General features: G+C 55.1%; 1 protein-coding gene and 1 pseudogene across 2 annotated transcripts in view; both read left to right on the top strand.

Moving 5' to 3' along the window:
- MAG (myelin associated glycoprotein) overlaps positions 1-4,756 on the top strand; it is an 18,306-nt gene extending 13,550 nt beyond the window's left edge. The window contains exons 11-12 of one of the 2 annotated variants that reach the window (XM_054011386.1): positions 600-639; positions 1,757-1,846. In XM_054011386.1, the coding sequence (XP_053867361.1) occupies positions 600-632 (33 nt within the window). In that variant the 3' untranslated portion in view covers positions 633-639; positions 1,757-1,846. Of the gene's footprint in view, positions 1-599; positions 640-1,756 lie in introns of both variants that reach the window. The other variant, XM_054011385.1, reaches the window with a different exon arrangement.
- A 50,188-nt stretch (positions 4,757-54,944) lies between these two features.
- On the top strand, positions 54,945-70,319 carry LOC128827359 (HAUS augmin-like complex subunit 5; annotated as a pseudogene).
- Positions 70,320-70,968: the final 649 nt, after the last annotated feature.

The raw sequence follows: 70,968 nt of genomic DNA, 5'->3' as shown, positions 1-70,968 counted from the left end.
GGATGGAGGGAGGGGATGTGGATAAGTGGAGTGGGGTGGATGGGGATGGGTAGTTTAGATAAAATTGAGTCCTCTATGTTGTCAGGCACTAGTGTCCATAACCAGAGAGGAAATCTAGCCCGGACTGGCTGGCTCAGAGGGGCGGGGAATGGGACGTGGGGGCCTTTCCTCTCTCGGGGAACTAGATAAGTTCCTGGAGGACAGGTCCATCAATGGCTGTTAGTCAGGCTAGGCAGGGATGGTGTCCTTAGCCTCTGTTTGCCAGAAGCGGGGAATGGACGACAGGGGATGGATCACTTGATGATTCCCTGTTATGTTCATTCCCTCTGGGGCACCTGGCATGGGCCACTGTCGGCAGACAGGATACTGGGCTAGATGGACCTTTGGTCTGACCCAGTCTGGCCGTTCCTATGTTCCTATGATCCAGCCCCAGGCTGGTGAATGGGGTGGGGGAAGGGATTCTTCCATCCCTTTGCATCCCAGACCCAGTCCGTAAAGCTGCGGCTTCAGAGGTGCTCCCCAGAGGCATCCTCCGTATGGGGCGGCAGCAAGGGGTCGTCCCCCCAGGTACACAGTGACAGCTCTTCCTTCTCCGCTAGTCTAAGGAGATCTGCTCCCTGGAGAGCCACTGACCCCCGGGTAAGTCTGGATTCCCCAGTCTGTGTCACCCCCCACCAGTGTGCGTCACACCTTGGCTTGGACACGGGGACCCCTTCTGCACCCCACAGTCATGCAGCGGACTGGCTGGGCAGGGAATGGGACACAGGGCCTTTCCCCTAGGGGGCGCTGGTTCTGATCTGGCCCAAGAACTGGTGACTGTTGGGCTCATGGTGGTGGGGAATAGGGCATGGGGCCTTTCCCCTCTAGGGGGCACCAGTTCTGGTTTCTAGCCTGTTGCTTGGGTAGCTCTCACAGTTCAGCTGTGGGGCAGGGCATGGGGGTCTTCTTGGAATATCGGCAGCCCCTTGTCCTGGCAGCAAGGTTCCTTGCAGTGTTGTGGTGTTTTGCCTTCTCCCTCTGCTCGTTCCGTGGTCTAGTCTCTTTGTGGCATAAAATCTTAACAGACCCCCCCCCCCATGGGACAGTCCTCGCACCCGTGGAACTCCCTGCCCAGGAGAGCTCTGGTTAGGAATGCATCCTTTGGAAAGGATCCTGCAGTCATTAGTTCTCCAGGTTAATGCCAATAAGGTCCCACTGGGTAATCCCAGTAAGATCAAGTGGCAGTGAATTTCCTAGGTAAACTACGGTATTATTGGATCGAATAACCCCAATGGTATCCTCCTGAAGCAAATCCAATAGGTTGAGCCCCTTGTATCAAGTGGCAGGGAGTCCCAATGGTTAACCCCACTAAAACCCAGTGGCAGGGTGTCCTGTGAGTTAATCCTATAATATCCAGTGGCAGAGAGCCCCATGTGTTAATTCCATAATATCCAGGGGGAGGGAGTCCTGTGAGTTAACAATATAATACCCAGTAGGAGGGACTCCTGGGGTTAATATCCAGTGTCAGGGAGTCCCACAGGTAACCCTATCATATCCAGGCTCAGGAAGCCTCACAGGTAAGCCTATAATTTTCACCATCAGGGAGTCCCACAGGTTTATCCTATAATATACATTGCCAAGGAATCCCACAGGTTAATCCTGTAATATCCAGTGGCAGGGAGTCCACAGGCTAGCCATATACCCTCCAGTGTCAGGGAGTCCCACGGGTGAACACGCCAATCGTACCCAGGTTGACGCTGCTCTGCTTCCCCCGCAGTACGAGCGGCGCCTGGCCTCCGACAAACGCCTCCTGAACAAGCCCGAGGGCTCCCTGGACCTGAACGTGGACTACGCCAACATCGACTTCACCAAACTGCCCACCAAGGACAGCTACACCCTGACGGAGGAGCTGGCGGAGTATGCAGAGATCCGCGTCAAGTGAGCACCCCCTACCCCCCACAGTGACCCACGCTCTGCCACGGAAACCACGCCCGCTGGAATCAGGACCTGTCTGTGCCCCCAAATCACCAGGCACGCCCCCGCCACGGAAACCCTGCCTACTGGGATCAACCCCATGCAGAGTGCAGGTCCTGCCCCGCCCACTAATGGCAGGACACGCCCCCTGCCATGGAAGCCCCACCCACTGCAATCAGGAGCTTCGACTGAATGCAGCTGGGAGAGGGGCTGTCTCTTGCTGTGTGTCTGGGCAACTTCTGGGGCAACAGGCCCCTGATCTCAGCTAGGGCAGGGACTGTCACTTGCTGTGTGTCTGGGCAGCGCCTCATATCCTGATGCCCCTTCTTTGACAGCCCTATGGCTGGTTATGTGGGTCTGGCCCTGCACAGGGACCCAGGTGACCTGCGGTTTAAATCCCACCTATGCTACAGATTTTGTGCTACCTTGAGGTATGTTCTAACCTCGCTGTGTGCCTCAGTTTCCCCACAATCTCTTAATTTCTCCTGTGTACAATGTGGCTCATAATTCCCTCCCACCCCAGGCTTTTGTGTGGCTTAATTTGGCACTGATTGGGAGGCTCAACCAAAGCCCTGTTGAATCGTTAATTACCCCCTTGAGCTATCTCTATAGGACCCATGCAAGTACCTGCCTAGATAGCCCTGGCGGACCCTGTATAAAACAGGCCTGGGGGATCCTCCCTAAACCAATCCAGGCCTTGTTCTAATTCCCCCAATCTGTCTTTCCACGTGCCGAAGGAACATCGTTTTTCTGCTGCGTAAAGACTTGTCTATGGTATACAGCTGCTTAGACCAGCACAGCCATCCCCAGCCAGGAAGGGGAATACACTGGACTGGGCTAAAACCCTGTCCTACTGGGATAACGGCCCCCACAGCTGTGCTAGTATAGACAGATCAGCCCTGTCCTACTGGTATAACTAGACCAGTAGAAAATCACACGTCTAATTGACATCGTTCTTCCGAGGGGAAATCTCTGGGTGGCTCAGATGTATATCAGGAGCCCCAAAACCCCCCACAGCTGTAATCTTTGTTTCCCACTGGGATAAACAGGTGCTCACGTTCTGGGTCCGACCCCCTGGAATTCTATGATCCGTCAGCACCAGCTGTCCTGGGGGAAATTTATAACAAATCGTCATTTATTTTTGGTGTCATTTTTGTACAGATATTTGCCTGATGATAGAAAACGAAATAAATAAAAAGCCCAGACTAACAAGGTCAAAACTCTCTAACCAGCACTTAATTCTGCCCAGAGACCTCCCCCTAACCTTGTTAACCCTTCCAGGCCCCCGGATCTAGGCTCTATTTATTGATTAGCTGGATGTGACGTGATGAGATGTAAAATAAAACACGGCGCTTGAGGCTCTGGTATAATAATAATAAGGCCACTTCACAGAGCTCTGGCAGGTAAAGGAACCACGTGAATGACGTCGACATGAGGGCTGGGTGGAAAGGACCCAGGGACCTCGCGAGGCAGCCAGCCGCCCGCACTGCCGCAGAACCAAGTAACCCCAGACCATCCCCGTCAGGCATTTCTCGAACCTGGTCTTAAAACCCTCCGCTGACGGGGGTCCCACAACCTGCCTGGAAACAGTCCAGAGCTGAACGCCCCGGAGAGTTCGGAAGTTTCTCCTAATACCTGACCTCAATCTCCCCTGCCCAGACCATGTTTAAAGACTGTTCTCAGGTCCGCCCTCAGCCTCCTCTTCACTAGACTAAACAGGCCCGATTATTTTAATCTTTCGTCAATGGTCAAGTTTTCTAAACCGCTGATCCGTTCTGCTGCTCTCCCCAGGAGTGGTGGAAGCTGTCTAATAGTGGGGGGGCCACCAGCGTCTGAACCATGGCCCCGCCCCTCCTCCTGAGGCCCCGCCCCTTCTCTCCTTCTCCCTGCCCCCACCCCACTCCTTCCCCCGAGGCCCTGTTCTCTCCCCACCTCTTCCCCTCGAGACGCCCCTCTCGCTCGCTCCTCTCTCCCCTCCCCCCCACCAGGCACTGACCCTTATGTCCTGTAGAAAGTGCTGGGGTCAGGCCCTGCGGCCCCCCGGTTCTGGCACTCCTGGCTCTGCCCTGGACTCTCCATTCGGGCCACCCCTTTCTGAACGGGCAGCGTCCCAACCCAGACACGGTTCTCCAACTTCGGCCTCCCCAGAGCAGGCCAAGTCCCGCCCGTGTCGTACGTCCGCCACTCCTGTTTCCACAGCCCAGAACGACGTCACCTCGCAATTAAAAAAGCTGAAACCCAAACAAGAAATTTTTTCACCGCATAGTTTCATTTTGCAGGAAACGTTGCCATTTTGTTCCGATTCGGAGCCTTCTTTGGTTTGAAAACACAGAATCCCCCTCCACCCCCCCAAAAAAACCCCAAATTGAAATTCAACCAGCTTTCATTTCCATCGCCCGCTATTTGGCTTTGTGTTCCCAGAGCTTTGTAAAAGAGCCACAGCCTAACCCAGAACGCCGCCTCCATCGATTGGCACTAAGTCGTGTGGACAATTCCCGTTCTTGGCTTCTATGTAAATAGGGAAGAATGTAAAAAATAATTGAAGCCAGGATTAGCGCAGTAACTTTTGAGTAGCATGTGTGCGCGTGTGTACGTGTGTTACAGGACACAATTGTGCCACTGGCTTAGCCAGCCCTGCTCCCAGGTAGAACTAGGCTAGCGAACATATCAGGAGAGCTGGATTAATTCCGAGACTACGTCGGTTTCGTTGTGTGTCGTTGTTCCGTGAGGTGCCAACCGTTTAATGACTTTAACCCAGCAGACTTTGTATTCCCAAGGAAATAAAATGTATTTTACAAATCCACATGGTGCCTAGTGTTGTGTTCCCTTTCGGGGGGGTCTTCCCAATGCCACAGCATGGCGCTGGGGGTGCTGTGCTGCAGGGGGCAGGGTGAGGCGCTGTCCCCTAGCAGTCAGGGCTGGCCCTGATGCCCCAGAGCAGCACTGGGGGCGCTGTGCTGCAGGAAACAGGTGGCTGTGCTCTCCCCTGGCAGGGCTGGCCCCGATGCCTCAGGACAGCAATAGGGGGCGCTGTGCTGCAGGGGGCGGGGTGGGGGCTCTCCCATAGCAGTAAGGGCTGGTCCCGATGCCCTAATGTGAATCAAACAGAGCAAGGGCTTGAATCTGGGTCGCCCACAGTGCCAGGGAGGGGGGTGCCTTGGTCCGGGGCTATCAGCACCTCTCTGGGGAGGAGATGTCGGAGAGCAGAGGCTGTTTAACCCACCCCACAAAGGCAAAGCGAGATCCGCTGGCTGGGAGATGAAGCCAAACAAATCCAGACTGGAAATAAGGGGCAGGTTTTCCCCGAGGAGAGGACTTGACCCTCGCAACAACTACCCCAGGGAGGGGGCAGATTCTCCAAACCTTTGAGTCCTTCCATGGCGATCGGATGTCTCACTAAAAGCCCAGCTCTAGCTCGACCCCCAGATCTGGGCTTGAAATCTGCAAAGGGGGCAGAGTTAGGGGCACACGTTCAAGGGGGCGGGGTTAACAGTGCTCTAGCTCGACTCCCAGATCTGAGCTTGAAATCTATGAAGGGGGCAGAGTTAAGGGCACACATGCAAAGGGGTGGAGTTAATGGCGCTCTAGCTTGACCCTCCCCCCCTCCAGATCTGGGCTGGGTGCAGGGTCCCCTGGGGGAGGTTCTCCGGCCCGGGCTGGGCACGAGGGCAAACTGGCCGTGCAGAACAGTCCCTTGAGATGTGTGGATTGATTAACCAAACCCTCTAGTCCTGCAACCTGCACGGCCCGGAGAGTACACGCTGCCCAATATTACCCACCCCAGGGCTCTCTTAGCATTGCGATCCCTCACTTGCCTTCAGGATTCACAGCTCAGCATTTTAACCCGGAGCCAGGAGGAGACACTTTGGCCCTGATCCTGCCATCGGACCCCTGTTACCGCCCAATGGCTGGACCTAATACAGGATCCAGGCCTCAGTCTAATATCACGGCTCATCGTGGGCTTTATCCTTGCAGAACGGAGATGCTTGTGGGCCCCTTTCCAATTTCAGCAGGGCAGTTGGGTCAAGCTTCAAGCCTCTTTGCACCGGTGGGAATGACCGTGCCAGGGATGTATGGTCAGGGTGGGGCTGCCCCATCACCGCTGGGCAAATAACAGATTTTCTGGTGTGCCAGCAATGCCAAAAAATCGGAACCAAAATTCCTGTCAAGTTTGACCAATTTTCAATGGTTTTGATTTAAAAACAACACATGAAAGGAATTTTTGAAACAAAAAAAATCGTTTTGGACTGAACCAATTCGAGGCTTTGGCGGTTTTAATCTTCTACTGAAACAATTTGGCAAAACCCACCTGAAATCGCGCAATGTTTTGGTGGCACCGACCTTGTGTTTCCTGATCAAAAAAAGTTTCATGTGAACACGTTCACTTGTTTCTACTCCCCACCTTCTGCTCCTGGAGCCGGGTCATTTCTGGGCCCTGCCTTCTCTAACACCAATGCAGAGCGACACATATGTGGCTATATGGATATATAGGTGCGGCCTATACAGATCTGATAGATATACAGTGCACTCCAGTTATAAGAATCACTGTTATAAGAATCAATCGCGTATCAAAACCAGTGAGCAAAACCACTGGGGCAAAATCATATCTATACTCCACTTGCAAGAAGCGACCGCTTATAAGAATCAAATAATCCGGAGCAGATGTGATTGTTATAAAAGGAGTGCATAGTATATATGGAGACCACTGTATAGAGAGTGTGAGATTTTTACTGGTTTATAATTTCAAGTAGGGCTGCCAAGTGATTAAAAAAATTCATCGCACTGTTAATAATAGAATACCATTTATTTAAATATTTTTGGATGTTTTCTACATTTTCAAATACATTGATTTCAGTTACAACACAGAATACAAAGTCTACAGTGCTCACTTTATATTTATATTTGATTACAAGTATTTGCGCTGTTAAAAAACAAAAATAGTATTTTTCAATTCACCCAATACAAGTATAATAATGCAATCTCTTTATCATGAGAGTTGAATTTACAGATGTAGAATTATGTACATAAAAAACTGCATTCAAAAATAGAACAATGTAAAACTTTAGCGCCTACAAGTCCACTCAGTCCTACTTCTTGTTCAGCCAATCGCTCAGACAAACAGGTTTGTTTACATTTGCAGGAGATAATGCTGCCCACTTCTTGTTTACAATGTCACCTGAAAGTGAGAACAGGCGTTCGCATGGCACTGTTGTAGCCGGCATTGCAAGATATTTACGTGCCAGATGTGCTAAAGCCTCATATGTCCCTTCGTGCTTCAACCACCATTCCAGGGGACATGCGTCCATGCTGATGACAGGCTCGGCTCGATAACAATCCAAAGCAGTGCGGACTGACGCATGGTCATTTTCATTATCTGAGTCAGATGCCACCAGCAGAAGGTTGATTTTCTTTTTTGGTGGTTCGGTTCTGTAGTTTCTGCATCGGAGTGTTGCTCTTTTAAAACTTCTGACAGCATGTTCCACACCTCGTCCCTCTCAGATTTTGGAAAGCACTTCAGATTCTTAAACCTTGGGTCGAGTGCTGTAGCTATCTTTAGAAATCTCACATTGGTACCTTCTTTGTGTTTTGTCAAATCTGCAGTGAAAGTGTTCTTAAAATGAACAGCATGTGCTGGGTCATCATCCGAGACTGCTATAACATGAAATATATGGCAGAATGCAGGTAAAACAGAGCAGGGGAGATACAATTCTCTCCCAAGGAGTTCAGTCACAAATTTAATTAACACATTATTTTTTTAACGAGAGTCATCAGCATGGAAGCATGTCCTCTGGAATGGTGGCCGAAGCATGAAGGAGCATACGAAAGTTTAGCATATCTGGCACGTAAATACTTTGCAATGCCGGCTACAAAAGTGCCATGCAAATGCCTGTTTTCACTTTCTGGTGACATTGTAAAGAAGACGCGGGCAGCATTATCTCCTGCAAATGTAAACAAACCTGTTTGTCTGAGCGACTGGCAGAACAAGAAGTAGGACTGAGTGGACTTGTAGGCTGTAAAGTTTGACATTATTTTGTTTTTGAGTGCAGTTATGTAACCAAAAAAAAAAAAATCTACATTTGTAAGTTGCACTTTCACGACAAAGAGTTTGCACTTCAGTACTTGTATGAGGAGAACTGAAAAATATTATTTCTTTTGTTTATCATTCTTACAGTGGAAATATTTGTAATAAAAAATAATGTACACTTTGATTTCCATTACAACACAGACTATAACATATATGAAAATGTAGAAAAACATCCAAAATATTTACTACGTTTCAATAGGCATTCTATTGTTTAACAGTGCGATTAAAACTGCGCTTAATCGTGATTAATATTTTTAAGCACGATTAATTATTTTGAGTTAATCGTGTGAGTGAACTGCGATTAATCAACAGCCCTAAGTTCAACAGACAATATCGATATTTACTCTTCATCATGTTTCAGACTTTGATTGATTTTAAATTTTCACAATTGTGCAAAATTATGGCCTTTAAACTAATTTTATCCATTTAAATTGTCCTAATTGCAGGAAATTGTGGAGGGGGTGTGTGTGTCGGCCAATATTTATTTCATGACTGCATGTGTCGAGGCTGAAAGAGTGAACACTTTACAACTCTTAAAACACCAATTGTCAACATCCCCGGTCAAAATTCCCAACTCAACATCCTTAAATCAAACACTAAGTTCTCAAGCCGCAGTTTTCTTACCTGGCCCATCTGCCGATGTCAATTATTACCAAGGGAAATATGTTTTGGCGGTTGGTGTGAATATGGTGAAATTGACATTTACCACTAAAAACAAAATCCTCCAAGCCTGTGAATGTACTAAGCGAACGTACTAAGCGAACGCCGGTTCAGTAAGAGGTTTGGCAACGGGGCCTAGAATCCACCACAAAGAAATTGGTGCATTAGCTTAGGATAAGGGCGGTTATTGGTTATTGGTTCTAAGGCTGGTCTCTCACTGACTCTTGGTACGGCATAAATACATGTAGGCTCGGAAGATTTCAATTATTTTCATCACTCAATGGCAGGAAACCTCGATTTCACCGTATCCCACCTTGTCTCTCTCACAGCCCGGGGCCACACGGCTATAACAAGACAGTCGACACTTTGTGTTTTCGTTCTAAAGCTTTATAGTGTGAGTCCAGCAGAGCCGCGCTGTGTCTGCGTCGCGCTGAAGCCTGGAATGTCTATTGAGTCAATGGGAAGTGACAGAAACAGCCCTTCCGCGGGGGTGAAGCCCCAGGGGAGTTAGGCACTGAAATGCCTTCAAGGAGCTGGGCCTTAGAGCCTCCCTCCACCCTCCGATCCCTGCGCCGCCCCCTTGAATGCCCCATTTATGGGGCCACTTCTAAGAATCCAGATCTTAGCAAACCTCTGAATTTGGAGCCTAATTCCCAGAGTCTCAGCTCAGCCGGGGGCGGGGAGATCACCCAGCCTGGCCTCGTGTATCGCCCAGGCCGTGGGGCTGCCCTGAGTTTGGGGGAAAGCGCCAGATGAGCTTCAGCTGGATGCTAGCGCTTAATAGCAGCGTATTCGCAGGTGAGGTCAGCTTCAGGCTCTGCTCTCCGGGGGGGAGGCTGCAGCTGGATGGCCGAGTAGTGGACCTCGTCCGGGTCACCCTAGGGCAAAGAATAATAATGCGAACCCCTGGCTCTGACGGGGAACTTGACATCAGCAGAGCTTAATGCACGGCTGGGGAAACTGAGGCACCAGGCGGGGAAGTGACTTAGCCAAGGTCACCCAGCAGGCAGGCGGAAGAGCCAGAAAGAGAACCCAGGTGTCCTGTGTCTCAGGCCAGTGCTCTATCCACTAAGCAACTCTGTCTCCTAAATACAACTCCTCCCCAACCAGTTTTAGCCTTGATGATCATCACAGCACCTGGCATTCTGGAGACCCCTTATATCGACCCAAACACACCAGCTAAGGGCATCACCTCCGTAGTGGGAGACACACAGGTAGGATAAGAGCCCTACCACTGCTGCTGGCTAATGGAGCAACTCCTTCAGCTCCCCCTTGGGGATAACAGCTCTGCTACTCCTGCCATCTAATGGAGCAGCTCCATCAGCTCAAGGTAATGCTGCTACTGAGTCACCAGCAGTTGGATCAGAGCTGGGGCCCCCTACAGGGGAAAGGCCCCAGGCCCCATTCCCTGCCCCAGCCAGTGGGTGAACTATTTCTGCAAACGCCAGCTGCCCAGAGCTTGTCCCGCTGCCCCAGGTGATACAGAACCTCCCTCCAGGGCGCTCTCCTCTTCATGTCACCCCCCAGCCCTGTAACTCAGCCTCCCGCCCACCTCTGTGCCCTCCAGCTGCTGGGCGATGCCTCCTCCCCTGCCCAGCAGCTGCGCTCGCCCTGACCCAGAGCACCCAGCCCAGCCTGATCTCGCTGCCACTGGGAGCTGATCTCACAGGGGCAGAGCTGGGAGAGAGCCCAGGAGTCCTGGCTCCCGCTCTCTGCCCCCTCCCCCGGCTCTAACCCACTCAACCCTACTCCCCTCCCAGGGCCAGGGATAGAACCCAGGAGTCCTGGCTCCCAGCCTCTGACCCCTCCCCCGGCTCTAACCCACTAGACCCCACTCCCCTCCCAGAGCCAGGGATAGAACCCAGGAATCCTGGCTCCCACCCTCTGCTCCCCTCCCCCAGGTCTAACCCACTAGACCCCACTCCCCTCCCAGAGCCAGGGATAGAACCCAGGAGTCCTGGCTCCCAGCCTCTGCCCCCTTCCCCGGCTTTAACCCACTCAACCCTACTCCCCTCCCAGAGCCAGGAATAGAACCCAGGAGTCCTGGGCCCCATATACACAGAGGAATGAATCACTCACCTGCGGTACTTTGACCATGTTCATCGGCTGGCTGTAGATGTGGGATTGCCTGGTGCCGGCCGGAGAGCCCGGGCACACCTCGGTGGGGGCGCTGCCATGGAAAGAGAGACCGTTAGGGGGGCTGGGGATGGCGCGAGGGCATTTGGTTGCTAGCGCTGGGTCGGCTGCAGCGCCGTGGCTGGGGGTTGGACAGGCTGCGTCGGTCACAGCGTAGAACCCCTGTGGGTCAGTGGCTGGGGGGACCCCTGGGCTAAAGCTCCCAGACCAGACATGAGTCATGGATTTGGGGAATGGGGAATGGGGCCTTTCCTCTCTAGCGGGCACTGGCTCCAATCCAGCCCCAGAGCGGGGGACTGGCTGGCTTGGGGAGGGGGGCAGGGAAAGGGGCACAGGGCCTTTCCCTTCTACAGCAGTGGTCCCCAAACTGTGGGGCGCACCACCCTAGGAGGGAATTTAGGAACTTTTGGGGCAGTGTGGAGGGGCCAGCCCCCATGGGGGGCAGGGAGGAAGCCCCACCCAGCCCTGCTCTGCCCCGCCCCAGCCCCTGATTGCGGCTCTCGCCTGCTCCTGGTAGGGGAGGGGGGTTAAATAAATAAATGGAGATATCCTCTCTCCTAGAACTGGAAGGGACCTTGAAAGGTCATCAAGTCCAGCCCCCTGCCTTCACTAGCAGGACCAAGTACTGATTTTGCCCCAGATCCCTAAGTGGCCCCCTCAAGGACTGAACTCCCAACCCTGAGTTTAGCAGGCCAATGCTCAAACCACTGAGTTATCCCTCCCCCACAATCTGGGTGCAGACAGATTCCGTTATGGGTCAGGGAGGGCGCAACAGAAAATGTTTGTGGACCCCGTCTAGAGAGTGCTGGCTCCGATCCAGCCCGCACCCCGAACAGGGCTCATCCCTCCAGCAGGGGGCGCCAGGGACACACACACACACACACACACACACACACACGCACACACACAAACACACCCAGCAGTAGCTGTATCAAGCTCACCCTTGGCGACATTCTCCCAACGCATGGGCACCACCCCACACCCAGCCCCTGCACAGTAGCTCACAGCCAGGCTCTGCTGTTACTGGGGGCCCCGGGTGGGGCCAGGCGGTCTGGCTTCCCCATGCCATAGTCCTGGGTGTTCTCATAGATGCGATCAGACATCAGGGTCTCCCCCGGGCCCGGCGGGTGCTGCAAGACAGGCAGAAGTGAGGCCGCGAGCCACTGCTCTGGGACTGCTCAGTGATGTGTAATAACAAAGGAAAATGCACATAGCCCCTCCCCCCCGATAAACTACCCAGGGGATTGGAAACCTTCTGTCCTGTTCGGAGGGGGGGGTGGGAGGGGGATTTTATAATCCCATTCTCTGGAGGGGTAAACTGAGGGACAGAGCTCATCTAAAGTCATGACATAAGTCAGCAGCAGAGCTAGGGAGAGAACCCAGGCGTCCTGGCTCCCAGCCCCATAGACGCACTTACCGGATTGCTGCTCGTTCCCTGGCGTTTGCTCCGCATCTTCCTACAAATAAAGGAGACCAACAGCTCAGAGGCAAAACATCATCTGCTTCGGTTCAGGGGGGGAAGGAACAGGACAAAGGCTCCCACAAAATAGAACCTCCTGCCTGGGCTTGTCCCTGGCTCTCCTGACGCCCAGCCCAGCCGTTTAACCAGGGGGCCACCCAGCCCTTCCCAGGCCCCTCGCGGGTGTCAGGTATCTGTGTGGGACCCAACCACCACCATTCAATCACCTCCCACCAACTGGGTTTCCATGCATCTGAACTGGCTCTGCAATTCTCAGCCCTGGATTGCGTGGGGTTCTCCGGCAAAGGCCGGCGGGAGGAGATGGGGATTGCCAGACGATCAGAGACGTGGATATTACCGGTTTGCCAAAGCGCAAATACCTCCAAGCTATGACGCCGACCAGCCCCACCAGCAGCAATAGGACAAGCGCAACTGTAGGTCCTATGATGTACGCGGGAGCCCCGGGGACTGGAAAGGAGAAAGGAGGGTTATTGGATCAACCTGGCAGCAGATTTTTGAACCCCGTTTGCTGATGGATGGCAGCTGGGTAAGAACCACACAGTGAGGATGAATGGGGATGGATCATGACACGTGGTGCTAAGATGTAGCCACCTCTGGGGCGGGGCAGCTTGGTAACAGCCGCACAGCAACGCCGCACGGGCATGGCTCGCTCAGCACTGAGATGCAGCTGCCTCTGGGAAAAGGCAGCAGGTCAATAGCCATACGGGGATGGCTCACCTGTGCTGAGATGCAGCCACTTCTGGGGTGGGCCCAGCGGTAAGGTGCGGACACATATAGGGTGGAGGAAGGACGTAGGACATAACACTAGGGTTACCATATCTCATAAATAAAAAAAGAGGACCCTCCACGGGCCATGGCCCCGCCCATTTCCCCACCCCTAGCCCCGCCCCAACTCCGCCCCTTCCCCCACCCTAACTCCGCCCCCTCCTCCCTCCCACTCCCAGCCAGGGGGAAAGGGCTGCCCCAGTGCTACCAGCATCACGGTTTCCCGGGCAGCCCCCAGACCCTGCGCCCCCAGCCGGCGCTTCCCCAGCGCAGCTGGTGCCCGGGAGGGGAAGCGCCCAGCCGGGGGCGCAGGGTCTGGAGGCTGCCCAGCAACCGTGAAGCCGGTAGCGCTCGGGCTTTGGGCAGCCCCCATGCCTCCGGACCCTGTGCCCCCAGCCGGGCACTTCCCCTCCGGGGCTCCGGCGGCTCTGCGTAACTTACACTGTATAAGTTACACAGAGCCGAAGAGGAGCAGAGCCCCCGCAGCTGGAGGCTCTGCTCCTCTTAGGCTCTGTTTAAGAGCCGGGCTGCCCCAGCGCTACCGGCTTTGGGCAGCCCCCGTGCCTCCGGACCCTGCGCCGCCGGAGCCCGGGAGGGGAAGTGCCCGGCTGGGGGCGCAGGGTCCGGAGGCACGGGGCTGCCCGAAGCCGGTAGCTCTCGGGCAGCCCGGTTCTTAAACAGAGCCTCCAGCGGCTGGGGCTGTGTGTAACTGACACTGTGTCAGTTACACACAGCCCCGGCGGCTGGAGGCTCCAGTCCCCGCGGCTCTATTTAAGAGCCGGGCTGCCGGAGTGCTACCGGCTTCGGGCAGCCCCATGCCTCCAGACCCTGCGCCCCCAGCCGGGCACTTCCCCTCCCGGGCTCCAGCGGCGCAGGGTCTCCAGGCACGGGGCTGCCCGAAGCCGGTAGCGTTCAGGCAGCCGGGCTCTTAAACAGAGCCGCCATTTTCCCGGACATGTTCCGCTTTTTGGCAATTCCCCCCGGACGGGGGTTTGACTGCCGAAAAGCCGGACATGTCCGGGAAAAAGAGGACGTATGGTAACCCTACATAACACAACATTTGGCAGAAAGGGAATTGGGAGCAAATCACCGGGGCAAAGGCTGAGTCTTGGGAGCTGTAGCATGGGATTGTATCCTCCCCACGCTGCATCAACCTCAGCCGGTTCCACTGATCTGCCGCAGGAGCAAAGTGAATCTGGCAGGATTTGAACCCGTGGCTTTGGAGCCATCAGACCTGATGCTCAGATGCGAAGCCCTCTCAGTACCCCCAGCCTCCTCTATAGGCTGTGATGCCCAGCTGGGTTATATCTCCCATGAGACGCACCACTGTCCCCCTCGAGGTGATGGGAAGGGTGCCTCATAGGAATCTATAGCCAGGGTGCATCATGGGAGATATAGTCCTGCCAGAAATTCTAGCCCACAGAAGAGAATGGGAGCACAAGGCACCCAAACTCCAACTCCCATCAGGCCATTTTCAATTGAAATATTTCAGTTTTTGACATTTCTATGAAAAGTGGAGCTCTCCCACTGGGGAAAAAAAATCATTTCCTGGCCAGCTCCAGTAGAATTTTTTTTTTCTAAATGAAAACCAGAATCTCACAAAATCCCATCATTCCATGTGTGTCATAGGAGTCCTTCGGTGTGGTGCATGATGGGACTTGCAGTTCCTGTGCCCCACATTCTCAGTCTCCTCTGTCAGCCGGGCTGTCTGGCTGAACTACATCTCTGCGGATGCACCACCTGCTCCCTCTTGGTGCGGGGAGGGGCGCTTCATTGGAATCCCTGGCTGTGGTGCATCATGGGAGACGTAGTCCAGCCCCTGCCTGTTTGATTAAAGGGCTGGAGGAATCACAACCAGCCTCCCCGAGACCTCTGGCAAAGGCAGTGATGGGCACAGGGACGGATGATCCATAGAATCTAAGGGCAGAAGGACCAGCTGGGTGACACAGGCCCCAGGACGCCCCTGAATTCATTCCCATTTGAACGAAAGCAGATCCTTTAGCAAAACATCCCAGTGTGATTTAAACATCCCCTGAGAGGGAGAATCCACCATGTCCTGAGATCGTTGTTTCAATGGCAAATTCTCCTCCCTGTTCAACATTTGCACCTTATTGCCAGTCTGAATTTGTCTAGCTTCAGCTTCCAGCCCCTGGATCTCGGCCTGCTCGGCCGCCGGGCCCATTATCAACGTTCTCTTCTCCGCGTAGGATCTTCCGGACGGGGCTCACGTCCCCCTTCCCCTTCCCTTGGTTCAGCTAAACAGACGGAGTCCTTGAGTCTCTCACCCTAGGGCAGGTTTTCCAGCCCCTGACTCCTTCTCCTGGCTCTTCTCTGACCCCTCCCCAGCTGATCAGCACCTCCTGGGAGTGCGGGCCCCAGAACTGGGCACAGGACCCCGGCCGTGGTCACACCAGGATCAAATCCAGAGGGAAAATCCCCTCTCTGCTCGATTCCAGATTGCCCTGTTCATGCACCCCGGGATCGCGCTAGCCCTGCTGGCCACCGCGGCCCTGGGAGCTCCTGGTGAGCTCGTGATCCACCGCGATCGCCACGACGACCCTCCCGCGCTGGGCCTACGGCACAAAGGCCCAACCCCAGCCCCTCCCCCACCCCGGAGGTCTCTTTTCACACGTCCCCGGCACTTACACCGGACAGTGATGGTGATGGTGGGGGACCGTGACTGGCCGATCCCATTGTTGGCCTGGCAGTGATACTCCCCAGCCTGCTCCGCTGCGATGCTCTTCAACACCATTTCCTGCCGGGATCCCTCCAGCTGCCGCCGCCCCGGTACCAGGTGTAGGAGTTGGGGGCGGGGAGGCTGCTGGTGTAATTGCACGTTAGTGTCACCGATTCCCCTTCCTGCGGGCTGGTGCCCGGAGCTGCCATAACGCAGACCCTGTGGGGACGTCTGTGGGGTGAGACCGAGACACGGGGCGTGAACAGAGAGAGACAGAGTGGGGGGGACCTGGGCCAGAAGGGGGGAGGGATCCAGGGCAGGGGGTGAGGGGCAGGGCCTGGCCCATTTGCTCCAGGGGGCCAGAACAGGCAGGGTGGCATGGGGATAGCAGGCAGGATTCGAACCCGTGGCTTTGGAGACAGCAGATCTGATGCTCAGACACGAAGCCCTCCCCTCCCAGCACCCCCAGCCTCCTCTATAGGCTGTGCTGCCCAGCTGGATTACATCTCCCATGATGTACCCTCTTGGTGATAGGAAGGGTGCCTCATAGGAATCCATAGTCAGGGTGCATGATGGGAGATATAGTCCCGCTAGAGATCCTGGCCCACAGAAGCGAATGGGAGCACGAGGCACCAAAACTACAATTCCCATCAGGCCATTTTCAATTGAAATATTTCAGTTTTTGACATTTCTATGAAAAGTGGAGCTTTCCCACTGGGGGAAAAAAAAACATTTCCTGGCCAGCTCTACTAGAAACTTTTTTTTCTAAACGAAAAACCAGATTCTCACAAAATCCCATCATTCCATGTGTGTCATAGGAGTCCTTCGGTGTGGTGCATCATGGCACTTGCAGTTCTTATGCCTCACGTTCTCAGTCTCCTCTGTCAGCCGGGCTGTCTGGCTGAACTACAACTCCTAGGATGCACCACCTGCTCCCCTCTTGGTGCAGAGACGGGCGCTTCATTGGAATCACTGGCTGTGGTGCATCATGGGAGATGTAGTCCAGCCCCTGCCTGTTTGATTTAAGGGCTGGAGGAATCACAGCCAGTCTCCCCGAGACCTCTGGCAAAGGCAGCGATGGGCACAGGGACGGATGATCCATAGACTGTAAGGGCAGAAGGACCAGCTGGGTGACACAGGCTCCAGGACTCCCCTGAATTCATTCCCGTTTGAACGAGAGCAGATCCTTTAGCCAAACCTCCCGGCATGATTTAAACATCCCCTGAGAGGGAGAATCCACCACGTCCCGAGATCGTTGTTTCAATGGCAAATTCTCCTCCCTCTTCAACATTTGCACCTTATTGCCAGTCTGAATTTGTCTAGCTTCAGCTTCCAGCTCCTGGATCTCGGTCTGCTCGGCCACCGGGCCCATGATCAACGTTCTCTTCTCCGCGTAGGATCTTCCAGACGAGCTCACGTCCCCCCTTCCCCTTCCCTTGGTTCAGCTAAACAGACGGAGTCCTGGAGTCTCTCACCCTAGGGCAGGTTTTCCAGCCCCTGACTCCTTCTCCTGGCTCTTCTCTGACCCCTCCCCAGCTGATCACCACCTCCTGGGAGTGCGGGCCCCAGAACTGGGCACAGGACCCGGGCCGCGGTCACACCAGGACCAGATCCAGGGGAAAATCCCCTCTCTGCTCGATTCCAGATTGCCCTGTTCATGCACCCCGGGATCGCGCTAGCCCTGCTGGCCACCGCGGCGCTGGGAGCTCCTGGTGAGCTTGTGATCCACCGTGATCGCCATGACGACCCTCCCGCGCTGGGCCTACGGCACAAAGGCCCAACCCCAGCCCCTCCCCCACCCCGGAGGTCTCTTTTCACACGTCCCCGGCACTTACACCGGACAGTGATGGTGATGGGGGGCGGGGACAGGGACTGGCCGATCCCATTCTCGGCCTGGCAGCGATACTCCCCAGCCTGCTCCGCCGCGATGCTCTTCAAAATTGTGATGCAATAGGGAGTGGGGCGGACTGACTTGGGATGTGATGCGGTAGGGAGCGGGGGGACTGACCTGGGACGTGATGCGGTAGGGAGCGGGGGGACTGACCTGGGATGTGACGCGGTAGGGAGCGGGGGGACTGACCTGGGATGTGACGCGGTAGGGAGCGGGGGGACTGACCTGGGATGTGACGCGGTAGGGAGCGGGGGGACTGACCTGGGACGTGACGCGGTAGGGAGCGGGGGGACTGACCTGGGATGTGACGCGGTAGGGAGCGGGGGGACTGACCTGGGATGTGACGCGGTAAGGAGCGGGGGGACTGACCTGGGACGTGACGCGGTAGGGAGCGGGGGGACTGACCTGGGATGTGACGCGGTAAGGAGCGGGGGGACTGACCTGGGATGTGACGCGGTAGGGAGCGGGGGGACTGACCTGGGATGTGACGCGGTAGGGAGCGGGGGGACTGACCTGGGACGTGACGCAGTAGGAGCAGGGGGACTGACTTGGGATGTGACGCGGTAGGGAGCAGGGCGGGCTGACCTGGGATGTGATGCGGTAGGGAGCGGGGGGACTGACCTGGGACGTGACGCGGTAGGGAGCGGGGGGACTGACCTGGGACGTGACGCGGTAGGGAGCGGGGGGACTGACCTGGGATGTGACGCGGTAGGGAGCGGGGGGACTGACCTGGGATGTGACGCGGTAGGGAGCGGGGGGACTGACCTGGGATGTGACGCGGTAGGGAGCGGGGGGACTGACCTGGGATGTGACGCGGTAAGGAGCGGGGGGACTGACCTGGGACGTGACGCGGTAGGGAGCGGGGGGACTGACCTGGGATGTGACGCGGTAGGGAGCGGGGGGACTGACCTGGGATGTGACGCGGTAGGGAGCGGGGGGACTGACCTGGGATGTGACGCGGTAGGGAGCGGGGGGACTGACCTGGGACGTGACGCAGTAGGAGCAGGGGGACTGACTTGGGATGTGACGCGGTAGGGAGCAGGGCGGGCTGACCTGGGACGTGATGCGGTAGGGAGCAGGGCGGGCTGACCTGGGATGTGACGCGGTAGGGAGCGGGGTGGACTGACCTGGGATGTGATGCGGTAGGGAGCGGGGCGGGCTGACCTGGGACGTGACGCAGTAGGGAGGGGGGCGGACTGACCTGGGATGTGACGCGGTAGGGAGCGGGGTGGGCTGACCTGGGATGTGACGCGGTAGGGAGCGGGACGGACTAACCTGGGATGTGACGCAGTAGGGAGCGGGGGGACTGACCTGGGATATGACGCAGTAGGGAGCGGGCGGGACTGACCTGGGACATGACGCGGTAGGGAGCGGGGGGACTGACCTGGGATATGACGCGGTAGGGAGCGGGCGGGACTGACCTGGGACATGACGCGGTAGGGAGCGGGGGGACTGACCTGGGATGTGACGCGGTAGGGAGCGGGGGGGACTGACCTGGGATATGACGCAGTAGGGAGCGGGCGGGACTGACCTGGGACGTGGCGCGGTAGGGAGGGGGGCGGGCTGACCTGGGACGTGATGCGGTAGGGAGCGGGGGGACTGACCTGGGATGTGATGCGGTAGGGAGCGGGGGGACTGACCTGGGATGTGACGCGGTAGGGAGCGGGGGGACTGACCTGGGATGTGACACGGTAGGGAGCGGGGGGGACTGACCTGGGATGTGACGCGGTAGGGAGCGGGGGGGACTGACCTGGGATGTGACGCGGTAGGGAGCGGGGCGGACTGACCTGGGATGTGACGCGGTAGGGAGCGGGGGGGACTGACCTGGGATGTGATGCGGTAGGGAGCGGGGGGACTGACCTGGGATATGACGCGGTAGGGAGCGGGGGGACTGACCTGGGATGTGACGCAGTAGGGAGCGGGACGGACTGACCTGGGATGTGAGGCAGTAGGGAGCGGGGTGGGCTGACCTGGGATGTGACGCGGTAGGGAGCCGGCGGGACTGACCTGGGAATGTGTCTAGTTTTACTGGGACTGTCTGCTTGGAGGATGGGATCGCAGGGGATGACTTTATTTGAGGGATGATACCTGAGCCTGTAACCTGAGTCGGGAGGGGGATGGGGCCAGGTGACACCTTTGCCCGGGAAACTGGACAAAGGCTGGAGGAGGAGCCGGGGGCTGCAGGGGAGTTTCAGTTTGAAGCTGGCTGGGGAAACAAAGGGAAACCTCAGGGTTGGGGTCTAAGCTCCCTGCCCCCCCAGAGGGACCTGGCTGAGGGGTCCTGGTTGTACCCACAAGCTCTGCTTGGGACTGTGTTCTGTCATCTAATAAACCTTCTGTTTTACTGGCTGGCTGAGAGTCACGGTGAATCGCAGGAAGAGGGGGGTGCAGGACCCTGACTTCCCCCCACTCCGTGACAACTGGTGGCAGCGGTGTGATCTGCTGCACCCCATGGATGGCGCTTCCTGCAGTAAGTGACTGGGAAGCAGTAAAACGAAGGGGGATTGTTGGGTTGTGAACGGAGAGAGATGGAATGTAGGGGACCTGGCCTAGAGGGGGGAAGGGATGCAGGGCAGGGGGTGGGAGGCAAGGCCTCGCCCATGTGGTTCCTGGGGGCGAGAACAGGCAGGGTGGAATGGGGATAAGGGGGAGGGGTTTCCCAGAAGGGTTTGGGGGCTCAACACAGTTGGGGGGGGAGCGGGTCTGGCCCAGAGCAAGCTGGGGGCCTGGGGCAGGTGAGGGGTGGTATGGGGCTTGGGCCATATGGGGCTGGGGGTCTGTTAGGGTTACCATATCTATTAAATAAAAAAAGAGGACCCTCCACGGGCCCTGGCCCTGCCCATTTCCCCACCCCAGCCCCACCCCAACTCCGCCCCTTCCCCGCCCTAACTCCGCTCCCTCTTCCCTCCCACTCCCAGCCATGGGGAAAGGGCTGCCCCAGCGCTACTGGCTTCACAGTTTGCCGGGCAGCCCCCAGACCCTGCGCCCCCGGCCGGCGCTTCCCCAGCGCAGCTGGTGCCCGGGAGGGGAAGTGCCCAGCCGGGGGTGCAGGGTCTGGAGGCTGCCCGGCAAATCGTGAAGCCGGTAGCGCTCGGGCTTCGGGCAGCCCCCTTGCGTCCGGACCCTGCGCCCCCGCCGGGCACTTTCCCTCCCGGGCTCCGGTGGCGCAGGGTCCGGAGGTATGGGGGCTGCCCAAAGCCCATAGCGCTCGGCTCTTAAACAGAGCCGAAGAGTCGGGGAGGAGCAGAGCCACCGCGGCCGGAGGCTCTGCTCCTCCCCTGACTCTTTGGCTCTGTTTAAGAGCCAAGCTGCCCCAGCGTTACCGGCTTCGGGCAGCCCCCTGTGCCTCCGGACCCTGCGTCGCCAGAGCCCGGGAGGGGAAGTGCCCGGCTGGGGGCGCAGGGTCCGGAGGCAAGGGGGCTGCCTGAAGCCCATAGCGCTCGGGCAGCTCGGCTCTTAAACAGAGCCGAAGAGTTGGGGAGGAGCAGAGCCGCCATTTTCCCGGACATGTTCAGCTTTTTGGCAATTCCCCCCGAACGGGGGTTTGACTGCCGAAAAGCCGGACATGTCCGGGAAAAAGAGGACGTATGGTAACCCTACGGGTCTGTGGCATTTGTGGGGTGCAGAGACTGTCCCAGAGGGGTCTGGGGACACAAGGCAGGTGGAGGGGCAGGGCCTGGCACAGACGCGGCTGGACACCCAGGAAGGTGGGAGGGAACGGGGTCTAGCTCAGTGTGGAATGGGGCCCTGGGGTAGGTGGGGGGATGGGCAGTGGCCCGGAGGGGGCTGGGGGCCCAGGGCAGGTGTGGGGGGGACACAAACTGAATTTGTCGCTGATGGGTCCAGCCATGGGAGCGATGCAGAGGGGCAGGGGAGCCCAGCCCACAGCCAGCAGCACTGGGGTTGACCAAACCCGGTTATTAGGAGGTGGGGCTGGATTATGAGGCTGGGGCTAATGAGGTGAGCGGGGTGAAGCGGGGGGACGAGGTGGGCGGGGTGAAGCAGGGGGGACGAGGTGGGTGGGGTGAAGCAGGGGGGATGAGGTGGGGGCACACGGGGCTGCTCCAAGAGGCCGTGTGGGGAGTATCGGGGGTTGCCGGGGAGGAGGCTCTCACCAGCCTTTGATACTTACGCTGAACTTCGACCGATTCCCTCGCAGAGAGGCTCAGATACCCCCAGCCGGGGCCAGAGACCCAGACCCCGCATGCGTAGCTCCCTCCGTCAGAGACGGCTGCCTTGTCAACACGTAAATCCTTCCTGGCTTCTGGCAGCCACATGTCCCCGCGGGACCAGACATACCTGGCGATGGGCCACAGGGCAGCAGCCTGGCAGCGCAGGGTAAAATTGTCGCCTTCCCTTAGCGCTGCCTTCCCTGCCGGCCATGAAACCTCGACCATGGGCAAGTTGGGGGTGGCTGAGGGCGAGAGTCGGGTGAGAGTTCGTCAGCGGGGCCCCGGGACTGAACGAAGGGGCAGGTCCCTCCCCGTCCAGTCCCACGGGGCAAGAATATTTGCTAGAGCCAGATGAGAGTTTTTGAGGGAATAGAACCCAGGAGTCCTGATTCCCAGCATCCCCCGCTCTCACCCACAGTTCCACTCCCCTCCCAGAGCTGGGGAAAGAACCCAGGAGTCCTGGCACTGAGTCTCCCCCATTTTAACCCACTAGACCACCCCCTCCCCAAAATGGGGATAGAAGTCAAGAATCCTGACTCCATCCTCCCCCGCTCTAGCCACTAGTCCCCATTCTTCTCATCTCTGTGTCAGGGATAGAACCCAGGCATCCTGGCTCCCAGTTCCCCCTGCTCTACCCATGCCATATCTAGCAGCAGAGCTCACCTGTCCCCAGGGGCTGGGATTGGTCACACTCATCCCTGTATCCATCCACCTGGCATCTCAGCGCTGCCCCGGGGTCCAGCTGGGATGGGGATATTCGCAGCTCGGTTGCCCCAGGCTTGCCCGGGGTTTGCTCTGGGCTCCGCCGCGCGCCATCTCGGTCGTACCAGGAGGGGAGATGGGGGCACTTGGCCCCCACGGAACAGGTGAGGGAGGGTCCCGGTTTCATTCGGCGCCCCAGGGAGGGCTGGCACGGATGGGCTGTGAGGAGAGGAGGGGTCAGGAGCCTGGTGGGGCCATGGGGCTGGCAGCGCTCCCAGGGGCCGTGGCCTGGCTGCAGAGCGGGGAGCAGTCCCCAGGGGGCGGGCGCGGCCCAGCCTCGGAGCTCGGCTGGCCGGGGCAATGAGGGCCCGTGGCAATGGGGGAGAGCAGCAAAAGTTGGCCTGAGACACAGGGAGCGCTGGGTCTGCCCGGAGGGGCGCAGCCGCCAGTGGGGGGCACCACACATCGGGCCTCAGACCAGAGCCCTAAGCGGGACTGTTTTTAATTCTGTCCCGTTCCTGTTATTCAAGTGCCCGGCTTTGGTTTTTGCATTTTCATCCCCCTCCCAGCCACAAAAACCTCCGATCCCGCAAATCCCGCAAGAGAGACAGATTCCCCCATGCTGCTAAAAACCAACCAACCGACCGACAGAAACCGGTGGGTGAAGATATGATTGATACCAACGGAATTCAGACCCAATTTTTACCACAAAAAGAATCAAACAAATCATGCTTGAACCAGGTACAAACACCCTGTAACTCCTGTTATCACAGAACGCGTCTCTGACCTGACTTGGGCGGGTGCATTTCCCCAGATTTGGAGCGAGGGAGACAAACACAGAGAGGAAAGAGAAGCTCAAACAAAATATTTAGCAATTTCCCCAATAGGCGACTCTTGGTACATTTATGAGATTTAGTGTTTTCCTGCCAATTAACGCAGCCTGGTTTTTTGCCCACCCGAACCCACCCCAACAAAGCACGTTTTACCGGCTCCCGCTGTTCTGAGGGGGGGTCCTCCAGGGTCCCAGTCCCACTATCGGGCTCCACCTGAGAGCCCCTCACGGCTGCTGCATTACGCTGGCTGCAGGGTCAGTCTCAGCGGCTCTTCAGCACAGGCCAAGGGTTAGACAGAGTGACGGGGACGAGGGTGTGACAACACAGCCTATTAGTCTGACCCACACATTGCCCCTGTTCTAACCACTACACCCCACTTCCCCAAGAGCTGGGGAGAGAACCCCAGACTCCTGGTCCCTTCTCTAACCACTCCCCCTGCTTTAGTCCTGGCTCCCAGCCAGGGGCAGCTCCAGGGTATGCCGAAGGGGCGGGTCTGGCGGACCTCCCACAGGCCACCGAAGGATGCCTGACTGCTGTGCTTCGGGCTGCAAAGTACATAGAGCCGCCCCTGCTCCCAGCTCTAAGCACATGGATTTCAGAGTAAGGCAGAAGTGTGTGTGTGTGTGTGTGTGTGTGAGAGAGAGAGAGAGAGAGAGAGAGAGACCCGGGGGTGCTGGATGGAACCTGGTTACCAGTGACATTGAGCTGCAGTCCTGGCTGACCCAACCATGTGTCAATCCTGCCATAGCCCGCTGCGTAGAACCGGAAGCGGTAGGTGCTGTTATCGCTGAGGCGCAGCCCCACCACCCGCAGGGAGCAGTTGTGCTGCAGGTCCCCCAGATAGCGGGCGCGGCCCTTGAAGGCAGCGTGGATACGAGTCTCGACCGAGTGATACACGATTGGATCCGTGTCCCGGTGATCCCTGTCCCGTGTCCAGAACCAGATCACGGTTGTGACTTTCCACCCTGCGGGGTAGGTGAAGGAGCAGGGGATGGTCACACAGGACCCGACCCAGCCAGCCAGGGGCCCTGGTGCAAGTGTCACGCCCCACTCCTGGGCGTAGGCACCTGCCGGGGACAGGAATCGGAGATCAGACCAGCGCCCGGCCCCAGTGAGTTGGGGAACCCACCCCGCAGGCTGGGCTGCCGCACACATCCCGCCGGGAGAGGCCAGCATTAGCTCAACCCCCCGCCAAACCAGGGGCTTTAAAACACAATTGGGGATGTTATGTTGTGGGGCTGTCTGAGCCCCTCTGCCCTCTCCCGGCCTGGGGGTGACAGTGAGCCGGCCAGTGCTACCCTGTGAATTGGGGAAGGGGAGTTTGGAGATGCCCCCCCCCAACATCAGCCCATCCCCTGCCCAGCAATTAATCACCCCAGCCCCCGAATCACTCCTGTCCCCCCGAGTTCTCCCATCAGTCCAGGGCAACCCCCTCCCCCACATCTTCCCAGCCCCCCTTCAATCTACTCCGTCCTCTGCTTCCCATTAGTTCACCCCCCCTCAGTTCCGTTCCCCTAAATCCCCGCTCAGTTCACCTTCCCTGGCCACCCCCTTCAGTCCAGCCCCACTCAGTTCACCTTCCCATCCCCCCTCAATTCAGACCCCCATATCACCCCTCAGTGCACCCCTCAGTGCACCCCTCATCCCCTCTCAGTTCAGCCCCCGCCCCTGAGCTGGGTGTCTGGCCCTTGGGTCAGAGACCCTGACGGCAGGAGGAGCCCCACTGGCGAGGGGTCAGGTTAAAGTTGCCAACTTTGGTTGGACAAATTCCTGGAGGTTTAATCACATGACAATCCTTAATTGCAAATTCATCTTTAAGTCCTGGACAATCCAGGACAATCCTGGAGGGTTTGCAGCTCTAGGTCAGGTGCTTCCCATGATCAAGAAGCCAGGTGTGGATGCGGACAGGGGCCAGCCGGGCTGGAGCTGGGCGGACGGGCAGGGCAGGGAGCAGAGCTCTCCAGGCAGGCCCAGGAGATGCCCCGACTCGCTGGGGCAGCGAGAAGCCCGGAGGCAGGACATGGCGCAGGGAAAATGGCAGCCCGGGGGACGAGAGCGGCTGAGGCCCTCGCTGCTCAGCCCAGGGTGGCTGGGGCTAGACCAGGCTGACTCTGCCCTGAGAACCAGGCGTGTTCTCCACCGGGGGAAACCAGCAGCGAGGACCCGGCCACTCGGGGTCAGGTTCAAGGCCAGACGCCCCCTAGGCTTGAACTGGAGCCGCTGGCGCGAGTGGCTGGGACGTCCCTGCAATGGAACGTGGTTCCGAGCCCCCTCCTGGCAGTGTAGACGCACTCCCAGGGTTGGGAAACAGTCCCCACCGCCACCAGTCCCCTGGGCGGCAGCTCCTCGCGTCTGTGTGAATTACTCACCGCTCAGAAGGCAAAAGGCAGGGACCAGCACCAAGACCATCTCCGTCCAGGACAGAGCGCTCAGCCGGCCTGGGAGGGGAAAGGGGCCAGGAATGAGTCACCTGCAGCATTTCTGGGTGACAGCTCGTCTGCGCCGGGCGATGGCGTCCAGCCGCGGGATCGGCTGCGTGACCAGATATTTTACATGTAGGGCCCTTCATAAAAGAATTTCCTAACCAGAGGGGAGTAAAGCCCAGAGATTGGCCCGACGGAGCAAGGATTGGTAGCATTTTTATCCCCGTGTGCTTTGCGGGCCCTGTGTGCAGGGCTCACGGCCTCAGGGGTGAAATGCAGCCACCTCTGGGGAGGGGCACACGGCTGTTTGACAGTTCACAGCAATGCAGAGGGCAGGTTCAGGGCGGGACCAGAGGACCGTTCCTATGTGGAGCTGACATATGCAAGGAAAGTCAGGGAGCTGCAATGGAACAAATCACTTTGGGGTGTGGCAGGGACCCCAGGGGGATAGAGCCATGCGGGGGAAGGATATCACAGGCACAAGGGACAGGGGCAGGGTTCAGTGTCTCAGCTGGGAACAGCAAAGTCCCAGAAGCAGAGATCAGCCCTGACCGCGAGGGGAGAGACCCCTACAGAGCCCCCCGGCCCATCCTGCAGCTCCGCCCCCGTAGCGCTTCCTCTGCCACTTCCTCTCCAATAACTGGATTGTTTATCAGGTCCGGTCTCTGTGACCACAGCCTGGGCAGAGCCAGTGTCTGATGTTACCCGACCGCTCTGAGAACGTTCGCTCTGGGTAATGGGGCAACTGGCCAGCAAGGGTCTGGGGGCCCGGGTGTGTCTGAAAATAAACTTCCCTTTGCAGAGCTGGGACTAGAATCCAGGACTCCTGGCTCCCAGCTTCCCCTCCTTTAACCCACTAGCCCCCACCCTGCTCCCAGAGCTGAGATAAAACCCAGGAGTCCTGGTTCCCAGCCCCCAGTCTATCCCAAGCACGATACTCCCTCTGGGAACAGTTGATCAGTCTAGTGTGGTCTCCCCCACATGATCTCAGACACCTTCATTGACACCTTTACGAACAGTGAAATGCAGCCTGCTCTGGGTTGGGCACAGCAGCTGTTTAACAGCACAGGGTAATGTTGCCCTGCCATGGTCAGTCCCCATATCTTACACCGTGAGCTCGTCGGGTGGAGACTGGCTCTCACGCCATGTGTGGGAAGCCCCCAGTGTATTTTCAATGCTACCCCCAGTTACGGTGTGACAGTGCGGCCCAGTGGCTAGAGCACAGCAGTGGGACACAGAGCCCCGGGTTCTACTCCTAGATCTGTCATGGACCCACCATACAATAGCGGATCAGTCACTGCTCCTCTGTGCCTCAGTTTTCTCTCCCTCCTATTGTCTATTTTAATTGTAATTTCTATGGGGCAGGGACTGTCTCTCGCTATGTCTGGGCAGCACCTGGCACGACGGGGCCCTGATCTCAGCTGGGGCTCCCCCATAAGAAACTCTCACCGTTTAATCTCCTTTCAGTGATTTAGAGATGCGAAGAATCATTCTCCCCAAATCTGGCTTTTTGCCCCAAAACAAGGAACAGCGGCTCTTACCTGGGCCTGGGTTAGCGGCTGGGACTCCCGTCTGATCCCACCACTGACACTAGTGGGAGAGCAGGGAGATTGGGGGCCAGTAATATGTAATCAGATTCATCTACATCTGAGGCAATAGCCCCAGGCGCTGTGAGTGGCTGGTGGCTCAGGGGAGGAAAGGGAACCGTGATAGTGTGTTCCTGGCTTTTAAAGGCAACATACTCGCTGGTTTGGTGGCAATAAGTTCTAGTGGTTACAGTGAGTGAGAATCAGGACTTCTGGTTTTTATCCCCAGCTGGGGGAGGGGCGTGGGGTCTAGTGGTTAGAGCAGAGGGCTGAGAGGCAAGACTCAGGGGTTCTGGCTCCAAGCACCATTCCTCCCATAGGAGCCTTTCACTTTGTTGTCTGTCTGCGGCAGAGAAACTTCCCCTTTCTCTGGACATTGCGAAAGCTCAGCCCCAGCGCTGGTTACACGGGGTGCATGTGGCGGTGCCTGTTCCTTTTAACCCCGTCCAGCCCCAGAGACTCCCCAGCCACAGGCCAAATGGGGCTGCTGGGTCAGAGTTCGAAGGACCACGACCCCCGTGCTCTGAGAGACCCTGGGGAAGGGATGAGGCTTGGTCCTGTTCTAGCGCCGGCCAGCTGGGATCTCAAAGCATCTAAGGAGCCGTTCAGCCCTCGGAGCGAGAGGAGGGTCCCCATCCCCCAGGGGCAAAGGGGCAGAACCAAGAATAGAACCCAGGAGTCCTGACTCCCAGCCCCACTGCTCCAACCCACTAGACCCCACTCCCCTCCCATTGCTGGGGATAGAACCCAGGAGTCCGGACTCCCAGCCACTGTATCGGGTTCCCTGGGGTGCAACCTGGAACTGGAGCACCGCTGAGCCCTCTGGCTAACCAACCTGGGCCCCCTCTCACACTGTGATGCTGAGTGAGGACTGAGCCTGGGGAGGGCTCCAGGAAGATAGTGTCTCCAGGGAGGAAGCCCTGGGGATACGGCCCCATGCCAGGGCTGGACAACTTGTCAAAGGGGACATGAGATTGTATAAAAGATCCTTGGTCCTGATTCTGTCCTCTCAGATCTGCTTAGACTTCATCAGGGGAAGTTTGAGTCGCAAGACTGACGTCCCATTTATGCTGGTACCGCCCTGAATGTGAGATTTGGTTTTGGATCAAAACCGTACCCTTGTTGTAACTTTAGCGCCCTTGTTGACGTCACCAGGCATTACCATCACCCTAGGTGACTCAGGAGGGTGGAAAATCACAAGTGTCAATGAAGCCTTCCTGCACTAGGCCTGAACCAAACTCCTTCCATGTTTAAACTCTAATCGACCTCTAAAGCCAGGTGCAAGTGGAATGTGTAAGCAGCCCGCTATCAGTGGTAACCCCCCTTACCAGTACCAAGCGGTAATAATGAGGCCTGCATACCACCGCTGGGCACCCAAAGCCCCTTCCCGGTTCCCTCCATCCCCTGCAGCCTTATCACGCTGTCCGGCCCCACAGCTGTCTTCCCCCTCCTCCTCTCCCCTGAATGCTCCGCCCCCTGCTCCTCCCCTCCCCTGAATGCTCCGCCCCCTGCTCCTCCCCCTCCCCTGCTTCCCGCCAATCAGATCTTCACGGGAAGTCTGAAAAGAAGCAGGGGCGGGGGGCGGGGCGCGAGGAGGAGAGCTCCGGGGAGGTGCGGCCCTGGCCGAGCGGCGCCCGGCTGCCCCAGCGGCTCCGGCCCAGCTCGGGCCCCAGCACCCCCAGCCTGGACCCGTCCCGGCTCAGGCCCCAGCAGCGCCGGTCGAGCACCTCCAGCCCGGCCCCAAGTCGCGCAACCCTGGCCGGAGTGCAGCCCGATTCCTGGGCTCTTTAAAGCCGGCCCTGGTCAGGCGACGGGGGGCGGGTTGGATGGGTCGGGAGTTTGGGGGGGGCTGTCAGGGCGTCAAAGCTATGGAGAGGGGCCTCCCGGGCTCCGGCGGCGCAGGGTCCGGAGGCACGGGTGCTGCCCGAAGCCCGTAGCGCTCGGGCAGCCCGGCTCTAAAACAGAGCCGAAGAGGAGCAGAGCCTTCAGTCGCGGGGGCTCTGCCCCTCCCCGACTCTTCGGTTCTGTTTAAGAGCCGGGCTGCCCGAGCGCTACCGGCTTCGGGCAGCCACCATGCCTCCGGACCCTGCGCCGCCGGAGCCCGGGAGGGGAAGTGCCCGGCTGGGGGCGCAGGGTCTGGAGGCACGGGGGCTGCCGGAAGCCGGTAGCGCTCGGGCAGCCCAGCTCTTAAACAGAGCCGAAGAGTCAGGGAGGAGCAGAGCCGCCATTTTCCCGGACATGTTCGGCTTTTTGGCAATTCCCCCGGACGGAGGTTTGACTGCCGAAAAGCCGGACATGTCCGGGAAAAAGAGGACGTATGGTAACCCTACAGAAGCCAGCCCTTTATCCCCTGCCAGGCCCGACTCAGTCCTGTGTTCTGGCCCTGATCTACAGTCAGCATCCTCTGGGCTATGGATTAACACTGCACAATGATCCGGCCATCGGACCTTCCCATGGTCTCTGCGTTGATCTTTCAGCCAGTTCCTTCACGACCCATTCCTTGTGCCCCAGACAGCCAGGTGTCACCCCAGGCCTCCCACTGCCATCTTGAGCGGGCTTCACCCTTCGACCTCCACTAGGCAGCAACGCAAAGTGCAGTAGGACACCCTTTGTGCTGAAAACGTTTTCATAGGAACCTTCACCGGCCCAAATCCGGTTCCCTTTTCTTGTAGGCCCCACGTCAGTGTTCACCCTGGAGGAGATGGAGGCCCTGCTGCTGCTGGCCCTCTCCATCCTGACCGGTGAGTGGTTCTGGTTGCGCTGGGGCTGGGATGCAGTAACGGGGATGAACAGGGAGCCGGGAACTTGGGAGACTCTGCCATGGCGACGGCTCCACCTTCCAATGCTTGGAATCCAGCAGGGGGCATCTGGAACGACTGGGGTTCAGTTGCAACCTCTAGGGGGCGCTGTGCTGCAGAGAGCAGGGTGGGGGGCTCCTCTGGCAGTGAGGACTGGCCCCAGTACCCTAGGGCAGCACCATGGGGTGCCGTGCTGCAGAGAGTGGGGGGGGCTCTCCTCTGGCAGTCAGGGCTGGCCCCAATGTCCCAGGGCAGGACTAGGGAGCATGGTGTTGCAGATAGCAGGGTGCTGCTTCCCCTCCAGGTGCCGGCTGCCAGGACTGGGGGGTGACCCTGCCCGTGGGCCCCCTGACCGGATGGAGCGGCTCATGCGTGACGATCCCTTGCTCTTACGCCTACCCGGAGGGGCAGCTCATCAGAGCCGTGACCTGGAGCCGGGACAACGAGAGAATTGTGCAGCTCACCGCAGCAGTGGGGCAGGGCTATGACAAGGCCGAGCGCGCCCAGTTCCTGGGTGACCTGCACCACGACTGCACCCTGCGCCTCAATCCGCTGGCGCTCGGCGACGGGGGCGCCTACTCCTTTGAGTTCCAGACCCAGAGCCAAAGCTGGAGAAGCCCCCGAGCCGTGTGCCTCACGGTGTCAGGTAATCCCCGGCTCCTCTTGCAGAAACGGTTCACCAACAACCCAGCCTGGCCCCGCACGGCGTTATGTGTGGCTGCTCCCCAGATGCCCTGCCCCAGAGGTGGCTGCACCTCAGCGCCCATCGAGCCATCCCCAAGGATGGTGGTGTACACCTCTCATAACAGTTCACTCAAATCAGATGACCACATTCTGCAAAGCTGTGAAGAAACAGTGGAGTCTGGTGGTTAGAGGAAGCCTAAACTGGAGTCAGGACTCCTGGGTCCTCTCCCAGCTCTGGGAGGGGAGTGGGATCTAGTGGTCACAGCAGGGGGGGGCTGGGAGCCAGGACTCCTGGGTTCTCTCCCAGTTCTGGGAGGGGAGTGGGATCTAGTGGTCACAGCAGGGAAGGCTGGGAGCCAGGACTCCTGGGTTCTCTCCCAGCTCTGGGAGGGGAGCCTGGTACAGGTCACACCCCCACCTGGTCTTGAGGCCGCTCTCAAAGAAGGGGCAGTGGCTTGTGACTGGAGGTGGCTGTGCCCATGGCCGTGCCCCCAGCAATGACTGACTCCCCCCTCACACACCCTGCACAGAACATCCCTGCAGGGTCAAATATAGCATTACTAGGACCGCCGGAGCCCTGAACGGCAACTTGATCTGCTCCATCTCCGACCACTGCGCCTCCTCCGGCCTGCATTGGTACGACGGAGCCGGCGCGCGGATCCTGGAGGAAACTGAAGCTGGCAAAAGCAATAGGTTGAGCATGCACATCATCTGGCAGCACCGGGGGGCGGCGCTGGAGTGCCGGGTGCAGGGCTACCGGAATAGGTGCCTCCCCAAAGGGTCCCAGCCTCCAGCCACAGGTGAGTTGCATTATGTACGGGGCCTTCCCTTTCTAGGGGGTGCCAGCTCCCGTCAGGCCCCAGGGCAGGGGCTGGCTGGGGGGCAGGGAATGGGGCACGGGGCCTTTCCCCTCTAGCAGGCACTGACTCTAATCCGGTCTGAGGGCAGGGGTCTGGCTGGTGCTGGGGGTGGGGAACGGGATACGGGACCTTTCCCCTCTAGGGGGCGCCAGCTCCCATCCGGCCCCAGGGTGTGAGACTGGTTGGCTCAGAGGGGCAAGGAATGGGGCACGGGGCCTTTCCCCTCTAGGGGGTGCTGGGTCTGACCCATCTCCAATGGCCTTTTCAGGCCGGCCCCCCCGCCTGAAGGTCCTGGTGGACATGGACGGCCCAGGCCCGATCAGGGAGGGCGACTCGTTCACGCTGAGATGTGTGGAGGACAGCGGGTCGCTGGACCAGGTCTACTTCTGGATTCACAACTACGAGGACCTGCACGGGGCCCCTCTCAGCAGATTGTCTCACGGGGGCAATTACACCTGCATGAAGTGGGTCTCCGACATAGGGCATGCCTACCTGGCCATATCCCCCACCACCTATGTGGCCATCCTTGGTGAGTAGCCAGTGCCAGGGCGGGGCCACAGCCCTGGGGGTGGAGCCAAGGAGCACAGATGGGAGGGGTCCTTGTCTCACCTACATTCCAAATGGGGGCGGGACCACAGCCATGGGGGCGGAGCAGGAGAGCACAGATTGGGGGGCCTTTCTGTCACTGACATTCCAGTTGGGGGCAGGGCCACAGCCATGGGGGTGGAACCAGGTTCACAAATGGGAGGGGACAGGGGCCCTCCTTTTGCCACCACTTGGATATGGGAGTGGGGCTAGAGCACTGGGGGCGGAGCCATGGAGCCCCTCCGCCCCATGCCATGCTGCGCCTAAGCTCCCAGCTGCCGTCCCATGGGGCTTCATTAGCTCATATCTCATTCCGCTTCCTCTGCAGCCCCCCCTGTGGTGCATGTGGTGGCCACCCCAGACCCTCATCGCAGCACGGGAGAACCCCTGTCCCTGACGTGCCGTCTGGACACCAGCGCCTATAGCGGATTGGACTTCTCCTGGTACAAGGATGGCGAGCGGCTGGGGTGGGCACAGGCAGAACTGGCTTTCCCAGGCGTACAGGTGGCTGATGGGGGAGAGTATCAGTGTGAGGTGCACAACACCCTAGGGAAATCCACCTCCCTGCAACTCTCCATCACTGTTGTGTGTAAGTACTGGGTGCATTTGACTCCATGTTACGCATTACATAGCCTGGGATTGGCTTAGAGTCCCCCATGCACCATGGCTGAACCCCGCACAGTCCTTCTGCAAGGCCATGCCACCCCAGCACCGTCCTTCTGCAAGTCCAACCAAAATAAACAAGCTCCCAGCTCGTGCTCCAGCTGGTTCCGCTTTGTTGACCAGGATCCAGTATCTCTTTCCAGCGCACAGAATCATCTAGCGGCCGAATGACATTGCAAATCAACCTCTCATCAGGCCAAGAAACACCCATTCAAATAACATACATTTGGTTGAAATTTAATATTTTTTAATCATCAGGAAAAATGTCTGGTTTGCCCCCCTCAAAATTAGCTCTTTGCCGGACTTTTCATTACATTTTTCACCTCAGTTTTTACCTAGAGTGTTTTCAAAGAGCAATTCATGGGCGGTGGGTGAATGAGCTGTTGGGGGAGCCTAGCCCCCGGCCCCTCCCTCGCTGCCCGAGAACGACTCCTTCCCTTCCCCGCCGGAGCCCAGAGCCCTGGTGGGCGGGTGGGTGTGTTCCTGCTGCCCCCTGCTGGAGGAGCTGAGCCCTGCGCTGTGTCTCTGGGTGTCTCTGCCACCCCCTGCGGCCGCTGCCCCCTTGTGCACCCCCAGTCCCAGGTTCTAGTTTACATCGAAAGTAGTAACTTGTCCCGACTCCTCCATTCTTCGCAATGAGGCTTGCCACCCACCCGGGTGCCAGACAGGGGCCAGGATCCCCTCACTTTATACCTGCCATAAGGGGGAGCGATGGGGGAGGGGCAGAGAGGAACAAGCGGGGGGTGGGATCTTGGGCGAAAGAAGCGGCGTGAGGGCGGGGACTGAGGGTGAATGGGTAGCATGAGGGCGGGGTCTGAGGGGAAGAGGCAGGGCGGGGGTGGGGCCTGGGGGAAGGGGCGGTGCAGGATAGGCAGGAGAAGACAAACGCAATGGCGGGAACTCGGGGGAAGGGCTGAAGCGAGGGTGGAGCCTCAGAGAAAGGGGCGGTGCGGGGGCGGGGTCTCAGGGGAAGGGGAGGAGCGAAGGCGGGGCGTCAGAGGAAGGGTCTGTGACAGGTTCAGTCACAGAGACCCCCTTGGGACTGTCATCTGATGTGCTGGAATTACCTCTGAGCCTGTTTTTTACAGCCAGTTTGGGACTCCAGAACCCTGCCTCGTTGAAACAGACACACTAGCCTGCGGCAACACAGACCCAGGTCTGATCCACACCCCCAAAGCTGCAGACTTTAACCAAAAACTGCTTAGCAAGTTACCTATCTCCAGCACCCAGACACCCAGCTCCCAGTGGGATCCAAACCCCAAATAAATTTGTTTTACTCTGTATAAAACTTATACAGGGTAAACTCATAAATTGTCCACCCTCTATACCACCGATAGAGAGATATGCACAGCTGTTTGCTCCCCCAGGTATTAATCACTGACTTTGGGTTTACTAATAAACGAAAGTGATTTTATTAAGTATAAAAAGTAGGATTTAAGTGGTTTCATGTAATAACAGACAGAACGAAGTAAGTTACCAAGCAAAATAAAACAAAACACGCAAGTCTCAGACTAATACATTAAGAAACAGATACAGGTAATATCTCACCCTCAGAGATGTTCCAATAAGCTTCTTTCACAGACTAGACTGCTTCCTAGTCTGGGCCCATCCTTTCCCCTGGTACAGACCTTGTTAGTTCCAGCAGGCATCTTAGGTGAAAAGCAGGGGATTTCACATGACTGGGACCCCCCTTGTCCTGCTCCACCCCCTTTTATAGCTTTGGCACAAGGTGGGAATCCTTTGTCTCTCTCTGGGTCCCCATCCCTCCTTCTAAATGGAAAAGCACCGGGTTTAAGATGGATTCCAGTATCAGATGACATGGTCACATATCCTGTGAGCCCCCAAGCCTCCATTCTTCCCAGCCTGACTCTAACCACTAGGCTAAAGGTTATAAGAGAGCTGCTTTCTGTCCCTCTTTCTCCCCCCGACCCCAGCTGTTTTGTGTAAACTCATCTAAAAGTCCTGATCCAGTTGGTGGCATCTGAGCACACCTGTCAAATCAGGCCCATTCACCGCTTAGGTGGCCTAATGCCTTTCTTACCTCAGTTCATGGATCTCTAGCAGAGATAGGTGCTGAACTCTGAGAGAAGCGTGGGACTTAGGATACGCCCCTGTTGTCTGCATCTCCCGCTGGCTGGCTTAACTGGCTCCTAGCATGCTGGCTTTGTGGATTGCATTCAAAGGTGCCTATCGCTTTGCCTAGTGGCCTAAAAGTTAGGTGTTGTGACACTGATCATCCTATGCCTAAGTCCCTTTTGTATATATTAGCCTATGTACCTAAATACCTCTGAGGATCTGGGCCAAACACATTTCGATGTTGATGAGAGATAGCTGGCTGACTTGATATTTTATGGATCTAGTGCTGCAACCCTTACTCAGATCTGAATTGTACTTACGCTTGTGGGCCTGTGCGATGGGGTTTCCACCCCACACAAGGCCTGGAGATGAAGATTAGGCCAATTAGGCCTTAACATTTCCTGGCTTTCCTCCATGTGCAGCCTATAGGTAAATTGGCATAACTTACCCCTTCAGGCCGTGTTTGGCGATGAACACCGCATCACAGCCTGCTTGCATGAATCTGCACCACTCAGGAGTAAAAGATGCAAAACCCAGAACTTTTATTTGAAAGGCTATTTATCAAAATCTTACATCTCACTATGAGGGGCTTACTTATGCCAGTGCTTTGTCTCTCATTCTGCAAAGACTCAGCAATATTTCCCACTCTGATGTGCAGTGTGGATCTCCATAGCATGACGGGGGAGGGATAGCTCAGTAGTTTGACCATTGGTCCTGATTTGAGGAGGAGGTTGGCCTAGATGACCTCCTGAGGTCCCGTCCAATCCTGATATTCTATGATTCTGCATGCAAAACATCAACTGCCATCCAAGGGAGTTCCACTTGTGGAATGAATGCAGGTCCATAGCAACTGGGATCAATAGTGATTCAGACTGTTGGGGAGTTGGTTTGTAAAGCATGTTGGGAACCTCTGGTATGAAAACCAACAAAGAGTCCTGTGGCACCTTTTAGACTAGAGGGCTTCCAGATCAGCGCAGAACTGTATCATGTTTGTGCGGGTGGTGGGGCAAAAAGAGAGTCCCTGAGATAGGACAGTCGCTTCTGCCGAGTTAAGTGTGGAGCTGGATAAATTGACGATATTGCTGGGTGAGTTAGGGGTACCACTATTCTATCGTGGCCCCATGTGGCAGGTAGGATTTTAGACAGCTTGCGGTCCTTTTTCCTTTGTAGAAAGGTGAAGTGTGTAATGTAGATCTCCTGTCTTCTGTTAGTAAAGTCTGTTTGTGTGGAGGGTTGGTTATTTATGAAAGTCTCCAGGTCGGAGAGCTCTTTTTTGATGTTTTCCTGTTTGCTGTTTGTACTCCTCCAGGTTTTTGTATGTTGCCATTGCTAATATCTGTCTTCTGTCCATTTATCCTTTTATGTAGGGACTGTCCAGTTTGGCCGATGTACATAGCAGAGGGGCATTGCTGGCACGTGATGGCGTATATAACATCGGTGGACGTGCAGGTGAATGAACTGGTGATGTTGTAGCTGATCTGGTTAGGTCCTGTGATGGTGTCGCTGGTGTAAATATGTGGGCAGAGTTGGCATCGAGCTTTGTTGCTGGTGAGAATATGCTTAATGTTGGTGGGTTGTCTGTGGGCGAGGACTGGGCTGCCTCCCACGGTCTGTGAAAGCGAGGGATGATTGTCCAGGATGGGTTGTAGATCACTGATGATGCATTGGAGAGATTTAAGCTGAGGACTGGAGGTGATGGCCAGTGGAGTTCTGTTGGTTTCTTTCTTGGGCTTGTCTTGCAGCAGGAGGCGTCTGGGTACACGTCTGGCTCTGTTGATTTGTTTCCTTATTTCCTCGTGCGGTGTAAGAGAAGGTCCGGACGCACCCCTGCGGCGCCTCCTGCTGGCCGTCCAGGGAATTAGCTCACCAGCCTCTGGAGCGCCCTCTGCAGGCCGGTGATCCGCCTTGTCCTCTGCACTGGCCCCCGTGTCCCTCCCCGGACCCCGGTGCCCCTTGCTCTGGGTGCTGCCCCCTGGCAATACCCACACGCTAGGTCTCCCCTCCCAGGGGAACCCCCACCCACTAACCCCACCTCACCTCAGGATAAGGCCACTGCCAGTCACCAGCTAGCCCCCACTCTCTGGGGCAGACTGCAGTATAGGCCACTCATCATTGGCAAGGTTGGGTTCGGACCTGCTGCCTTGGCCTATTACCAGGCCGCAGCCTGAGGCTATCCAGGCTGGAGCTCCCCAGCTCCTCAGCCTTTCCCCAGCCCTGCTCCACTCAGGTACTCTGTCTAGCTCCCTGCAGCCAGGCCCTTCTCCCTCTGCACTCAGAGAGAGACTCTGGCCTGAGCTCCTGGCTCCCAGCCTTTATAGGTCCTGCTGAGGCTGTTTGGGGCGTGGCCCCAGCTACAGCCACTTCCCCTAATCAGCTCAGCCTTCACGCTCCTTGGGCTCTCTCAGGCCCTTCCAGGCAGGAGCAGGTGTCCACCCTGCTACATGCGGGTATCGTAGTTTTGAGAATGTTTGGTGAAGATCTTGTAGGTGTTGGTCTCGGTCTGAGGGGTTGGAGCAAATGAGGTTGTACCTCAGCGCTTGGCTGTAGACGATGGATCGTGTGGTGTGTCCGGGATGGAAGCTGGAGGCAGGAAGGTAGGCATAGCGGTCGGTGGGTTCTCGGTGTAGGGTGGTGTTAATGTGACCGTCACTTATTTGTACTGTGGTGTCTAGGAAGTGGACCTCCCGTGTAGATTGGTCCAGGTTGAGGTTGATGGTGGGGTGGAAGCTGTTGGAATCGTAGTGGAATTCTTCCAGAGTCTCCTTCCCATGGGTCCAGATGATGAAGATGTCATCAATGTAGCGTAGGTAGAGAAGGGGCGTGAGTGGACGAGAGCTGAGGAAGCGTTGTTCCAGGTCAGCCATAAAGATGTTGTCATATTGGGGTCATGCGGGTGCCCATAGCGGTGCCACTGGTCTGGACATATCTATTGTCATCAAATTTGAAATAATGGAAACAATATACAAAAACCTGTGGCAGAACACTTCAACCTCCCTGGCCACACAATAGCAGATTTAAAGGTAGCCATCCTACAGCAAAGAAAAACTTCAGAACCACACTTCAAAGAGAAACTGCTGAGCTTCAGTTCATTTGCAAATTTGACACCGTCAGCTCAGGATTGAACAAAGACTGTGAATGGCTAACCAACTACAAGAGCAGTTTCTCCTCCCTTGGTGTTCACACCTCAACTGCTAGAAGAGGGCCTCACCCTCACTGATTGAACTATCCTCGTTATCTCTAGACTGATTCCTGCCTGCATATTTATACCTGCCTTTGGAAATTTCACTATCAAAGAAACTGAGGAACCACCTGATCAGCATCCTATACAGCAAACAGGAAAAGATCAAAAAAGAGCTCTCCAACCTGGAGACTTTCATAAATAACCAACCCTCCACACAAACAGACTTTACTAACAGAAGACAGGAGATCTACATTACACACTTCACCTTTCTACAAAGGAAAAAGGACCGCAAGCTGTCTAAAATCCTACCTGCCACATGGGGCCACGATAGAATAGTGGTACCCCTAACTCACCCAGCAATATCGTCAATTTATCCAGCGACACACTCAACCCAGCAGAAGTCTGTCCTATTCTGGGGACTCTCTTTTTGCCCCACCACCCGCACGAACATGATACAGTTCTGCGGTGATCTGGAAGCCTACTTTCGCCATCTCCGACTCAAAGAATACTTTCAAGATAACACCGAACAGTGCACTGATACACAGATACCCTCCCACCAACAACACAAGAACTCCACATGGACCTATACATAGAATAGACCTATACATAGAAACAACCCTGACATTATAATCAAAGAGGCTGATAAAGGAGTTGCTGTTGTCATCATGAACAGGTCTGACTACCAAAAGGAGGCTGCCAGACAACTCTCCAATACCAAATTCTACAGGCCACTTTCCTCAAATCCCACTGAGGAATATACTAAGAAACTGCACCATCTACTCAGGACACTCCCTAAACTAACACAGGAACAAATCAACACACCATTAGAGCCCCGACCGGGTTTTTTCTATCTACTACCAAAATCCACAAGCCTGGAAATCCTGGATGCCCCATCGTCTCTGGAATTTGCACGCTCACTATCCGGACATGTGGACTCTCTACTCAGACCCTGCACCACCAGCACTCCCAGCTATCTCCGTGACACCATTGATTTCCTGAGAAAACTACAGTGCATTGGTGATCTTCCAGAAAACACCGTCCTAGCCACCATGGATGTGGAGGCTATCTACACAAACATCCCACACACAGATGGAATACAAACTGTCAGGAACAGTATCCCTGATGATGACACAGCACAACTGGTTGCTGAACTCTGTGACTTTATCCTCACGCACAATTCTTTCAAATTTGGTGACACTATATACCTCCAGACCAGTGGCACCGCTATGGGCACCCGCATGGCCCCACGATATGCCAACATTTTTATGGCTGACCTGGAACAACGCTTCCTCAGCTCTCGTCCACTCACGCCCCTTCTCTACCTAAGCTACATTGATGACATCTTCATCATCTGGACCCATGGGAAGGAGACTCTGGAAGAATTCCACCACGATTTCAACAGCATCCACCCCACCATCAACCTCAGCCTGGACCAATCTACACGGGAGGTCCACTTCCTAGACACCACAGTACAAATAAGTGACGGTCACATTAACACCACCCTGGACCGAAAACCCACCGACCGCTATGCCTACCTTCATGCCTCCAGCTTCCATCCCGGACATTCCACACAATCCACTATCTACAGCCAAGCACTGAGTGTGACGATGCGGTTCTGGCAGAACCCAACTGAGAGTGCCAACTCAGGACAAATTGCTCAAACAGGGCAGTTACAGCCCAAGGCTGGGGTTTTTTCCACCTCTAAGGCAAACCAAACCAGCCAGACTAAGAGGACTTCGATCTCACCCCACTGGCTAACCGCAAGTCTCACAAGCAATCTCCTAGACACTCCAGTTTCCCAGTATTACCACCAGTGCCACTCGTTATGGGGACAAATGGTTATGAAAACCAATACCCAAGTAAAAGAAAAAAGGTTCTCCTGATCCCAAAGGACCAAGCCCCAGACTCAGGTCAATATACAAATCAGATCTTACCCACAATCACGCTGTTGCCAATCCTTTAGAATCTAAAATCTAAAGGTTTATTCATAAAAGGAAAAAGATAGAGATGAGAGCTAGAATTGGTTAAATGGAATCAATTAGATACAGTAATGGCAAAGTTCTTGGTTCAGGCTTGCAGCAGCGATAGAATAAACTGCAGGTTCAAATCAAGTCTCTGGAATACATCCCCCGCTTGCAGCAAAGTTCCTCCAGAGGTACGAAGCAGGATTGAAGACCCAATGGAGATGAGGCATCAGCCTTATATAGTCCTTTCCAGGTGTAAGAACACCTCTTTGTTCTTACTGTGGAAAATTACAGCAAAATGGAGCCTGGAGTCACATGGGCCAGTCCCTGCATACTTTGCTGAGTCTGAAGGCATATTGGCCTTCTCTCAATGGGTCCATTGTATAGCTGATGGTCCTTAATGGGCCATCAAGCAGGCTAGGCAGAGCTAATCCCAGCTTGTCTGGGATGTCACCCAGAAGCATAGCATAAGTTTGCCATACAGACAGTATAGAGCCAATATTCATAACTTCAACTACAAAACTGATACACACATATAGACAGCATAATCATCACCAGTAAACCATAACCTTGTCTTAGACACCCCATTTGACCCACTTTATACAAGATTTGGTGCCACTACAGGACCTTGGTTGCAACAATGATCTATATGGTCCCAGTTTATGTCAATAACATCACACTGAGGTACAACTGCATTTGCTCCAACACCTACAAGATCTTCACCAAGGATTCTCAAAACTACGATACCCAGACGAGAAAATAAGGAAACAAATCAACAGAGCCAGACGTGTACCCAGACGCCTCCTGCTGCAAGACAAGCCCAAGAAAGAAGCCAACAGAACTCTACTGGCCATCACCTACAGTCCTCTGCTTAAACCTCTCCAATGCATCATCAGTGATCTACAACCCATCCTGGACAATGATCCCTCGCTTTCAGAGACCTTGGAAGGCAGCCCAGTCCTCGCCCACAGACAACCCACCAACATTAAGCATATTATTGGCTGTGGCGTCTGAAAGTTCCTGAGGAAGATGGCATCCACCTGAAATAAGAGAAATGGAAATAGAATATTAGACATAGCTGAACAATCCCCATTTTACCGCTCCCATTTGCTTTTATTGTCCATGTTAATATACCCTCAACTTCACCAGCCAGCTGGATCTACATGACTCTTCAAAAGGATAAAATACAGAGCTGCCTTCCCCACAGTGAATCAGAAGAAGCAAGCAAAGAACTGTGGGTAGAGAACAGTAGACTCCAGTATATCGCAAAGTGTTTAGTAGAGCGAACTCCACTGATTTGCATGTCTAGCTAATCTGTATTGTTCTGGAGAAGGTTGCAGGAGACAATGCCAAGGAACTGTGGAAAACTAGATCCTGTTCCCAATCTCATAAGCATGAATAATTAGAGTCGCTGCTAATGATTGTGTTTGACAAGGGAGAGGAACTAGGCAAGGGCAGGAGAACTAGTGACTCCAGGCTTTTTAACAGTAAAATTCATTTAATATTGCAGATAACTGAGTCTGTGGTAAAGGAAACAAAGCCCTCACGCTCACACAACAGAGAAGGAACAAGATAGCATGATACCGGGTAAAGATGAAATGTGGGGGAGGGATAGCTCAGTGGTTTGAGCATTGGCCTGCTAAACCCAGGGTTGTGAGTTTAATCTTTCAGGGGGCCACTTAGGGATCAGGGGCAAAATCAGTACTTGGGCCTGCTAGTGAAGGCAGTGGGCTGGACTCAATGACTTTTCAAGGTCCCTTCCAGTTCTAGGAGATAGGTATATCTCCATATTATACTTGCTAGGGGAATTCATATGACCCACAATGACCCGCAAATAAAATCTACCAGGGGACACGGCCTCTTCCCCAGCAGCGTGTCTGTTCTAGCATGCATGGAGCAACCTCAGAGAGAGGGGCGGGGCGCTGGGCATGCATGCCTGCATGATCGCAGGGGGTGGGTATGTGGTATGTGCGTGAACAATCAAGAGAGAGAGAGAGAGACTCTGTCCCTCTCCCTTGCTACAACAGCTGACTGGTGTGGAAGGGTAGGGCTTTTTATTATGCACAAGGCAGTCTAGAGGCACAAATGTAATAGTCCTGCCTGAGTTAATTGATTCATTCTCTGAGGCATTAGTAGCCTGACAATGTAGTTAGTAACATCGTTAAAGTTGCTGTTGTTGGTTAATTGATCTCATTCTCTGAAGCAGAAATGTAGCAGCCTGACTGTTACAGTGAATGTTGTTAATGTTGCTATTGTTAGTTAACTCTTCCCTTTCTCAGTCAATTTCCCCAGGAGCATAAAACCTGTACAAGTTTTAAGGCCCCTACATTGCCAGAGTGATGGAAAGGAGCCTTATTATAAATGACAGTAAGGGAATCCTCAGCTAGGAAGATCTATGTGCTTTCTCACTTTATTTCTGTGCCAAAGTGGCACAATGGGGTTAGAATACAGCTCAGGATTTATTTTACTTACCCATTAAAAAAAAAAGACCTTTGAGGGCAAATAAAACATTTACCAAAGAGTCAATAAAATGTCAGGACAATCAGAACCAAGAACATCCCAAAGTACCCAGCCAGGTCCAGGACAATGATTACCAAAACTGTATGACTTTCATGTGTGAAAGTCTCAACAATTTAAAATGACAGTCTACTTTGTGTGTGTGTGTGTGTGCTGTTTTGTGTTCTGTAATGTAACTTAAATGAAAGGGTATTAGTTACCAAGTGTTTGTAACTTAACTTTCATGTGCTTAGGAAATGCTGAATAGTTATTGTGATGTTTCTGTATTGTAGTTTAAGTAAATTACCAAAACAGTTGAATCTGATGTGATTATATTGCATTATTTTGACAAATAAAGGATGCAGAAGTTTGATTTTTTTTTTGGCGCAGAATTCCCCCGGGGTAAAGGATATTGACTTTTGAAGGAGATGCTAAAATGAGAAGCTGTGACCAAGTTCTGTCATAGACCAGGCAGTGCCCTGAGTGATCCAGAAGCTGGTGGTTCCTTAAAATGCCTGCAAGGTGTGATCATCCAACAGTTCCCCTTTCAGGAAGATGATTGCCATATTACACGCCTCCAGCCTACTCCCTACACTGACGTATCACCCTGTGTGGTGTTTGAGGAGGGAGGAACTGAAGAGAGATTCAGTATTTGCTGGGCAGAAGATGGCCCACTCTTCAGTTGATCTGCCTGAGACTGGGAAGTTGGAGATGAAGAAGATCTCTGTCTAGACTAGACGTGATAAATCGACCCCTGCTGGATCGATCACTGCCCACTGATCCGACAGGTAGTGTAAACATACCCTGAGTCTTTGAATCACTCGGCAAATATGTTATGACTTTCCCCTTCCACTGAAGTGCAGTGATAGGGGAGAATAGGACAATCACTAACTAGATAGAAGCAGGGTGAAGTCAGGATTACGGCAAAGGTGTATTTGCATTGCAAGAGAATGTTAACGTGAGGAGGAATGGTTGGAGCTGGTTGTTGGTCAGAAAATGGCCAGGGGGAGAGAGAATGTAGTTCTTCCTTACAATGACTGCCGAGAATATATTGTTATGTGTTTATCTTTTTAGAAATGTGGTAACCATATTGTCTACACCCAAAGCCCTGCACAAACTTGGACATGCACCCTCCCCAATATACATACAGATAAAGAAGTGAAGAAATCCCAAGACTCACTCAGGGGTAGAGGGTCCAGTCTGTTTGAGGAAACCTTCATAAATCCCAAAGAACTGAGCCTCGGGGCGTACGGGGGCAGGCAAGGGAGAGTCACTGATCAAGTGACGCCATGCTGGAGTATTCATCCTAAAATAACATGAATGGAAAGGAAATAGGAGTATCAGGAAAGGAATTCTCTCCTGTATCTCCTGCCTCCTCATATACCATAATTTACATTAATAACACTGAATGATCCCACGGCCTGGTAAAATCAGTGTATTTGTATTGCAAGAGAATGTTAACATGAGGAGGAATGGTTGGAGCTGGTTGTTGGTCAGAAAATGCCCAGGGGGAGAGAGAATGTAGTTCTTCCTTACAATGACTGCCGAGAATATATTGTTATGTGTTTATCTTTTTAGAAATGTGGTAACCATATTGTCTACACCCAAAGCCCTGCACAAACTTGGACATGCACCCTCCCCAATATACATACAGATAAAGAAGTGAAGAAATCCCAAGACTCACTCAGGGGTAGAGGGTCCAGTCTGTTTGAGGAAATTTTCATGAATCCCAAAGAACTGAGCCTCGGGGCATACAGGGGCAGGCAAGGGAGAGTCACTGATCAAGTGACGCCATGCTGGAGTATTCATCCTAAAATAACATGAATGGAAAGGAAATAGGAATATCAGGAAAGGAATTCTCTCCTGTATCTCCTGCCTCCTCATATACCACAATTTACATTAATAACACGGAATGATCCCACGGCCTGGTAAAATCAATGTTAATGTGACTTTCTTCCATCCTCTAATAAAATCTCTATTGTTTCATCACCAAAAATTTCAAATCAATTTGGGGATCTGGGCTCCCGCAGACTCCTAAATTCTCATATCAGCTAAATGGGGAAGAGAGAGGAAAAGCAGTGAGCCCCATGACTCCCTAATCCCTATATGGCCATCAGCTGTTTTATCTCACCAGCCATTCTTCTTGGTCTTGGTCACTACCAAAGGAGAAAATAAACTCCATTGAATCAGGGATGGAGTGTTCCATTACTCACGGGCAATGGATTTTCGGGAATAATCTCTTTACAAGTGATTGAGATCTTTGGAGGAGCTCTCAGTTGCCCCTTCCCCAAACTACACTGTAGAAATACCTTTGTAAATACGTTGTCCTCTTAGTAGAGCTGTTCCTCACCCCCTGCCTACCCTATAGTCCCAGTGAAATACAGAGAGCAAAGTTGAGATCACACTAAACATGTGACTGCTGCATTTTCTGTTCCTAATTCCCTTCTTTTCTCACTCTTGAAAGCATCATAAACTAGAAAAATGGGTCCCAAGCTCCAGATGTGGGCATTCCCAGACTTTGCCGGGGTCCAGGCAGGACACACACCCCTGGTGAAGGAAGAGTTTTTTGAACAGTGCTGCATCCACATTTTCAGAAAGATGGGGGCCATGTTCCATACATGTACCTGAAACCCTGCAGCCCCCAAAGTACTCTAACCTAGGGCAAGGAGTATGCTCATTGCCAGAATTACCTGATCAAGGATGGATCTGTCTTTTTAAAAGGTGAGGAGGCTTTATTCGGAAAGACAAAGTAGGTTAGTGGCCAAAACGTAGCTGCCAATTTGGTGTGGATCCTTGGTCTGGCACTTGATGGAGCCTTCATCCTAAATGAAATGGAAACAACAAAATGTTAGGAATGGGTAGGGCACTGGGAGGTGTCTATCGATTTAAGGTTGGAATACACAGTCTGTTTATTATTCTGTTCCTCTGTGTAAAATGACAGACAATATCCCAATGAGTTCCTAATAAGAGTATTTTACCAATAACCAAAGCAATTTATGACCTGTGGGTTTAAGGAATGCTGTGAACAGTAGAGGAGCTAAAGGATTGCTGACTCCAGCATTGAGCAGGAAACCTGAGTTAAAAGGGTGGCTTAATGAGTTTTTGAGGCACCTAAAACTATTATTTTAGGAAGGGATCTCTGAGAGGAACCCAGACATTTAACCACTCAACTGTTAGGGGGTTCAGAAGGAGACATGCAACACTGTACACTAAGCAGAGCTACCTGCAGGATTATGTGTCAAGCTGTCAGTGGCCTACATGGTATTCTGAGGCTTTTTGGCTACACTATGTGGCTCAAACTCAGACCTTTTCCCCTGTCACTCCCCACCCCCCACTCTCCCCCACACACACTCTGTCACTCTGTACAGTGTGTACAATGTAAAACTTTTTTTACCTTCTTACCAAGAATCCACCTTTGACCTTAGGTACTCCATCCTCCACGAATGGGTTCTGAGATCTTAACTGAATAAAAATAGAGAACTGTATATTAGACATTAGGGAAATCTTCCATGCATTTAAAGAGAGATGATCGGGCAATGGGAGTATCTTGTCTTCTGAAAGTGACCAGTGCCAGGTGTTTCAGAAGGAATGAACATTACTGGGCAATTTCAAGTGTTGTACAGTCCCAGCTTCTAGCACGAGAGGTTTAGGATACCTGGAGCATGGGGATTGAGTCTCTGACCAACTTGACTAATAGCGACTGATGGATCTGTCCTCCATGAATTTATCTAATTCTTTTTTGAACCCAGTTATACTTTTGGTCTTCACAACATCCCTTGGCAATGAATTCCACAGGTTGACTATGCATTGTGTGAAGAAGTACTTCATTTTGTTTTAACTCTACTGCCTATTAATTTCATTGGGTGACCCCTTTTTCTTGTGTTATGTGAGAGGTAAATAGTACTTCCCTACTTTGATAGATGGATAGAGAGATGTTGTGGTGATTGGGGCTCTCTCTCTCTATATATAAATATATATATATTTCGGATCACTGGCTAGACAAAGGATTATTATTGACTTGTGAAGACAGGACTGTTTTTCAGGTTGGTACTCATCTCATTAATGATAGGGCAAAGGAATTAATTAAACAATGAGGTGATCTCTGCAGTTGAAGATGACCTTAAAACTGTTCCCATATCTCATACAATATCCCTCTGTTTAAGAGACTGATTAAGTCCTATTTAGGTTAAGATTCTTTCAGGCTTTTCTTTGTTAGCTTTGTTTTCATTTGGAATCCTCTAGGTTCAAAGTTACAGGAATAATCTATCTAATGCCCACTGAGAACTAGGCTGAAACCCCTGTGGCCCCACAACTCTATTCATAAAAAAACTCACACAGTTCTATTATATTGGGTACATGGAAAAACTCACTTACTTCTGAGGTCTGAATGCCAAATCTTGTACTAAAAACTCAAAATTGCTACAGTATAGCACGGCACCAACTGTCTCTCTCGGAGGCCAAGTTGAGCACTGACTGTTGTTCATTGCCTCAATAGCTTTGCTTGGGCTAGAGGATGTCACAATGAAGGCTGTGGTGCAATTGCCATGACAACCAGGTGTTAACTCACAAACAGGGGGTGATGTAGTGGCTGTTATATATGTGTGCATCCTGCCTGCCCCTGCCCTGCCCATTTGTTTATGAGTATGTGCCCTCTCTAGAGACTAGCCCAAAAAGATAAATAAAAGCTTCAAGTTTAGGGAGAACTGATGGTAATTCTCTTTGTGCTCAAGTGACAGAGGCCTATTTTTGGAGCTGAAGATCCCGAGTTCTGCTTCCCATGTTTGGCTAACAGCCGGCATCTCTGGTGTCTGTCTGCAGTCAGCCCTGGTTCAGTAAAAGTAGTCCATCACAGAAGGTGTAGTTCATCACATGACAGGTAGCTAGAGAGAGGAGGATAGAACAGGCGAATCAGGAGATCTGGGTTCTTTTTATGGTTCTGCTTTGACTGACTGTGACTTGTAGCAATTGCTTAACATCTGTGCCCCAGGGACTGACTCCAGAGAATATTTTGTAGGGATATTAAAGAAGGTACTAACAGTGATTCTCCCAAGTGACAGTGACCCCCTCATAATTTGTCCCGCACACTTTGAAATCCAACAGTTTCACCCAGTACAAAAATGTCTTGGGTCTTCTGTTAAAACTTGTAAGCTACTGTCTGTAGAAACCATTGATTATATCTATCCTGTGAAAGATACTTAAAGAATTTTTTCACTTCAAGGTCCCAGAAGCAAAGACAAGGTTTTCATCTCGAGGCCAAAAGACCAAAAACATCAAGACACTTGATCACGGCCTTGGATAGACCAAGAGACTACTGACACTTGATCTTAGCTCATAGCTCACTGGGTGGGGGCTCCAGACGCTTTTGCATTGCTTTATTGAAAAGGAACCCCTAGATACAGAACCGGCTATATTGCTAAGCAGCTCGTGGAGCAATTTGTGGGGATGACTGGAGGAGCGGAGAAGTAGAATAGATAGATAGAAGGCAAACGCAATGGCAGGAACTTGGGGGAAGGGCTGAGGTGAGGGTTGAGCCTCAGAGAAAGGGGCGGTGCGGGGGCGGGGTCTCAGGGGAAGGGGAGGAGCGAGGGCGGGGCGTCGGAGGAAGGGGCTGTAGTGGGTTCAGTCACAGAGACCCCCTTGGGACTGTCACCTGATGTGCTGGAATTACCTCTGAGCCTGTTTTTTACAGCCAGTTTGGGACTCCAGAACCTGCCTCGTTGAACCAGACACACTAGCCTGCGGCAACACAGACCCAGGTCTGATCCACACCCCCAAAGCTGCAGACTTTAACCAAAAACTGCTTAGCAAGTTACCTATCTCCAGCACCCAGACACCCAGCTCCCAATGGGATCCAAACCCCAAATAAATTTGTTTTACTCTGTATAAAACTTAAACAGGATAAACTCATAAACTGTTCGCCCTCTATAACACTGACAGAGATATGCACAGCTGTTTGCTCCCCCAGGTATTAATCACTGACTTTGGGTTTACTAATAAACTAAAGTGATTTTATTAAGTATAAAAAGTAGGATTTTAGTGGTTTCAAGTAATAACAGACAGAACAAAGTAAGTCACCAAGTAAAATAAAACAAAACACGCAAGTCTAAGACTAATACATTAAGAAACAGATACAGGTAATATCTCACCCTCAGAGATGTTCCAATAAGCTTCTTTCACAGACTGGATGCCTTCCTAGTCTGGGCCCATCCTTTCCCCTGGTACAGACCTTGTTAGTTCCAGCAGGCATCTTAGGTGAAAAGCAGGGGATTTCACATGACTGGGACCCCCCTTGTCCTGCTCCACCCCCTTTTATAGCTTTGGCACAAGGTGGGAATCCTTTGACTCTCTCTGGGTCCCCACCCCTCCTTCTAAATGGAAAAGCACCAGGTTTAAGATGGATTCCAGTATCAGGCGACATGGTCACATGTCCTGTGAGCCCCCAGGCCTCCATTCTTCCCAACCTGACTCACAGGAACACAGGAAGCTTGCAAGTAAACAGAGCCATTTACAACCAATTGTCCTAGTCAATGGGAGCCATCAAGATTCCAAGCCACCATTAATGGCCCACACTTTGCATAATTACAATAGGACTTCAGAGTAATACTTCATATTTCTAGCTTCAGATACAAGAATGATACATACATACAATTAGGATGAGCACACTCAGTAGATTATAAGCTTTGTAATGATACCGTACAAGAGACCTTTTGCATAAAGCATAAAGCATATTCCAGTTACATCATTTTCACACTCATAAACATACACCTCTACCCCGATATAATGTGACCCGATATAACACGAATTCGGATATAATGCGGTAAAGCAGCGCTCGGGGGGGCGGGGCGGGGGGATTGGGGGCCTGCGCACTCCAGTGGATCTACGCAAGTTCGATATAACGCGGTTTCACCTACAACGCGGTAAGATTTTTTGGCAGCGATAGGACAGCGTTATATCAGGGTAGACGAGTATTTTTATAAAGCATCGGTAATGTCACGGGTGGTGCATGTGGCTGTGCAGATGTGTGTGTTCATGTGGCTGGATTTCTGCATGTGTTTGCATCTGTTAGCAGTTGTGTTGGTGTGTGGCTGGATTTGTGCAGGTGTTTGTGTATGTTTGCAATTGTGTGTGTGTGTGTGTGCATGCTCTGCTGCTCTCTGTCGGCTGCAGTGACAACCGCTTCTCCGTGTGTCACAACCCAAATACTGTCGACCCAGGTGGTGATTCCCCCATCCTACATGGGCTGGCTGGCCTGACCCTTCGCCCGTCTGTGGAATGTGGTGGTGGCTGCAGCTCGCCCCCTGTGGCACAGGAGGGTGCAGGTGCGGGCACTGGGCTCTGATGCACCTGGAGGGCAGCTCGCATGAGGCGGGGCAGGGCCTATGGTTTCCGTTCTGCGTTGCCTGGTGCTGGGCCGTTGCACAATCCCCAGCCACGCCGCACACCCCGAGGGGGCGTGGGAAGCCGGGCAGATGATCCAGCACCAGGGTGGAGAGGATATGTGATTGGGGGGAGGGAAGGCCTTGGGCTGCACTGGGGGAGTGCAGAGGAGGGGTGACACCCCAAAAACCTGCAGCAAAGGGATGGACAGGTGGGGTGGGTGGATAGAAGAGGCAGCGAGCCTACAATCTAAAACGGGAGTGGGGTCTGGTGGTTACAGGGGAGGGGGAGGGGGAGGGGGAGGGGGTGAGAACCAGGACTCCTGGGTTCTCTCCCTGGCTCTGACTCTCTCTTGTGCAATCCCTCCGCAGTTACCAGCCAGGCAGCATTTGGGAGCGAGAGTCCTTTTAAAGTCCCGGAGAATCTGAAGGAAGGTTTCCAGCATCCCGAACTCTCCCAGAGTGGCAAAGATGTGATGGTGGGGTATGGACCCAAAGGCATTGGCCAGGTGGAGCCATGCTACGGCGCACTGCCTCCTGGACCTCCTGGCTGCTGGGTGTCAACGTTCTCGCCGTTGTCAGCCTTCGCCAGCTCCTTTGTCCAGGCGGTTTGGCACGACGTGGTGCCCCTCGCTCGCGGCCGTCGCTCCTCCTGCTGTACTGTCTCCGCAGGTTCAGGTGCTGCGGGGACAATCTGCGGCCTCGTTGTCTCTCGGAGTGGGGAGTGGTGTTCAGGCGGATCTTGAGGTGGGAGTCCTAGTGCAGTGTGCGGGGGAGGGGGCAGCTCTCGGTGTCTCCGAGGCAGCCCTGGCTCTTTTGGGAGGGAGGGGGGTTCTGGAAGCACCCGTGCTGGACTTTGGGGGGACGCGTGTCTGGAAGCGCTGAGGACAGTGCTGGTTCTCCTGCAGGCGGTATCCAGCTGGGGCACAAGACTTTTTGCAGTTGGGGTGTCGCTGGACAACCCTGGAGGAGGTGTTGGGTCTCCCGGGGGTGGGGTCTCGCTGTGGGATCTGGGGGCTGCGGGAGGCTCCTCCGTCAGCTGGATCTCACCGGGCGGCCTGGGGGGCGGCGTCGATTGCTCCTACGGCAGGGCGGTATCAGGTTACCTGTCAGGGAGCGCTGTCCCGGCTCCCATCCATGTTGTGCTGGATGGTCTCCATGAGGTTGCTGAGGTATCTGGTGAGGTTGCTGACTTGCGAGATGGCAGTAATCCCCCTCACGGCAGGGTCCAGCGTGGGGATTCTGGAGACAGGGCTGGCTCTTTTGGTGGCGCCGTCCTGTCGGTCGGTCCTCGAGACAGAGGTCGTGCTTCCCTCGACTGGCGGTTGGTCCCCCCTTACGCCTTGTGGCTCTGGGGACACTGGCTGGCGTGCTGAAGCCAGAGCATCGGCGGGGGTCAGAGTTGGGACCCACAGGGTGTCGTCAGAATTGGCCGTCGCTGTCATGAGGGGTCCCTTGCATGTGGTTTGATGATACTTCCATTTCTTTTGAGTCTCAAAGGGTAGGTCGCAGCGGCTACACTGGAAGGCGATCACCTTGTTGTGGGCTTTCCGAATGTGCTTGCTGAGGGCCCCGAGGGTCTGCACTTCACGGAAGAGAAAGCAGAAAGGGCAGAGGAGGAGGTCTGTTGGGATCGCGTACTGGAGGTAGGTGTAGTCCTCTTCCCCTTCCTTATCCTCTGTGGGGCGGACCTCTGTTGTGCCTGCAGACTCGCTGGGTGGTTCCTCCCTGCCCCTTTTCCCCGATGCCCTGCCCTCACTCCGCCCCTTCCCCCAAATCCGTGCCCTGCACTGCCCCTCCCCCCAGGACCTGCCCCTGCACTGCCTCTTCCTCCAAGGCCCCGCCCCTGCACCCCCCCTTCCTCCGAATCCCCACCCCCGCACTGCCCCTTCCCCCGAGGCCTTGTCCCTTCACCGCCCATTTCCCCCAATCCCCACCCCCACACTGCCCCTTCCCCTGAGGCCCCGCCCTCGCTCTGCCCCTTCTCCAGTCCCATCCCTGCATCACCCCTTCTCCCCAAGCTTGCACCCCGCATCGCCCCTTTCCCCAAGGCCCCACCCCAATGCTGCCCCTTCCCCCGACACCCCGTCCTCGCACCGCCCATTCCTCCGACACCCCGTCCTTGCCCTGCCCCTTCACCTGAGGCACCACCTCTTCCCCGAGGCCCCACCCTCGCACTTCCCCTTCTCCCCAGGACCCTGCCCCTGCAGCTAGGGTGACCAGACAGCAAATGTGAAAAATCGTGACGGGGGATGGGTGGGTAATAGGAGCCTATATAAGAAAAAGACCCAAAAATCGGGACTGTCCCTATAAAATCGGGACAAAATTTGTTAGGCAACAACAAAAGTATCTGTTAGACACTCGAGTGAGTCACCCTCTTTCCTTTGGTTAGTTTGGGACTGGGATGAGGTTAATGCTCACCTGACTCATGGGGCAGGGGGCAAAGCCAAGCGGAAAGAAAGAACATGATAAAAGGGAAAGACATTTTGTCATGCTCTCTCTCTTCTACCTACATCTACAGACACCACCACCACCAGCAGGGATAACTGGACACTGCAAGATGGAGGTTCCTAGGGTTGTGTCTGGGACCAGAGATATTGGCTAGTGGATTCGGTTGCACAATCCAAGGAGCAGCTTTAGGCCAGAGGCTGTGCGTGAACAGCCCAGGAGTGGGGGTTCTCACAGCGGAGCAGGGTAAGGCTGGCTCCCAGAGGCAAGGATAGGAGTGACCTAGCAGATCACCAGTCCGGATAGCACCAGCGGGGAACGTCACAGCGGGGTCTACAGGTTAGAGCGGGGAACGGGGAACCAGGACTCCTGGGTTCTCTCCCTCGCTCTGGGAGGGGAGTGGGATCTCGTGGTTAGAGCAGGGGGACTGGCGGTGAGGACTTTTGGGTTCTATCTCTGGCTTTGGGATGAGAGTGGGGGTCCAATGGGTTAGAGCAGGGGGACTGGGACTCAGGACTCCTGGGTTTCTATGCTTGGCTTGGAGAGGGGTGTGGGATCTAATGGTTAGATGGGGAGAGGGGGCAGGAGCTTTTCCCTGATAGGCAGCTGGGTGGAGTGAGTTGTGAGCATCTCAGCTCTGTTCCTAGCAAACATGTGTCTGAAGCACAAAATCAACACCCCGGAGGTATTAACCAGGGCTGGCTGAACATACGGTTACCATACGTCCGGATTTCCCCAGACATGTCCGGCTTTTTGGTCCTCAAATACCCATCCGGGGCAATTGCCAAAAAGCCGAACTTGTCCGGGAAAATACTAGTCCCCTGCTTACCTTAGAGCGGCTCCAGCAGGCTGCGAGCTGCAGGCGAATTCCCCCGCGGCGGCGGCTGCTGCTGCTCCCCCCAGACACCTCAGCTTTGTGTAGCGGAAGAGCGGAGCTGCCCGAGCGCTACCGGCTTCACGGTTTGCTGGGCAGCCCCCAGACCTCCAGACCCTGCGCCCCCGGCCGGGCGCTTCCCCAGCGCAGCCGGAGCCAGGGAGGAGAAGTGCACGGCCGGGGGCGCAGGGTCTGGAGGTTCTGGGGGCTGCCCGTGAAGCCGGTAGTGCTCGGGCAGCTGTTTCGCGTGGCTGGGAGGGAGGAGGGGGAATGCGGGGCGCTCAGGGGATGGGGCGGAGTTGGGGCGGGGACTTTGGGGAAGGGGCGGGGTCAGGGTCCAGTGGAGTGTCCTCTTTTTTTAATTTTTAAATATGGTAACCCTAGCTGAACAGGCCATGAGGACAGAGCTCTCCTCTGCCCCCTAGAGGGGAAGTGGGAATTAGCAGGGAAGCCAGGGCAGTGGTTCTCAAACTTTTGTGTTGATGACTCCTTTTACACATTACAGAAGCAGTTTTTCCTCTCCTGGAATTGACACCTCCTCATCTATTATTGGGAGTGGACTACATCCACCCTGATTGAATTGGTCCTATCAACACCGGTTCTCCACTTGCGAAGTAACTCCCTGCTCTCCATGTGTCAGTATATAATGCCTGCATCTGTAACTTTCACTCTATGCACCCGAAGAAGTGAGGTTTTTACTCACGAAAGCTTATGCCCAAATAAATCTGTTAGTCTTTAAGGTGCCACCAGACTCCTTGTTGTCCTTTTACACAGCAAGCCTTTGCAGTGCAATCCCCCTTAGAGATTAAAATCACCTTTTTATATTGAATACTATCAGGGCCGGCTCCAGCATTTCTGCCGCCCCAAGCAATAAAAAAAAAAGCCGCGATCATAATCGTGACCAGCGGCGGCAATTGGGAAAAAAAAAAAAAGCCGGGATCGGCGGCGGCAGTTCGGCGCCAGGTCCTTCGCTCCTAGAGGGAGTGAGGGACCTGCCGCCCCCGAATTGCCGCACGTGCCGCCCCTCTCCCTCCGCCGCCCCAAGCACCTGCTTGTTAAGCTGGTGCCTGGAGCCGGCCCTGAATACTATTATAAATGCTGGAGGTGACAGCTTGCGACACCCCCTCCCCCATGTAATCACCTCACGGCCCCAGTTTGGGAACCCCTGGGGTACAGAATGGCTCAGCAAAGACCCCAGAGGGAATTCAGTCTCCAGGGCACGTGAGCTGCGCCTTATCTTTGTTCTGCCAGAAGCCTCCAGGTGGCGCTGTTACAAATGGCGTAGGGGCCACCTTGGGGCCTATGGTGCGACCCACGGGAATGGGGGACAATGCAAATTGCAGCTCCCAGCAGGTCCTGCCACCCCGAACTACGGGCCCTGTCCCCCCAACTACAGCTCCCGGCAGGCCCCGCCCCCACCGAACTATGGGCCCCGCCCCCCCAACTACAGCTCCCGGCAGGTCCCGCCACCCCGAACTACGGGCCCCGCCCCCCCGAACTACAGCTCCCGGCAGGCCCCGCGGCTCCCATCGGGCTTTGCGGCAGCGGCTGGCACGCCTGGCTGTTCGGTCCCGGCATGGAGCGGGGCGGACCCGCGCTGGAGCTGAAGCTCTGGGCGGCCCAGGAGATGGGGCTGCCCCCCGCGAAGGTGCCCCCCGACGGGGCCTTCCGCCGGTGAGAGCCCCGGGCCCCCCAGCGCAGGATCCCCCCGGTTCCCCCCCTGCTCCCCGGGACTTCCCCCGTCTCCTGTTCCCCGGGTTCCCGTTTCCCTCCTTGTCCTCCCCGGGCTCCTGCAGCTCTCTCCCCCGGCCCCCTTCCCCTGTTCCCTCGGGGTCCCCGCTTTGGGGGGCGGCCTCGCTCCTCCCTCCTTGGACCCCCCGTGTCCCCTCTCCTTGGTACCTCCCTCCCTTCCTGCCCCAGCCCCCCCCCACGCCTATCATACACCCCCCCCCCGGAACCTCTCTACCAACCCCCCTGCCCTATGGCCCCCACCCCACCTGGCCCCATTCATTATGTTACAGCTGTGGGACCAGACCCCTCCCCCTCTGCTCTCCCCCAGAAAAGGGCCTGCCAGCCCCGGAGATGTTACCCCCGAGCCCTGTGAGGTTACCCGGATGAGCCAGGCCTGGTGGGGGGAGGGAAGGAAAAGGGGCAGGGACGTGAGGGGGGATATACAGCCCTGAACCGAGGGCCTCCCATGCTCCTTGTAGAGGTTTCCAGTCGTGTCCCCCTGGGCTGACGCTGTCGCTCTGTATCCCCAGGATGTGCTCAGGCCAGTGTGCGGAGATCTGGAGATATGTCACCCAACACGTTGTTGTACTTAAAGTACTGCACAGGATCTTTTCAGGGGGAATAAGGCAAAACGCCACATTTATTAGTAATACATGTATTCATTAACACTGTATTATATGTATATAATATATTACACTTACACTCACACACACACACAAACACACTCCGTCTTGTTGTTACCAATTAGTTGCTCGCCTTAACTTCACTGGCCAGGTGAGTTAGATGGGGGAGGGGGTGGAGCCGGGCTTCTGCCGATCCGGATCGATGCTCCCATGTTGACAAGACGAGACCCGGGGTCCTCTGCAAGACACCTCACTTTTATAGCAGCTTTCCTCTTATGCAAATCTAGACCAGATTCAAACTCTGTGTCTGTGTCCATTGGTCCTTTGTGCTGCTTTCTTTTGAGTGTTGTCCCAATGCTGCAAAGAGGGTGTTTCCAAAAGAAGGTGCTTGCTTCTAACCCCCCGAGGCAGTCGGTATGTCTGCTTGTCTTTAATGAGCCCACTTGACACGTTTTATTGTCCTTGGGTCTGGCTCCCAGCCCCTCTCCAACAGTTGAGGCTGTCTGGAGGTGCTGCCTTCCATGCCTTGCTCATCCACACCTCATTCATTCAACAGGGCAATTGATTAAGAGTGGGGGGGGGGGAGAGCTCTTGTTCTACTGCTAGCAAAAAGAATTTTTTCTTCTATCTTATTCTATCCTTAGGGGCTATAATATTATACCAAGGGCAATGCAAAGTTTCTAAATGAGGCTTTGATACAAAGTCCCATGAAAACAGAGGTCACACGTGGGTAGACCCACCACAAGCTTATATGAAGAGGCACAATGTAAAGTCATATGAAAATTATCAGAGATTTATCTACAACGTGCACCACCAGAGGTGAGAGGAATGGGGCGTGGGGCCTTTCCTCTCAAAGGGGGGGGAGGGATAGCTCAGTGGTTTGAGCATTGGCCTGCTAAACCCAGGGTTGTGAGTTCAATCCTTGAGGGGGCCACTTGGGGATCTGGGGCAAAATCAGTACTTGGTCCTGCTAGTGAAGGCAGGGGGCTGGACTTGATGACCTTTCAAGGTCCCTTCCAGTTCTAGGAGATGGGATATCTCCATTATAAAAAGGGCCGCTGGCTCCCACCCGGCCCCACAGCAGGGGACTGGCTGGTTCAGGAAGGCAGGGAATGGGACATGGGGCTTTCTGCTTTTCAGGTCTCCTCCTAGAGCCAGGGGTAGAGTCCTGGCTCCCGGTCCCCCTGCTCTAACCACTGGAACCCACTCCCCTCCCAGAGCCATTGCTGTTTCTGCAGTAGATTCATCCCTCTCTCTTTCCTCACAGGAATGTGAAGAAGATCCGAGGGAACTTGCTGTGGTATCCTTTCCTCGTCCCCCTCTGCCCTTGGGGACTTGTTACTATGGGCAACTTTCTCACCAAGGGGCCCATCCAGCCCAGTATCCCACCCCGTCCCTGCCTCCTAGATCAAGCCCCTCGGCCCATCCAGTCTGGTGTCCCTGTTCCCCTATAGCAGTGGGGAGCGGGTTTAATTTCCTTGTTGACCCTTGGCTGGCGTCTGTCTCCTGGCCTTGGACCCCCCGTGCCTGGTGGCTTCGACCTCTCCCTGACATCTGTCCGTTCAGGCCTCTGTCGCTCTCCACGTTCAGCCTCCTTTACTCAGGCCTTGCCTCAGGTACCAGCATCTGGAGGAGGCAGAGGTGAGGGGGCCAGTGGAGACTGCTGGTTGAATGGGGTATGGGGCAGGTGTGGATAGGGGCGTGTGGGTGAGGGCTGTCAGTGGGATGGGATGGGACGAGTGTTGTGGGTGGGACTGGGTGATGCTATGCGGTGTGGTGGGTGGGAGCGGTGGGTAGGGGATGGTAATCGGGATTTGGAGGGGCGGGGACGGGGATCAGGGTGCTGTGGGGTGGGATAGAGTGGATCAGGGTAGGGGATGGAGTCGTGGGGCAAGGTGAGGATCAGGTGGTGCTATGGGGTGGGATAGGGTGGGAGCTGTGGGTGGGAAGTCAGTTGGGGTGGGATTGTGATGCAGAGGGGTGCTATGGGGTGGGATAAGGTAGGGGTGTGACGAACTGGGCCTGTTCTCACGGTGGTCTGTGAATGCTGACAGGGGAGTGTGCTGGGATAGTCTGCATTGCAGAATGGGATCTGCCCGAGGGCGCCCGAGGGCGCATACCTGAGTGTGTAACATGAGAACCCAGGAAGGGGTTGAAGGCGAGGCGACTCCTTAGCCCGGGAAACTGAACAAAGGCTGTGGGAGGGGTCGTAAAAGGAGAGTGCTGGAAGCAGGGAGAAGGAGGCTGGAGAGATGGCTGGGAGGCAGGGATGGCTCTGACCCCCCCAAAGGGGGGTGGGCGGGCATGCCCTGGGACCCCAAGCTGGACCTAACTGAGGGGGGGCCCTGTTGTCTGTGCCTGCAAGACCTGTCTTGGACTGTATTCCTGTCATCCAAATAAACCTTCTGCTTTACTGGCTGGCTGAGAGTCGCAGTGAATCTCGGGAAGAGGGGTGCAGGGCCCTAACTCCCCCACAATCCGCAACAAGGGGACAGAGGGTGTCTTGTTGCTCAGCTGTTGGTCTTGGAAATGGGGGTGGGATCAGTGGGGCGGGAGAATGGGGTGCTGTGGGGTGGAAGAGGGGCCCTGCCATGGGGTGAGCAGGATGCCTGGGTCTATAGCGGTGGGTGGATGGGGGGCACACTCAAGGGCGAGGCTGTCCAGGAGAAGCCCCACCCCCAGTCGGTGTCCCCCCCTCCTCACAGGGAAAGCCCAGCAGGTTGGAACCGGAGCAGGAGCGGCGCCGGAAGCTGGCCCAGGGCGTGGCCCGCCTGCGTGGGGAGCTGCAGCAGTTGGACCTGCAGATGGAGACGGCCCAGCGCAAGGTCATGGCTGACGGTAAGGGGGGAGCCCCAAGGATCTGTGGGGCCAGCATAGTGTGTGCCCCCAGCGCTCTACCCCAGCCCATCACTGTGGGGGTGGGGGGCACAAAGTCCACCCCAGTCCTCCCATCTGTTCTCCCCCAGCACACAGTGGGACCGTCCCCCTGCAGCCCAGATCCATTTCCCCCACTTCTTCGTGGGGGTCAGGATTGTTCCCCTACCCTGCCCTCCTTGGGGGCACCATCTCCCCACGTGGTCTCTTCCCCAGCCGCAAGGTTCCCGTGGCCCATGGGGCTGCTGCTTTTTCCCCCCATGCTCCCTCCCCAGACAATTGCCTGTGGGATTCACACCCATCACCTCAGGATTCCTGGGTTCTGTCTCCTACTCTGGGAGCAGGGGAGGGGGAGAGGCTGGGAGCCAGGACTCCTGGGTTCTATCCCCAGCTCTGGGAGGGGAGTGGGACCTAGCGGTTAGCATCTGGGGCTCGGGGTGGGGTTTCCCTGATGCTCTTTCTCCTCCCACCCCACAGAGGTCTCCCTGGAGGCGGCCCAGGAGCGGATCAGCGACGCCCAGCGCCGCTCCCTGCTGCTCAAGGCCTATGCGGCCCGCACGGCCAAGGAGCGCCAGCAGCTGCAGGCCAGTGTAACACAGCTGGGGGGCGGCTGGAGCAGCTGCAGGACATCAGCAGGTGTGTGGGGGGGGGGGTTCCATCCTTAGCATGGGGTCCCCACTGCTCCTGGTCACATCCCCCAGAATCCTTTGCTCCCGAAGCACTACCCAGTGAACATCTCTGCTGGGTAGTAACTCCCAGAATCCTTTGTTCCTTGGGAGGGGGTCCCATGACATGTGGCATTAGGGATAGGGGACTGCCCATCCTGGGTAGCATCTCTCTGGATCCTTTGCTCCATGGCAGAGTCCCACTGGGGATGGGGCCTGGGTTGGGGTGAGGGTGGGGGGATGTCCTGAACTGCGCTTCCCCCCCTCCCCCACCCTATTTTCACGGCCTCCTCTGGTCTCTGCAGAAAGGCCAAGGTGGAGCTGACGGTGGGAGGGAAGGTGCCTGACCTCGGATTTTGCTGGCGTGGAGCCTGAAGTACTGGTGAGTGGGGAGGGGACAGTGGGTAGATTCCCGGGTGGGCGGAGAGGAATTTGGGAATCCTGCTGCCCTGTGCTAGTTGGGGATTGTGATCTGGGGATCCCAGTCCTGGGATCTTGAGGGGATCTGGGGATCCCAAGGCAGGATCTAGTGACACAGGGTACCCGGTGATCTGAGCCCTGTGAATGCCAGCATGGGGCTCTGGTGATCTCACCGTGGGATCTGGTGATGGGGTTTGTTGGGGAGGAGGAGCGAATCGGACTGAGCCTGGTGCCGGGACCCGGGGGGAGTCTGTCAGGCCATTGGCAATCAGGTCTTGGGATCCTGAGGGATCTCACTGAGCCTGGTGCCTGGATCCCAATAAAGGGGGAGGATCCAGTAGATCCTGGTGATTCCACCAGTGATTCCTGGTGATCTGCAGCTTTCTTGAGGGCCGTCATCTCCTCCCCACCCCGGGAACCCGTCCAAGTGTCTGTCCGTCTCTCCGCAGAGGGACGTGCGGACGGCCTGCCAGCTGCGCTTCCACTTCCTGAAGTCGCTCATCGAGCACAGCACGTCTGGGGCCCTCCCGTAAGAGCCTGCGAGCTCCCCTGCCCTCCCCTTCCCCTCCGCCGCTCTGTTTCTGACCCGCCCCATGTGTGTGTCTCTCAGCAGCGGGACAAGCGAGGAGCTGCTGGAGGCATCCTACCGGCACTGGTTGAGCACGGTGGAGGTAACGGGAGAGGGAGGCGCAATAGGGTAGGGACCCTGGGGACGTCTCGCATGATGCAGAGATGCAGCCACCTCTGAGCTGGGAACAGCTGCACGTAACACTGCACTGGGTCAGCTCACCTGGTGCTAAGGTGCAGCCACAGCTGGGAGGGGCACCTGCGCGCCCCTTAGCGCCGGGCATTGGGGCAGCCCTGACTGCTGGGGGATCCCCCCCACCCTGCTCCCTTCAGCACAGCGCCCCCTAGCACTGCACTGGGGTATTGGAGCCAGCCCTGATGGAGGGTACAGGGTCCCTCATCCCACCTCTCTGCCCACGCAGGACATCGTGGGTTCCCACCCTCCCAACCACGGCCTGTCAGCCCTGGAGCACCTGGCCCTGGAGAACACCCTGCAGATGCTAGAGCTCACCAGCCGCATTGACATTTCCCGCGACGTAGAGGCGCTCAAGTGGGTACCACTAAGGGGGTGGCAGTGTGGGTGCATGGTGCTGTACGGAGCCGTCGCCCCCCCAGTGGTGGTGGCTTGTACTGGGGGGCGGGTAGGGTGGCAGAGTCAGAGCTTGGGAGAGGGGCTGCTGTGGGGCTTTGGCCCCCTGGTGGTGGCAGTTTGTACTGCAGGGGGCAGAGTCAGGGCTCTGGGGGGCTGTCACCCCAGCGGTGCTGCAGTGACCCATGGCACCAGTGCGGGGGCCTGTACCTCTGCCCTCTGGCCTGCAGGTTCCGCTACGAGAGCGCCCGCCTGGAGACCTGGCGGGGCCGCCAGCAGCCCTGCCCTCGGTCCGGGGCCTCATACAGGTGAGTGGGGACATGGGGAGGGGCAGGCAGGGCTGCATCTGGGGGCTGGGCAGTCCCAATGGGTAGGATATAGTGCGGGGGGGGGGCACATCGGGGGGCTGGAGGTTCCGGGGGCTGGGATATAGCAGGGGAGGGGACTGTATCTCAGTGCTGGGGGGTCCCAGGGACTGCGGGGGGACCTCAGGGCCATATCTCCAGCTGGGATATAGTGGGGGAGGGGGCAGTGTCCCCTGGCCCCTCCTTACCTGCTCCCTCCCCCTGGCTGCAGGAAGACTGGAGCAGGTGTGAGGAGCTGTGGGTGCAACGGCTCCCCCTACAGGCCCGGGAGCAGCGCGGCACGGCCCAGCTGGTCTCCCTCCTGCAGGAGATGCACCGGCTGCTGGCGGAGGGCTCGGAGCGTGCCATCCTCACCAGGTAGCTGCCCCAGCCCCTGGGAGACACCCCGCCCCCTGCGCTCACCCCTGCACAGTTGGTGACCACCCACTCCTGGGAGACCATCCCCTGCTGGGGAGACTTCCCGCTCCAGGGGTCCCCCTGCGCTGTGAGGGCCCCCTGGAGAGCGCTCCCTGTTGGGGAGACTACCCTGTTCCGTGGGGTCCCCCTGTGCTGTTGGGGCCTGTGGTGGGCACCCCCTGCCAGGGAGACATCCCCACCACCCAGGGTCCCTCCTGCACAGTCTGTGACCACCCACCCCTGGGAGAGTGCCCCCTGCTGGGAAGATTCCCTGCCCATGTGGTCCCCCCCGCCCCAGACCTACAGAGTGCGCCCCCTGCTGGTCCCCATCCGCCCGCTGAGCCGGCCTATCCCGCCCGGTCCCCAGGGCAGTGCTGGAGCTGGAGCTGCGGGCTGTGCGGCGGGCGGGGCTGCGGGATGGGCTGCACCGGGGCTGTCGGGAGCTGGAGTGGGAGGCGAGTGCCCGCCACGCCGAGCTGCAGGCCTTGCAGAGCAAGCGGCAGCGCATCTTGGATTTCCGCCACCGGTAGAGGGGGTGCATGCTGGGGGGAATATAGGGGTCTGGTGATGATGGGGGAAGGGAGGGAGTGGACAAGTTGTGGGAGGATGGGGGTGCCTTCTGGGGGGAAAGGGAGGGATCGCAGGGCTGAATATAGCGGTGCCTTCCTGGCACGGGGGGAGCAGGGACACTGTCTCGAAGCAACCCCAGGACTGAACCCCCCCCTCCCCAATACACCCAGCGCGAAAAGCAGCAGCACATCTGGGCGCTGATCAAAGGCACCTCCTGCATCAAATCCCAGCTCTGCAAGGACCAGGCCGAGGTGAGACACCCCCACCCGCCCGCACTATGGAGGAGGCTGTGGGGCGAGACTGAGGGGCACTGGCAGGGCTGCTGGAGTGGGCCCCAGGATTTGGATGGCAGGGAGCTGCTGGTTGGGCCTGAGGGGGCATGGCAGGGGGCTGTGGGGCTCAGGGCTGGGAGGGCAGGGGGTTGTGGGGCAGGACTGAGGGGCACTGGCAGGGCAGGGGGCTGTGGGGGTCAGGGCTGGGAGGGCAGGAGGCTGTTGGGCAGAACTGAGGGGTACCGGCAGGGTTGGGGGATTGGGGCTCAGGGCTGGGAGGGCAGGGGGTTCTGGGGCAGGAAAGAGGGGCACTGGCAGGGCTGGAGGTGTGGGGCTCAGGGCTGGGAGGGCAGGGGGCTGTGGGGCAGGACTGAGGGCTGGGACTGAGGGGCACCAGCATGGTCTCCCCCCACTCTCTCTCAGGTCCAGGCCTTCGTGCAGAGGAAGCTTCTGGGCCCGGAGCAGGACGTGACGCTGGAGTCGCAGCGGCTGCACGGGGGGGTGGAGCGCGAGGTCCGGCAGCTGGGGGCCATCGCCCTCCCCTGACTTCTGCGCCGCGGCCTCCTGGGGTGAGTCCCCCACCCCCCGCTCTGTCTGAACTGCCCTGTTCCCCTCGTCCCCTCTTGGGGTGCCCCAGGGGCTGGATCCCCATATGGGGGGAGCCCCCGGCCTTAGCGGGGAGTACCTTGGATGGAGGGCTGTGCTCCCTATCCCCCGCTACTGGACTTGGGGTATGCAGGATTCCTGGGATCTTGTCCCCCCTCCCCCCGCCTGTGCCCCATTGAAACAGGGCTCAGACCCGCCCCGAGATCTGCAGGTTCGAGGGGGTAGGTGCCCGCAGAGCAGTACTGATACTTTGCTTCTCTGCCCCATGCTGGGGGCGCCTGTCCTCTGCGAGGAGCATCAGTACTTGGGCAGTGGTATTAATGCTGCAGTAGCGGCATCGAGACAAGCAGGAGCGTTGGTGCTGGGGAATACTAATGAAAACCCGGTGTTCTCTGGGAGGAGAGCTAATACCCTGAGAATGGGGCAGGGGCTTTAATACTCTGGTGGGAGCATGAATACTCCCTCCAGGGTAATAATAATCTGAGAGCATCGGTACCCGACATCTGGGGTGGGAGGATTAATACTTTCTGGGCTGATAATGCTCTAGGAGCATTGGTAGCCTATAGCGGTGAGAGGAGCATTGATACTCTCTGAGATATTAATACTCTGCACTGGTATCTGCTCTCCTGGGGGTACCAATGCTGTACTACCCTGGCAGGCGGCTGTGACGACGGGGCCCCGCAGCCCTTCCCGGGGAGCAGGGGGGGAGGTGGGCTGGGCTGGGGTGCCTGGTGAGGATGGGGGGGTGCCGGAGAGTGGGGGGTTCAGGGGCTGATCCTTGGCTGCCCTGACCCAGTCGTCCCCGGCCTCCAGGTCCCAGCAGGTCCCGGCCCACGAGCTCTCCATCCATAGGCTGAGCCGGACGGCGCTCGCCCAGCACCGGGCCTTCCTCACTGTGTGCCAGGCTTCCGGCTTCCCTCTCTACAAGGTGAGACGCACACTTGGTGGAGCAATGGGGCAGGGAGCGGAGAGGTCTCCCCACAGGGCAGGAGTGAGACCCTCTTCTGGGGGGAGATGGGATGGGGGGCCCTGGAGGAGGGGGTGGGGCAGGAGCACCCCCCTAGTTTATTCTGCATTAAACCTCCCTAGAGCCCCATGGGGAGTGATCTTGGGCGGGGGGGGGGGCAAGGCCCTGTCTCCCCTCACCCCCGTCTCTGCCCCAGGCCCCGGAGCACCTCCTGCCCCACGTGGCTGAGCTGAAGAAGGAGCTGCTGGCCCTGCGTGCCCAGCTGGGCTACAAGAAGTGGAAGATTGGACAAATGACCAGGGAGGAGTATAAAAATATTGCTCAGGCGTGCAGGAGTGAAATCAGGAAGGCCAAATCACACTTGGAGTTGCAGTTAGCAAGAGATGTTAAGAGTAACAAGAAGGGTTTCTTCAGGTATGTTAGCAACAAGAGGAAAGTGTGGGCCCCTTACTGAATGAGGGAGGAAACCTAGTGACAGAGGAAGTGGAAAAAGCTAATGTACTCAATGATTTTTTTGCCTCTGTCTTCACGCACAAGGTCAGCTCCCAGATTGCTGCACTGGGCAGTACAGCATGGGGAGAAGGTGACCAGCCCTCTGAGGAGAAAGAAGTGGTTCGGGACTATTTAGAAAAACTGGACGTGCACAAGTCCATGGGGCCGGATGCGCTGCATCCGAGGGTGCTAAAGGAGTTGGCGGATGAGATTGCAGAGCCATTAGCCATTATTTTTGAAAACTCATGGCGATCGGGGGAGGTCCCAGATGACTGGAAAAAGGCTAATGTAGCGCCCATCTTTAAAAAAGGGAAGAAGGAGATCCGGGGAACTACAGGCCAGTCAGCCTCACCTCAGTCCCTGGAAAAATCATGGAGCAGGTCCTCAAGGAATCAATTATGAAACATTTAGAGGAGAGGAAAGTGATCAGGAGCAGTCAGCATGGATTCACAAAGGGGAAGTCGTGCCTGACTAACCTAATTGCCTTCTATGATGAGATAACTGGCTTTGTGGATGAGGGGAAAGCAGTGGATGTGTTATTCCTTGACTTTAGCAAAGCTTTTGATACGGTCTCCCACAGTATTCTTGCCGCCAAGTTAAAGAAGTATGGGCTGGATGAATGGATGTAAGGTGGCTAGCAAGCTGGCTAGATCGTCGGGCTCAACGGGTAGTGATCAATGGCTCCATGTCTAGTTGGCAGCCGGTTTCAAGCGGAGTGCCCCAAGGGTCGGTCCTGGGGCTGGTTTTGTTTAATATCTTTATTAATGATCTGGAGGATGGTGTGGACTGCACTCTCAGCAAGTTTGCAGATGACACTAAACTAGGAGGCGTGGTAGATACACTAGAGGGTAGGGATTGGATACAGAGGGACCTAGACAAATTAGAGGATTGGGCCGAAAAAAACCTGATGAGGTTCAACAAGGACAAGTGCAGAGTCCTGCACTTAGGACGGAAGAATCCCATGCACTGCTACAGACTAGGGACCGAATGGCTAGGTAGCAGTTCTGCAGAAAAGGACCTAGGGGTCACAGTGGACGAGAAGCTGGATATGAGTCAACAGTGTGCTCTTGTTGCCAAGAAGGCTAACGGCATTTTGGGCTGTATAAGTAGGGGCATTGCCAGCAGATCGAGGAACGTAATCGTTCTCCTTTATTCGACATTGGTGAGGCCTCATCTGGAATACTGTGTCCAGTTTTGAGCCCCACACTACAAGAAGGATGTGGAAAAATTGGAAAGAGTCCAGCGGAGGGCAACAAAAATGATTAGGGGTCTGGAGCACATGACTTATGAGGAGAGGCTGAGGGAACTGGGATTGTTTAGTCTCCAGAAGAGAAGAATGAGGGGGGATTTGATAGCAGCCTTCAACTACCTGAAGGGGGGTTCCAAAGAGGATGGAGCTCGGCTGTTCTCAGTGGTAGCAGACGACAGAACAAGGAGCAATGGTCTCAAGTTGCAGTGGGGGAGGTCCAGGTTGGATATCAGGAAAAACTATTTCAGTAGGAGGGTGGTGAAACACTGGAATGCGTTACCTAGGGAGGTGTGTTGTACTTAAAGTACTGCACAGGATCTTTTCAAGGGGAATAAGGCAGAACGCCACATTTATTAGTAATACATGTATTCATTAACACTGTATTATATGCATATAATATATTACACTTACACTCACACACACACACAAACACACTCCGTCTTGTTGTTACCAATTAGTTGCTCCCCTTAACTTCACTGGCCAGGTGAGTTAGATGGGGGAGGGGGTGGAGCCGGGCTTCTGCCGATCCGGATCGATGCTCCCATGTTGACAAGACGAGACCCGGGGTCCTCTGCAAGACACCTCACTTTTATAGCAGCTTTCCTCTTATGCAAATCTAGACCAGATTCAAACTCTGTGTCTGTGTCCATTGGTCCTTTGTGCTGCTTTCTTTTGAGTGTTGTCCCAATGCTGCAAAGAGGGTGTTTCCAAAAGAAGGTGCTCGCTTCTAACCCCCGAGGCCGTTGATATGTCTGCTTGTCTTTAATGAGCCCACTTGACACGTTTTATTGTCCTTGGGTCTGGCTTCCAGCCCCTCTCCAACAGTTGAGGCTGTCTGGAGGTGCTGCCTTCCATGCCTTGCTCATCCACAACTCATTCATTCAACAGGGCAATTGATTAAGAGTGGCGGGGGGAGAGCTCTTGTTCTACTGCTAGCAAAAAGAAATTTTTCTTCTATCTTATTCTATCTTTAGGGGCTATAATATTCTACCAAGGGCAATGCAAAGTTTCTAAATGAGGCTTTGATACAAAGTCCCATGAAAACAGAGGTCACACGTAGGTAGACCCACCACAAGGTTATATGAAGAGGCACAATGTAAAGTGATATGAAAATTATCAGAGATTGATCTACATTGTCCCCCTTTTGACCTCTCAAGAACAATTCTTGAGTGGTCACCATATAAATCTTTTGTATTTGTTGCAAACAAACCAAACAATTATAACCAGGTGAATATAACTAAAACCATTACGATTGACTAAACACCAGATATAACATAAACACAAATGCAAACAATTATAATTATAATAATTGGAAATACAACAAAACCATTACCATTACAATAATTGGGTACATTAACAAACAAAATGAGGCCCAAGTTTGATGCTGCAATAGCCATCAAACAATAAAAGTCACTGAGGTCAGGACCTTCTTAAGCACACACAACAAATAAGATTTTGTAGGAGTACCACAGTTGTTATGCAAGATTAAGCTGATTTGGACTTAAACTAACATTCAGTTGCTAAAATGTTGTAGAATTCCCTGTTTTTAACAGTTGTTCTCAGAGGTTTCTGGGGACCTGAAAGATGGGGCCATACAATTATGGGCCAAGGTCTTACAGGTTATGGGGGCCCAAGAACTACCCTTCAGGGCTTGGGGAAGTAGAACCAGAGTGCATAGAGGAAAGTGTGGAATTAATAATAATACAAGCAAATGTAACTAACAATACAAATATATTAATAACAAAAATTAACAACAAAATGACTATTAGAGAACCTAACAAAAAATAAACCTGATGCATTGGGGACCACCGTTTTTTTTGGACACAAGTGGTGATTGATAAAGTGGATGGACATGGGGGAAGTAGAGAGAGGAAAAGACATTTGCCCTGTCTAGTGTAGTATCCCCTCTTTTTCTGGACCCAATGCTAGCACAGGACACCAGAGACAGACACAGAACATGCAACACAGAACACTGAACACAGACTCTGTCATGACACTATAACCATGGTATTTTATAACTCTTCAGCTGGTACCAGCTCTCCTGATGTTCTGGTTCAGAGCCTGAAAGATAGAAGCTTGGAAACAAATTAGCACAGTGCTTTCACCCTGGCAGAACCTGCTTGGTCTCTGCCACAGTGTGTTTGGTACTTGGGGCTGCACGAATGCTAATTAAATGGTGCATTTTTTGTGAGTGTAAATCCTCCCTTTCTCTCAGTAAAAGGGGGTTAACACTCCATCTAGAAAAAATAAAATTCTGTTTTAAAATTTCCAGCCATTTTGCCATGGACTGGAGATCTGAGGCAGAAGCAGGGACTGTTGTTAACTGTTTTAATGGCACTTTGGCCCTGGGAGGAGGAATTTACCCAAATATCCCCCTTCCCAATCTCCAGAGGGGGCCCAAAGGTCTGCCCCCTTCTGGGGTCTCAAATGTTTCTTCTCCTGATGTTACTGCTGCTGTAAGATTTGAGAGTGCTGTTTTAACTCTTTGTACCCAACCTGTTTTTCAGTTTTTTTATCTGTTGCTTGCCTGGGCCCGATCCTGCTTTTTCCAATAAACAGTTCCTTTCCATGGGCACAAGCCTTGTTCCACTACCAATTTAGCAAGGAGGGTGGGCTTTCCAACTAGCCCCCACCCTTCCTGGTCCCATTCCTTAAACATTTTCTTCAAAATTGTGAAATTACCACAATATTACTTACAAAAAACAAAACAAAACAAAAACAAACAAACAAACATAAACCACACTACACTGCCCAAACTCCTATATCCTTCAGAGTTTGGTTTAACAGAACAAGATCTGTATTTTATGTTTTTAACCCACTCTGGGCCAGAGGGAGAGACGCTAAGCTCCCTCTGTATTACTCGGTCTGCTACCACCGAGGGTTCATACACCAATTATACAAATCCTTCCCCGGATCAGAGTGAGAAACACTAAGTTCTCCTCTTTAGCTCAGTCATGAACACAATTTAAACCTAAACTCCTATATCCTTCAGAGTTTGGTTAATTAACTGAAAGTTTACGCTCTTTTTCCTCTAGTGCCAGGCTTGCTAAAGCTGGCGGTGTGCACACCAGTTTTGTAATAACTGTGGGTTCTGTGCTTGCTCCCCCTTTCGCATTCTCCACCGAAATGTTGTACTTAAAGTACTGCACAGGATCTTTTCAGGGGGAATAAGGCAAAACGCCACATTTATTAGTAATACATGTATTCATTAACACTGTATTATATGTATATAATATATTACACTTACACTCACACACACACACAAACACACTCTGTCTTGTTGTTACCAATTAGTTGCTCCCCTTAACTTCACTGGCCAGGTGAGTTAGATGGGGGAGGGGGTGGAGCCGGGCTTCTGCCGATCCGGATTGATGCTCCCATGTTGACAAGACGAGACCCGGGGTCCTCTGCAAGACACCTCACTTTTATAGCAGCTTTCCTCTTATGCTAATCTATACCAGATTCAAACTCTGTGTCTGTGTCCATTGGTCCTTTGTGCTGCTTTCTTTTGAGTGTTGTCCCAATGCTGCAAAGAGGGTGTTTCCAAAAGAAGGTGCTCACTTCTAACCCCCCCCTCCCCCCCCCCCCCCCCCCCCCCCGAGGCCATGGGTATGTCTGCTTGTCTTTAATGAGCCCACTTGACACGTTTTATTGTCCTTGGGTCTGGCTCCCAGCCCCTCTCCAACAGTTGAGGCTGTCTGGAGGTGCTGCCTTCCATGCCTTGCTCATCCACACCTCATTCATTCAACAGGGCAATTGATTAAGAGTGGTGGGCGGGGAGAGCTCTTGTTCTACTGCTAGCAAAAAGAAATTTTTCTTCTATCTTATTCTATCTTTAGGGGCTATAATATTCTACCAAGGGCAATGCAAAGTTTCTAAATGAGGCTTTGATACAAAGTCCCATGAAAACAGGTCACACGTGGGTAGACCCACCACAAGGTTATATACCCACCACAAGGTATATATATGTACCACAAGGCACAATGTAAAGTGATATGAAAATTATCAGAGATTTATCTACAGGTGGTGGAGTCTCCTTCCTTGGAGGTTTTTAAGGCCCGGCTTGACAAAGCCCTGGCTGGGATGATTTAGTTGGGAATTGGTTCTGCTCTGAGCGGGGGTTGGACTAGATACCTCCTGAGGTCCCTTCCAACCCTGAGATTCTATGATTCTAAGAGCCAGGCGTTGGCCAGCCTGCAGCAGCGCCAGGGCTCCCCGGGGACCGACGCACAAGGTGAGATCCCCTCCATGGCTCCAGACGGACAGGGGGACGCCCCCCCCCCACCTGAGGACCCTTCCTAGGGTCTGCAAGGGGCACGAGCCGGCCTGAGGGGCGGCAGGACCATGGCATCCATCCAGCAGCTCAGCACACCCCTCCCCCCGCCCCCCCAAAGCCATAACTCCTCCAGGCCTCACTGACGTCTCTTCCCCCAGCCCTGGTGCAGGCCCTGCGGGACCACGACCGGGAGCAGGCCGGAGCCCTGGGGCCGCGGATCCAGCTGGTGATGGAGCAGTGCAGGCAACGCATCGAACGTTATTGTTCTCTAATAAAATTTATATCTTGATTTTATCAGTTTAATCCTCATTTATTCTATACGATTAAGCCGCTACCTTGATCTATATAGCAGTATATCTGCTACACTAAGCACAAGCAGTGGGAATGCATCCTACTGCTCCTAAAACTCAGCCCAAACTGCTGGCCTCTACTCCAGCATGCCACCGGGCCCCGCCACTGCCAACTCTACCGAGAGTGGTCCTCAGGGCGCTTCCCGAGAGACCCCAGGGGTCTCCAAGCCACAGCAAGTCACCAGCTGCAGAGGAAAGAGGGAGCGGGGGAAAGACCCCCCAGATGCTACCACAGGAAGCTCCCGCATCCCGAGACCAGCCTGCAGGGACATCAGGGAGAGGAGGAACATCCACCCCGCTCCTCAGCCACAGCGAGGTCACCCCGCCGTGGTCCTGCCGCCGGTAGACTCTCCGACCGACCAGCAGCTGCAACCACCTGGAGCCTGCCCTGCCGTACTTCTGCCGCCAGGGAAGCCCCTCGCAGATGGCCAGCTGCAGGGTGCCCGCCACACCATGCAGCTATCACGGACCAGCCGCCGGAGAACCCCGCTGCCCAGCTGCTGCTCCTCCCGCCAGGGGACTGCTTCCTTGGATCCCAGCCGCCTGGGAAACCCTCCGGCGCCCAGCTGCTGCTCCGGACGCCGGGTA

The sequence above is a fragment of the Malaclemys terrapin genome, chromosome 21, assembly GCF_027887155.1.
Source record: "Malaclemys terrapin pileata isolate rMalTer1 chromosome 21, rMalTer1.hap1, whole genome shotgun sequence".
In the NCBI taxonomy this organism is placed as follows: Eukaryota; Metazoa; Chordata; order Testudines; family Emydidae; genus Malaclemys; species Malaclemys terrapin.
This window is presented reverse-complemented; position numbering and strand designations above follow the sequence as displayed.